The sequence below is a fragment of the Quercus lobata genome, chromosome 3 (genome assembly GCF_001633185.2).
Source record: "Quercus lobata isolate SW786 chromosome 3, ValleyOak3.0 Primary Assembly, whole genome shotgun sequence".
Lineage (NCBI taxonomy): Eukaryota > Viridiplantae > Streptophyta > Magnoliopsida > Fagales > Fagaceae > Quercus > Quercus lobata.
In genome coordinates this window covers 2,338,621-2,410,709 of record NC_044906.1, presented here as the reverse complement: position 1 = coordinate 2,410,709, position 72,089 = coordinate 2,338,621, and the positions used below count along the sequence as shown (strand labels likewise).

The window sequence follows — 72,089 nt, the reverse complement described above, 5'->3', positions numbered from 1 at the left end:
GGGGTTTGTTTAAATGGATGTATGACAATGGTGCAACTCCATTGCTCGACGTATATGGCGATGCAAGTTCTGATATGGTCGACTTTCATGTGTCCACCTTCTTCCAAGCCCTTGGTTCCAAGAAGAACTACCTTCGTATTCAGGTATAAAACGATCACAATTATTCATTTTTGATAATTCAGGTATAAAATGATCACAATTATTCATTTTTGATAGTAAAAAAAGGATTTGAAACCTTGGTAACTGTTGTTTATTATAAGGCCAAAACTGTTTATTTTTAGTATAGGCAAGATTTGAACATGAGTTTTTAATTCCACAATGACAGACTATACAATTGACTTAATTGGAACCTACTATTGATCACATTTATTAAATCCATTTGTGAACATAATCTATATGTAAATTATTAACAATTTCTTGGTTAAATATGAACCATAGGATGACACATTAACAGGAGATGCCGCATCAGTTGATATTGCCACCCCGGAGAATCTGCAAAAGCTTGTGGAGATTGGAGAGGCGCTATTGAAGAAATCAGTGTCAAGAGTGAATTTGGATACTGGCAGGTTTGAGAAAATTGAGGGCGAGGGTACTAATGAAGAAGGTCTTACCTATTTCGCCAAATTGCTTGTTGAAGAACACAAGACCCGACAAAAAAAATGAAAGCACTCGAAGTCTCTCCTTTTGATCTAAAATATTTGGATTGGATGCTTTAATAAGAGTATTAATTAGAACTTTATTTGTGTGAGTTTGAACAAGCTAGAGAGGGGATGTTCAAGAGTCTCACATTGATTAGGCGTTGGCATTGGTTTGATTATATGGTACTAGTCTACCTCCTAAGTATTTCAGTTATGGCTTGGATTCTTTGGTGAGATTATTATTACAAATATTATAGATATGGGGCTTTCATAATGTCTTGTCCTATTCATTTTCTGAAAGAATAGAGGGAAATTTTGAAATATTGGTTTTTATTTATCCTTAAAAAAAAAATCAGTTATCATTTTATAATTTTTGAGACATTTTTTGGTACAATTTTGGAGGCCTTTTATTCATGTAAATTTAGATTTTTGGGGTAGGGGGCCTTAGTCCTAGACTTAAGTGGCCTAGACCTAGAGTAAACTCTATTTAAACTTTACTCTTTTAATAGCCAGTTTAAAAAGCTCACAAGTCATGAAATCCTAAAAACAAAAAGCTCGTAAGGAAGAATAATCTTATAATTTGTCTAGTTGACACTTCTTGGTGTTTCCAATAGATTCAAAGTTCATATCCTCTCCCTCTAATTATAACTACCGAAAATATAAAAAGTTTGATGAATAACTTGTGCAAATACAATTCAACTTTGATACTATTTTTTTGGTAAAGGACAGAATAAAGTTCCAAGCTATACCAATGGCCAAACTTATCACTTTTAACAGTTGCCATCCCTTTTTCAGGAGCCAAAAGTAGTAAAAATAACGGACAAAGAAAAAAGAATAAAACTTTTTAAGGATATAAAAAGAGAACAGGTTGCGATATGAATCTTATGATTTCCAAGCCATTTAAGTCCGTGGGAGTTGCTTTAGTCGAATGACTCGAATCTAAAGGTAAAATCTATATCTAGCGTTCTGGTTGCTTTTGTACCACTTCCGATTAAGCAATCAGAGCATGTTTCACGTTCTACTACTCTGCGTGGGCTCGACCATGACAGGGAAGATTCGAAGCTCTATGTTGTCAACTTCACACGTGAAGTAGCAAACATGGAAGTCTATTAAGTTGTTAACATCTATCTTCCCATTGGTACCGATCAACCGTCATAAAAGCCACGGAACTCTGCTGTCATCAACTGATCAACATCAAGTCTTTGTGAAGTATTTCTCTTGTGATAAATATTCGAAGTTAAATTAAAGTTGTTCCATGCATGAATGATTGGTGATATTCTTAACTAGTAGGCAACATTATTAAAAGTGATATTCTTGATCAATTTGTTGAAAGACACTTCAATAGCAAACTCCTTTTGAATGGAAATAGTTACCCACAATGATGGACCCATGATTTGATTTGAGAGACACGTAACTGACGTAAGTATGCATGTTCATTTGAATATATATATATATATATATATATATATATAGCATTTGAGACCAATTTGAAAAATTAAAAACTATTTATTTGAAAACTAAGTCATGTGTGTGTTTGTTTCTAAAAAAAAATAAAAAATAAAAAAAGAAGTCATATTTTAATGTAAGAAAATCCATAAAAAGATAATATATTCATTATATTGTGATTATCTACTAAGGTTTCTATCACATAAATTTTTTTTTTTTTTTAAGTCAAAACTCAAGTTATGAATTGAATTTTTTTACTAATTAAGAAATATACTACAATCTATGTAAATATATATATATATATATATATAAATGTGGGGCCCAAATCTGCGGTCCCAGCCCACCTTGTATTAAGGGCCCAAAGCCCAGGCCGAGGAGTCCTACTACCCAGGACGTATGGTGAAAATCCCTTAAAAGCCCAAGAATGTGGCCGAGGAGGATCTCACGGGCAACGTCCCACGAAACGCTTGAGGAAAAGGACAAACTCAGTACAGCAGTACAAGCGAGAAAGCTACCAACACCATAACGTGGAGCCCAGCGCCTGGCAAGCCCATACTCCATACCATGCTATCCAGTTTTTCCCCAACCACTCTGACGTACGGATTGATAGGACGAGTAACTGCCCCAAAAAAGGAGAAACTGACACGTAGATGAAAAACGGGAAGGAAATACCAGTATAAAAGGGAGGGAGAGCTAAAACGAAAGGGGGAAGATCCTATAAAGGAAAAAGGAGGAGAATGGTGAGAATGAAACGCTTTTCGGACTAATTCCGAGGAGTCAAACCTTCCAAACCACATCCGTGTAAGGCTTAACTATATAAGCCAAACCCGCTTTCGCATGGGCTTCCATGAAAGTCATGACTAAACCGCCATCCAACGACCAAGGTCCGGCCTTTCCAAATCCACTCTCTACAAATCGTATTGTTCGGGCCCTTTACATACGAGCCCAACGTCATCCTTGGGTCGTTGAAAATCGTGTCTTTACAATAAACATTTGTTATATAACTATTTCCGTACTCAATTGTTTATACACATTTTTATGGAGGATAAATGATTGCAAAAATAAAAAATTTAAAATTGAGACTCTATTATCTTTTTTTAAAGGTAACAATAGTATTATAATTAAGTTCTAAACCATAATTTACATTGATAAAATATGTTTCTTTTTATTTCTTTTTGATAAAATTTAACGCAGCAGAAGGAATAGCTTATTAACTATATCAACAAGAAAATTTCACAAAAGAAAAAACCAAAGTCCAATTATACTATAAGTCAAGTAAGGAGGGGGTTGTAAACTTGAAACAACTAATAAGTATAAGTTACGGCTCATCCCAAAAAATAAAAATAAAAGAGGCTCATTAATGTAAGAACATCTCCATGAACTTGTACATTACCATATTTTTCTTAGTATGATTAGGGAATTCACAAATACAACAAATTTATTGTATTATCCATTCTCCCTTGGCTATCAAATGATGTAACACGTCAACTTTCCAACAATATATATGCTAGATATGTTCTATTGTACAAAAATTCAAGAAAAATTCTTGTGTCACACCAAAAGGCACAACATTGGCCACAACTCACCCATATGACGAACTGTGGTTGGTAAAGGAGTGATGGTAGGTCCATGTGAGGACACCCTTCTACCAACCACAACTCGCCACATGAGCAAGTTGTGGCCAATGTTCTGCCTTTTGGTGTGGCACAAAAATTACTCAAAATTCAATGATGTAGTTGTCAGAATTATTTAAAGAATCATTTTGATTTCTTTTTGCTCTTAAGTGCCAAACTACATTTCCCTTACTATGTACTTTAATAACATGGGTGAAATTTGTGTCCAGTGCCATTTTGCACTAGGCATGATACAATTCGGATACGTACCTAATTTTGGATACTGCATTACAATGTGTTTAGTGCAAAAAAACATTGGACATAAGCCAAATCCAATAACACATGCATAGATCACAAGAAAGATGTATAGACTTAAAAAAGAAATAAAATATAAATTGTCCTAAAATTATCATTTTTTTAATCTAATATAAAAATCTTATTCTAAGATAATTTAAGTGTATGTGTAAAGCTCTCTCTCACATACTTGAATTTTAGCCTTTACCCCCCACTCCATAAGTATTTGTATTTATGGAATGATTATAACGCCAGGTGTGTTAATAATAAGATTATCAATATTATATCTTGAAAATATGTGACGCGTTAATGGGAGGTGCTATGTCAGTTGATATTAATTCCACCAAAAATTTGCAAAGGCTTGTAAAATGAAGCCAATGTCAAATGTGCATTTAGGTACTGGTAGATTTGAGGAAATTGAGGGCGAAGGTATTAATGAAGAAGCTCTTGCCTGCTTCACCAAACAAATTGTGGAATTAATGGAAGCTCCGGAAAGAACAATGAAACTAACTCCAGCTCCGGAAAGAACAATGAAACTAACTCCAAGAATATAAATTAATCTGATTAACTATACACTTTTAGAGCTTTCTGATCATATTTCGTCCTATTCTAAAGACCAAGGAGTCACAGTATGGTCAGCTCTTAGCATCAAATTAAGTTTCCTGAATCCAACCATTTGCCAACCAAACAAAGCAAGGAAATTTCTAGTTGAACTTAAAAACCAAATTACGTAGGTGTTCCGTCACAGCCCCCAAGGAAGCGACCATATGATAGGGATGCAAGACATAACAGCCGGCAAACTTTACTAGCTGCCAAGTGCCAACACAAGCTGCACAGCTTGCAATTGCATGCAAAACCAACAGACATGTATGTGGACATCTCATGTAGAGACTCGGTAAAAACAAAGCCATTCTAGGAACCTCAAATGAACTCATCCAAGCACGCAAAAAAAATTTTAAAACGAAAGCTGGATTGGAAATCTCATCCAAACAAAATGTTACACATTAAAATACAAGAAAGTTAAACATATAAATATATGGTAAAGAAAAGCCTCCCAAAAGTTTCCCATTTATGCAAAAGAGCAAATGGAGTCATATGGTGAAGAAAGAATAGAGAATCAAATTAATCAATCACACAAACCAAGAGACCCACGAGAAAGATCTGGCAGCACATTAGAGGCTAAGATGGCTGCACTGACTAAGACGAAGGAAGAACTGAAAAGAGCCAAGGACAACGCCATGCAGTCATGGCTAGACTCCAAGCCTCTCATTGATGAGCTTGAAAGACTGAAATCCAACCTTGAAAGTGCCAAAAATGAATCTACAACGTCAAATATTGTTATCTCAGAGCTTGACTCACACCTAGGGAGCACCAACACATCCATTAGAACCAAAAAGGAAGAAAAGCACAAGGCAACAAAGATGATCAATGAAATAAGCCAGGCTTTGGATCGAACACGTGAAAAGATTAAGAGGCTCAAGTTGGATATGGAAGAAGAGCAACAAGCAAGGTTAAAGCTGAAACAAGTCCTGAGTGTAAAGAAGCAAACTCTTCAGACATTGCAACTCATGCTTCAAGCTACACAATTAGAGTCAGAAGCATTGGGATCATCTGCAGCTGAAGCACTTCACTATATTGAATGTTCAGAAAAGGATGATACCATTGTCCATCTCAGTCATGAAGAATACTATGCCTTAAAAAGAAGAGCTGAAGAAGAAACAACACTTGCAGATTGGCATATTTCCGTGTCCATGGAACAGAAGCTTGCTGCTGAGGCAAGACAGAACTTAGCTTTAACAAGAATGAAAGATTTCAACTCACAGAGCAAATTGCAAAGAAGGGGACTCAACGAGGAAAAGAAAATAAGGGATGGATTCACAAAGAGGAAGGCAGAAGAACAAGTTCCAAGTATCAAAGTGGGAGCTTCAGTCAACAACAGACGGAATACTTCCCCTAAAGCTCGAGCCAAACTAACTAAATCTGATCAGGGGAAACCACCACAACAGTTCGGAAGATCAAGAAGTAAAAATAGATTTAACAATAGAAAGTCAATTAAGAAGAAATTATCAATTTTGCATAAAATAAAAGGCTTTGTACGAAAAATAACAAGATTTTTTGGATGATTCAGATGAATATTGTATGTAGCATTATGGTTCAAGCAAGCAATAATGTGCTATAAGTCTAGTTTGACAAAATCACAAAAATTGGTTCAAGCTAGAGTTTTCTAATTTGTAATTTGTCTCCTCAGAAGATCGGGCAACCCATTCTTGTCCTCCAACAAAGCCTGAAATAGACCAAAGCATCAAGGGTAAGCAAAAAGATTGAATGCAAACAATTTCTAGAAGGCAGATTTCCTATTCTGACAAATTGGCTGAATCTGATTATTCAAACCATCAAAAGATTCAAAACCAGTGCACTGTCACAGAAGTTTTCTAATCCAACGGAAACAGAAAAGAAAGGAAATTCTTGACAGATACAAAGACCTGTCATTTCATGAATAATCAATAATTTGTTTTTGTATTTCATAATATGGCCATATAATCATATGATAATAATCACTAAGGAGCAGAAAATTTGTACCTGACATTTCCTAAAGCCAATCAATATCTGCAAACAAAAAAGCCTGAACCAGCTGACTATATAACCTAACAAATGCCCATCAATTCAAAGCCAAACCTTCCAGACAAAAGGGAGACTGTACATCAGAAAAAACAAATGGGAAGTTACTCTCAAAATTAAAAAATGAAGAGCGATTTTCACCAAAATGTGTTTAGCATACCAGATTGTGGCCAGAACTCTATTGGAACATTCTAGAGTAAGCTTTCTTTTCCTGATCACGTCTATCAGCAATCTGTAACCATTATGAGCTTTCAAAACTATGTCCAATTGGAAATTTGTAAAGAAAGAAAACACAATGAACCATTACTAAAGTCACATCTAAACAATACAAAATGTGAAGTTCATTTACCTTCTTCCGTGCAGCAGCAAGCTCTTTCTTTATTCCTCCTGAAAAATGGAAAATAAGATGTACGGTCAAGAATTTACCCACCTCCCCCCCCTCTTTTACCACTGCACATCCTTGGTGCGGTGGTCACCCTTGTGAGGTGTTAGGGGCAAGGGCCGGATTTCAAGTCTCTAGGAAGGAGCTTCACACACATATACACTTAGATTAGGCTAAAGTAGAAATTCTATCTTGTATATATATATATATATATATAAATAAATAAATAAAAAGAATTTACCCCTTTTAATAATATCCAATACTGAAAAACTTTTCTTGCTCCAAGTCAAACTTAAAACCTTAAAGCATAACAATTTGTTCATTTGCAAGAGACAATTTGTTCAACAGGAAGAGAAGAAATTAGTCTTCATGTCACTTCTAGCATCAAAATTCTACATTAGAAGACTGCTCATATTAAAGAAAGGAATGTCAACCGTTAAAGTCACTAACCATCATTTGGCTCCAATTCTGACGCCTTCTTGAAGCTTTCAACTGCAGAGTCTATGTCATTTAATGCCATATGTGCCTGAAATTGGCAAGACCATAATACAAATATTAGAAATTACCAGTAAACACACAAAAAGGACCACAATGGTGCAGGCAATATGTTATGACAAGTATGAGCAAGCTTTTGCAAGTAATTGGTAACACAACCTATTTATGACTTGTCAACTACTTATCAACTACTTATTCTAAGTCATTTTAAGTGGAAGGAGTTGTCTTTGAAATTAAAAAAATCCAAAAGTTCAAATACTTCCATCAAGAAAAGGAAGAAAAAACAATAATGAAACCAGTATCATCCCATCATGTACAAAACCACCAAGCAATATAAGGTCTATAGTCTATAGTTCAATTATACTTTTTTTTGTGACAATTTGATAATTACAATGGGAGGGGAGGGATTTGAACCTTGAAACTCCATTGGAAACACTAGAAAGTGCCAATTGAGATATAAGGCTCTTGGATATAATTCAATTATGCATATCAGACTCTTGTATTTAAAACTCAAGCTTATATTCTTGGTGAAAATAAAATAGTTGAAAATGAAACTGACATTAGAAAAAAATCCAATTCCTTAATATCTTGAAACCAACATAATGATACAAGGCCTTCATGGTATAAGCAATAAGATTCCAAGAGGCTTGTAACTCAATTGGCACTTCCTGTTATTTCTAATGAAGAGGTCTAGGGTTCAAATCCCCACCCTCAACTATTGTCGTCTAGTGATTCTGTCCGGTTGGGATACCTGGCTTATATCCCAGCAACCAAAGTTAAATCCCAGCAATGGATTTAATACTTTCCTTTTATCTATCTATCAAAAAAACAGAAAAAAGAACCTGCGGTTAACATGAAACCGAGGTTGCTATATTCATAACCAAAGCATTTATGTATACCTTAAATGTTCTTAATATATATAAAAAAATTCAAAGGTCATTAGAATAAATGCCCTCTTAACTCCACATTTTAGTTGCCATCATCATGCCTTGACCCCAATTGTATAAAGATGTACTATTACTATTAAATGTCAGCTAAATTTCTAAATTTAAGAACGTTCACTGTACTTAAACTTCTTCCAATTCGGATTGCGCATGCAATATGAGTCATTAAATTAATAAATATTATTCTCACTAAAAGTTACTATACTCTATTACATCAAAAGGGGGGCAGGGGATAATTATCAATATCAGATGAAATATAAGAAGAGAGAGAGAGAGAGAGACAGAGGATAAACTAGAAGCAGACACTGACCTGGCCTTGGCGAAACAAAGCTTTCACATTATCTTCCCCATCACGCATTGCAAAGTCTGTGTCCAATAATGCTCCTTTTAGATCTCCTAATTTCAGTTTACAGGCCTAAAAGAAAAATGGAAAACATTAATCAATAATGTAAGGGCAAAAGGGACCTTAGTAATGTAACGAAATTGTAATCCCATAACAAAAATATGAAATCTATGAGGAAAACCAATATAATTAGATATCACCCCATATGTGTGTGTATGCATGGTGTATGTGAATATGCAAGGCAATTGATCTGAAGACTACAGCATCTAGTAGACTGTAGATGGTTAAGATATTAGCCCCTTCACAAAATAGAAAGAGCAAGCGACTAACCATCACTCCAACGGTGAGAAGATAGCAAAATTTGGTTGGAACAATTGTGACAACATGTTACATGCATTCGGACAATAATCAATTGTCTGGTTGTCAACAAAAACAAAAAAGCTTTGACCAAAGCACCATGTAAAAGTAAAATAACAATCTTGATCTTTAACAACAACTGTGTCTATTACTAACACAAAAAATAAGATCAAGCTTGAGATTCATAACCAAGTTAAATGATAGGATCAAACTAAACTAGGGGGGTTGATCAAAGAAATTGCAAAAGATGATAATCAATGGATATTTGAGCTTTCATTAGAGCCTCAAACTCAATTAAAGGATGCAAAATCAAAAACTTTCATTGACAGATGTTCTTCTAAACAAAAAATTCAATCATCAAGCAGGTTATTTATGAATGTCACTATTATATCTTCAATACTAGTGCTCAAGTTCACCAGAAAAAATTATCAAGTAAATAAGTCCATCTTGTCTTAATACAATTTCTGAATTTTTTTAATCAAATAATAAACGATGCTTGATCTTGCCAAGAGCCTTGTAGCTCAATGGCATTGCTTGGTCTCCTTCATGAGAAGAACCAGGACTTGAATCCCCCCTCCCCTACTTGTTGTAACGATTGAACTTTCAAAAAAATAAATGCCTAATATTTCTAGATTATGACTAAAGGATGCACTATAATCAAGTGGAAAATAAGTAAACTTACAGAACTGTTTGTAAATATCTGAGACTTTGTCTTCCGCAAGGAGGAACTCTTCTCTGTGAAGTCACAAAGGTAAACTCATCAGCTGGACAAAGCAAGCAATGCAGCAACTTCAGTAACACATTGTTAAAAGGTGTGATCACAAGGAAAAATAGAAGTTCACCTTCATCAATGTCATCCTTTTCCCAACATACATCCAAGTAGCGCAAAGCTTTACGGTACTTTCTAAGAGCCGTTTTATGGTCTTGCTTCTGCATGTGAAGAAGTCAGGGAAAATCATGTTAACAGAAGAAAAATAACCACTTTTCGAGCAAAAGGAAGCCAAAGATGTATTTTCTGTGATATTTAAATGTATGCACAGATCATTTAGATGGCAAGCATATGTACCACATATTTTACAATTTTCCTTTTTGACCAAACAAAGTGAATATAAATGTCAAGCAGAAACACAATTCGACATCATCTACCTTGTAATACTCATTTCCAAAAATCTTGATGTCCTCTACAGCCTTCATCCACCAAGAAATTTCATCTGGTTTGGTGTCAAGGTCAGCTGGCCAATCCGCATAAGAATCACCGTCTTTAAAGAAGTTAGATATTCCATCATCTGCCCCCTCAGGAATCTCTCCACAATCCACAATTACAACATCTTGAGAAGGAATATCACCCTCTTCAGTAGTAACGTGCTCAGCCGAACGAACCACTCCCATTCCTTTGATTACCCTCCCAAATACAACATGCTTTCCATCTAGATGAGACGTGCGAGTTGTAGTAATAAAGAACTGGGATCCATTGGTGTTAGGTCCCGAGTTAGCCATAGATAGCATTCCTTTTCTCTCATGTTTCAACTCAAAGTTTTCATCTTCAAATTTCAAGCCATAAATCGATTCTCCTCCAGTACCATCCCCAGCGGATATATCTCCACCTTGGATCATAAACCCTTTGATGATGCGATGAAAATGACCCCCCTGCATTGAAGATTTTGCTATATAATTAACAAAAATGACTAAGACTTGCAAAAGACTCAATAGATAACCATATGAACTGCAAAAGTAGAGTACTTTACAACATATCAAAATGAGTTGATTGGCTTCTTAAGTGTTACAAGTAGAGTTTATGCCAGTTTTAATACACTTTTAAGTGTTACAACTGACATCTGCATAAAGATTTACATAAATAAACCCACACTCATACTCAAATCACCACCCCCTGTACTCCAAAAAATAAAATCATGCACAAATAGTTAATCCTTCAACTCCATCTATGTCTATGCTTAGTGTCATACACTTTGTTCACAGAGGTTGGAAGCATAAAATTTAGTCACTCTATTATGAATGGTCAATCCATGGCGGATTCATATCCAACCCCCAAAAATATTGTCAATAGTTAAGGGGCTGTTTGATAGTGTATTTTGAGCAACAGTTTTTAGTATTTAAACAATATTACACATATTTCCACACTTTTTCACACACGCGCATTTTCAACGTTACTAGAACAACATTACCAACAGCCCTAATCCTTCAAAGAAATTTTTTCAAAAAAATAACAATAAATACTGATTACAAATGGAACCACATAAAAATGCATTTGTTCCTTAAAAGTGGTAGATTTCTCGCATTATTATCAGTTATTATTCATATATAAAATACCAAAGATAATGACGTTTAAAAAAAAATAATAAATAGTAAAAAAATTGGTACTGAAATTGAAAATTTTGGTAACACAAAAACGCATGGTACGCACCGACACGGACATGGGTATTCGGTAACACGAGCAATTTTTGAAAAATTATAACATGACAAGGCAGATAGAACACCGTTACGACCCCATATGAAGTTTCCATGCATCCATTCATATCACAAACAGAAACAATGCGTTGTGGTTTAAAACTGCGGAGTAACAGAGTAAAGAAATAAAAGCCAAAGGTTTAAAAAGAAGAAAAAGAGGGGGAGGTGAGGTTTGACCTTGTAGTGAAGAGGAACACCGGTGTGAGGACCAATGCCTTTTTCGCCGGTACAGAGAGCCCTGAAATTCTCGGCGGTTTTGGGAACCACATCCTTGTACAGCTCTATCACTATCCTTCCTTCTACCTCTCCTCCTATGCTTATGTCTAGGTAGCACCGAGGGTTCGCCATTTCTCTGTCTCTCTCTAAAACCCTAAAAGTCCCGCTCTCTTTTTTAATTTTTGAACTCTAGTCTTCGTCGATGATCGCGCGTGCCGCCACACAAGTCACAATAACTATAGTCTCTACCACCGCCGCTCAGTCTATAATACTAATAAATAAGCACCGTACCGTAGTAGAATCTCAAGTCTCAACTACTCTCAGGGGCTATTATTGCTAAGATACGCGGTGGTGCGCATCGTGGCCCCTTTCTGCTTTCTTTATAATTCTTAGCTACCCTGATCTGACGTGCCTAAGTTGTTCGTGTTGTTTGTGTGATCAACCACTAGTGGCCGTATGATTGTCATGTGTCATCCTAATTAGAAACCGACCCCAGCGGATAGTGTAATCTTTTACTAGTCAAAATAAAATAAAACAAAAAATAGATTATAGGGCCTCCTCTAACTCGAAAAAGTAGTGTCACTAATTAAAAATGGGTATTTTTTTTCTAAAAAAACAAAAAATAAAAATGGGTAATTCAAAATTTAGTTATTGGTTAAAATTCATTAATCATATTCATTACAATATCAGTTTATAAGTTTCATGTAATAAAATTTTTAGTACTTTTCAACTCAAGATAAGAGTGTTGTAAAAGTATTGTGATATTTTGTTAGGTCTCTATACTTTCTATATTCTCTAATTGAACCCTAATTTGGATTTAAAATATCTTCCAATTTTAAATTTACATCAATTTTGTACCAAGCACATTTCTAATTGAACCATAATTTTGTGTTTAACAAATTGTCTTTACATATAAATTCATAAATCTAAACTCATAAAAATATAAAGGGGTTCAATTAGAATTTATTATATTTTTATGCAATATTGACAAAACTTATGCACAATTCCAAATGTGTTGTACCTTATGTTATCAAATTGAATTCAATCACTTGATTATATTATCCAATAAAGCAAAAATAGTATTATATTTTTTGAGGATAATTAAATTTAACCATGTTGTTCATTGATCAATATAAGTATATAACCATGTGGTTGAATTTAATTGGGAAACTTAAGTTGCAAGATCTAAGGATTTTTATTTAAGTTTTATAGTATTATAATAGTATACAACTTGTTAGTTATAAATTTAAAATTAAAACAACAATTACCTCACATTATTTAGCGAGCGAATGTACATAATGAGCACTCTAGATTACAGATTCTCTCAAATACTTAAGTTTTAGAAAATTATGAATTTAACCATTTAACCATAATTTTAACACTCTCTCTCTCACATGTGGGTCTAAAGAGGATGGCGGAGTACAATAAATTTGGATGCGTAGGCTAGTATTCCATCACAAGGTTTCCCAGAGGTGTAGATTATAGACTTGAAGAACTCTTTCTAAATTTAGTTTTCTCTTCAAGGGACTAGTTCAATTATGGCCGGATATGAGTCTTTAAGTTTCTTCCTCTGTTTTTTAATTTCTAACAATAATAATAAAAATAAAATAAATATATTGACAATAACTAATTGTTGAAAAATTAACATTAAACCCAATTGATTAAACCAAATTGTAATGTTTCTAATATTTTATCACAAAATAAAATATTGCAATGACTACTGTGGGGCCCAAACGATTTACGGGCCGGGCCCATCTACCTGGGGAAAATCCGAAGGCCCAAGCCGAGGAGGGCTATGGCCCAAACTCGACCAAATAGCCTATGGACATCGCCGAGGACGGCTCAGTCCTCGGCAGACCCAAAGTTCCCCCCCTGAAAGGAGGGCAGAAACGGTATAGGACCGAAACCAGGACAAAAGATCTAAAATATCCAGGGAAAGCTGCTGTTATTGCCATTTAATGCTCTGAACCTGACAGAGCCGCATTCTTTGGCTTTTACAACCATCCCCAACGACTTTGGGGGATAGGCTGATGGGACAAGTATCAATTTTGGAAAGATTGACCCTATACGTGGACGAAGGACAATGAACGCAGGCGAATATAAAAGGAAAAAGAAGTAACCTAAAAGGGGGGTTGGGAAAAATGGCCAGAAACCAGAGCCTCCCAGCCCACCTCCAGGAGAAAGACTCCAGGGGTGTAGGGAAACTTAAGCTCGCACGAACACCACGAAAACCCACCGCCTGTCAACCAGGGCCTAGCCTTTCAAACCCACGCTCTACAAATGATATTGTTAGGGGCCTTTTCACGTGCGAACCCGACACTGTTACGGTCCGTCACGAATCGCGTCCTTACAATTGGCGCTGTCTGTGGGGAAGGCTTGTGTGTTGGTGTAGGAAGTGGGTCGACAGAGTTTCTTCGTTATATCTAACCGTTGGATATAGAGTTCTAGTATAAAGATCTGTTAGGGACTCCGTTTCTTGACTAGGGGCTGGGTTGAGGAGCTAACTCCCTTAAAGCCAAGGTCCCCTGTAAAGAGCAAACTAGGCACTTGGCAGCGTTAACCGTATGGATAAACTCTAGGGGCTTGGCTGAGGAGCTAACTCCCCTAAAGCCAAGATCCCACACAAAGAGAAAACTAGGTTTTGGACAGAACCAAGGCATTGCATGGTCCTCGGACCCAAGCCTCAGGGGAAACCAACTACCTGGATGTGGAAAACTAGGTTTTGGACAGAACCAAGGCATTGCATGGTCCTCGGACCCAAGCCTCAGGGAAACCAACTACCTGGATGTGGAAAACTAGGTTTTGGACAAAACCAAGGCATTGCATGGTCCTCGGACTCAAGCCTACGGGGAAACCAACTACCTGGATGTGGAAAACTAGGTTTTGGTAGAAACCAAGGCATTGCATGGTCCTCGACCAAGCCTCAGGGAAACCAACTACCTGGATGTGGAAACTTAGGTTTTGGACCAGGAACCAGGCATTGCATGTGGTCCTCGGGACCCAAGCCTAGGGGAAACAACTACCTGGATGGTGGGGAAAATAGGTTTGGACAACCCAGGCATTGCATGGGGACCAAGCCTCAGGGAACCAACTACCTGGATGTGGAAAACTAGGTTTTGGACAGAACCAAGGCATTGCATGGTCCTCGGACCCAAGCCTCAGGGGAAACCAACTACCTGGATGTGGAAAACTAGGTTTTGGACAGAACCAAGGCATTGCATGGTCCTCGGACCCAAGCCTCAGGGGAAACCAACTACCTGGATGTGGAAAACTAGGTTTTGGACAGAACCAAGGCATTGCATGGTCCTCGGACCAAGCCTCAGGGGAAACCAACTACCTGGATGTGGAAAAATAGGTTTTGGACAGAACCAAGGCATTGCATGGTCCTCGGACCCAAGCCTCAGGGGAAACCAACTACCTGGATGTGGAAAACTAGGTTTTGGACAGAACCAAGGCATTGCATGGTCCTCGGACCCAAGCCTCAGGGGAAACCAACTACCTGGATGTGGAAAACTAGGTTTTGGACAGAACCAAGGCATTGCATGGTCCTCGGACCCAAGCCTCAGGGGAAACCAACTACCTGGATGTGGAAAACTAGGTTTTGGACAGAACCAAGGCATTGCATGGTCCACGGACCCAAGCCTCAGGGGAAACCAACTACCTGGATGCGGAAAACTAGGTTTTGGACAGAACTAAGGCATTGCATGGTCCTCGGACCCAAGCCTCAGGGGAAACCAACTACCTGGATGTAATGAAAACTAGGTTTTGGACAGAACCAAGGCATTGCATAGTCCTCGGACTCAAGCCTATGGGAAAACCAACTACCTGGATGTGGAACCAACTATGGCACGTAAACCTCAAAATCCATCCGAAGAGGACTCCTAGTTCACAAATGGGTTAGTACCTTGAATGCATAGATTCCACAATCTGCCCTCAAGTCCCTAGTGTCAAAGGGGTTGATCCGGTACGACGCAATTCATTACCCAAAAACACAATCAAAGTCCCTCGCTACTTAGCTACCCTTTTAGACGAATTATTTAGAGATTATCGTTCTCGGACATTGGTCTAGCATGCGTCGCGTAGTACTCAGCGCTTATCCCGGTTAGTCCCAAGAATTTAATTTATTGAGAGTTATCATTGTTATACTTGATAATATTTGTGAGTTTGAATTAGTAAGAACCTGTATTAAAGCATTTTTTCTGCTTGGAATATCCTTAAGAGCAAGCTTGCATTTAATATTCATGCATACAGTAGTTGTTACGGAGAAGAAAGATATGTATAGAGAAATGGACTCATGTTCTATTAAGACAAAGGAACGGTACAGTGTACAATGAAAGGCTGAAACAAGCTTACACTAAAGCTGACTACATAAGTAAAGGGAAATACAGGCGAGTGGAGAGAAAGCCGTGGGGACAGCTCAGACGAGAGGTTGGCTACTGCGCCAAGTCGTTGTCTAAGGAAACTATTCCTCGACACTTCTGCATGCCCATAACTCAGGCAGCCAAAGAACCTGACCTCAGGCTAACACCATCTACAGAAAAGGTGCAGGGAGCCGGAAGTTGGGAAGCCCCCGCAGGAATTTGCCTGCTACAAGGCAGACAGTGCTGATGGTGGAAATTCCTTCTCTGGACATACCGAAAAACTGGCATGATCAGAACCTGCTTCGGATTTTGACTAAAAGAGGGAAAAAGACCCTCTCCCCTATGACGAAATGGAATGCTCCCTTGAACTTGCACCTCCTTGGCCCGTACCTCCCTACTCTGAGTCTCGGAGGGACATGACGCCTTTGTGGCGGAGGGAGCTCCTTTTTCCCAAGCCCTGCCTCAAGCATGATGAACTAAGGGAGGAATCTGAAGGATTTGTGTGTGGATAGAGCAACTTTCTCTCCTATTTATGTTAAAAGATAAGGTGGTGGCATTTAATTCGCGCAGCGTCCCAAGGAACGCTACAGACAAAACGTCTCTGGCCCGACTTCCAACGTCGTCTGCAACCCTGAGGTTAAAGGAGTCTCGAGAAGGTGCACCTCGAACACTGGGACGCCAAAAGGTACCGCGTGATCAAAAGTTATGGAAACACCTCTTAATTTGTGGGCCCAGTAAATTCGCGGCCCAGGCCCGTTCGGCATATGGGCCCAGGGACAGAACCAAGGCCTTGTATGGTCCTCGGACTCAAGCCTATGGGGAAGCCAAGCACGAAAAATTATAAAAATTACAAGTTTTTGGGCAGAACCAAGGCCTTGTATGGTCCTCGGACTCAAGCCTATGGGGAAGCCAAGCACGAAAAATTATAAAAATTACAAGTTATTGGACAGAACCAAGGCCTTGTATGGTCCTCGGACTCAAGCCTATGGGAAAACCAAATACCTGGATAAGAAAAGGTTTGAATCCCATAAGAAAGGTTACTTGGTAAAAATGCCAGGTCGCTTCATCCACGGCTTAAACGCCATAAAATGTTAAGGCCAATAAAGGTGTAAGGAAGGGAGTGGAACGCCCCAGCACTTAGTCATATAAGAAGGCCGCTCATTTGGTGGGTGCTATATCTTCAAATAGTTATTCCTTACATGACATCAAGCCTTCGTTTTTCACCTCGGCTGACATTGGGTAAGTATTACTCTTCATTGATCGGCCTGTTAGGCCAAGCATTTCTATTAAAGTTATGGCGACGTCTTTTTTTTTTTATCAAGTCTTTTGGTTTCAGTCGTCATTGATTTAGATGCTATATCATTGTGTCGAGCAGTGCTTGCAAATTTATGAAAACGTAAAGACATAATATGCGAAATAAGGTAGATAACAATCTTTATTAATATGAAAAATTGCTACAACATACAAAAAGGGGCTCAAACGAGCCTATACAAAATGTGAACTGCCTAAGCAACCATTACATCTGTAGTACAGAAAAGTAAACTGTCAAGCGTCTTTTAAACTCGTCTTCAAAGTTTCTCCAATCTCCGCCTTATTGCTGCTCATACTGAGAGAGGGACTCACTTTAAAAAAGAAAATGAATGAAGAAGAAGGAAATAGTAAGGAAGAAATCAATGACGAAGATGAAGGGGATGAATAAAGAAAATGGAGGACATAAGTAAAGAAGGAGGAGAAGAAGAGAGAGAGATGAAGAGACAAAGAGAGGAACAAAAGATAGAAAAGAAACAGCACCAGGGCGGAACTGGTGCTGGGAAGACAATAAGAAGAGGGAGGGGGAGGGCACCAAGGAGCAAAAGAGGGAGAAGCAGAAGCACTTAGCCCCTGCCTCCGCCCTGACTCCTAACACGCCGGTGCCATATTAGGTACGCTCGTGAGGAGCCGGATGGTAACGATCTCGGGTGTTCTCGACTCAGTCACGTCGAAAGTTTGACATGACGAGTCCCTGCTTCGGATTTTGACTGAAAGAAGGATGAGGTTGATTTTGAGTCTTCGCCATCCTTGTCCCGATCGAGTCATGATAAGCTTTATCGGAACGTGGCGTTTTTGGGAGGGGTGGGGCTTTTGCATCCCTTGTTGTTATGGTAAAGTATTTTACGATTAAGTGTATAAACCAGCGAGTAAACCGAATCTTAAGGGAGGCTAAGTATTCCAGAGTCGCAGGAGGATGAAAAGGGATTTTTGGTAAAAACAATCACCTCCTCCTGTCCTACTTATACAGAGGGCGGAGCGGGGGGCATTTAATAGGTTCAGATCTCCAAAGGAATCAGCAAACCCAAACACGCCGGTTCCGCTTCTCCATCCCATCAAAATAAACCGTCGAATTAAAGTAGTCTCGTAAATAGTGATTATTCAAAGCGCGTTTTGGATACCCCAAGCGATAAGAACGCCTCAAGCGCGAAATTAAAAACTATCTCGTAGACCGGTGAATCTCTTGGGCATATGAGGAACCGCCAGCATGTTTAATAGGCCGAATAGATTAGGCCACAGGAGAGGTTTGGCATCACCAAAACCCCCCTTTCCAACCAAGAGGTTGGACAGCCGGGTTTTGAGGGGCTATTGTGGGGCCCAAACGATTTACGGGCCGGGCCCATCTACCTGGGGAAAATTCGAAGGCCCAAGCCGAGGAGGGCTATGGCCCAAACTCGACCAAATAGCCTATGGACATCGCCGAGGACGGCTCAGTCCTCGGCAGACCCAAAGTTCCCCCCCTGAAAGGAGGGCAGAAACGGTATAGGACCGAAACCAGGACAAAAGATCTAAAATATCCAGGGAAAGCTGCTGTTATTGCCATTTAATGCTCTGAACCTGACAGAGCCGCATTCTTTGGCTTTTACCACCATCCCCAACGACTTTGGGGGATAGGCTGATGGGACAAGTATCAATTTTGGAAAGATTGACCCTATACGTGGACGAAGGACAATGAACGCAGGCGAATATAAAAGGAAAAAGAAGTAACCTAAAAGGGGGGTTGGGAAAAATGGCCAGAAACCAGAGCCTCCCAGCCCACCTCCAGGAGAAAGACTCCAGGGGTGTAGGGAAACTTAAGCTCGCACGAACACCGCGAAAACCCACCGCCTGTCAACCAGGGCCTAGCCTTTCAAACCCACGCTCTACAAATGATATTGTTAGGGGCCTTTTCACGTGTGAACCCGACACTGTTACGGTCCGTCACGAATCGCGTCCTTACAGTACTTTTATCAAAGTAATAATAATAACAAAAGAATAGTGCTTGATTTCAGTATGTGGAGTTCCATGTGAGAATTTAAAAAAAAAAAAAAAATCAATTAGTTTACATGCATATTTGTAAAAAAATTAATGATAATTTTCATGGTAAATAAGTCTAGCTACATTGCAAATTAAACTATATTTTACCAATTAAGTTAACTGGAAGCCACGTATAAAATATACAACCTAAAATATATATTAAATTAATGATGCGTAAAATTATGAAAATTCAAAAACCTTATATAACATAATATTATAAAATCAACTAATTGTCAAACGTCTTCAAATATATGTGTGTGTGTGTGTGTGTGTGTGTGTGTCAAGCATTGCCATTTTATTGGTTAAGGTGGTAAATTATATTTGAATGGTATTACTTTAATGTACATCACTTTTATTTTATTATATACTCATCATAACAAGTTATGTCAAAAAAATCTTATGGCATTAGATTTATGGTATAATTTAATATCCATTATGCTTTTGCCGATTACTCATCAAGGAAGAAAAAGGAATCGACATCGCCATTTAGTTATAAATCTAAGAACTAATTTGACCCCTACATAGGGTTCCAACATAACCAAACCTTATTAGGTCCAAAGTTAAAATACGTGAATGAGAAGGTGTTGCTTGCTTAGTTGAATATATTATCCTCCACTCATGTCATTTTCAATCATGGGCTATGAGAGATGTCACTTTTCTCCTAATCTTCGATTTTTGAAACGTTAAAATTTCTTATTATTTACAACAAATCAAAAAGAAATTAGTTAGCAAGAAAATTGGTTAGAATTTATGATCTAGTCGTGCAGGTTTATAATTTTGTTTTTCCTTTTTAGAATCGGTTATTAATTAAAATTCATTCTTTAATTTTGTTAAAGAAATAAGCTAAAGAATAAAGATCATATTGGTCTCTTAGAGTGCTATATGTTGATTTTAATCTTGAATTTTGATTTGCTTATATGGTCTTATTATATTAAATATCAAGGGTGACCTCTTGAATGAAATGAATACTGATAAATAAATATAAAAAGGCTGAATATCAAAGTAAATGAACACCTCATGATGTTTACATAAATTCCGAGGGTGGAGGATTATGAGGACCTTGATGTAGTAATAGCTAGGGTTCCATGTGAGTATAAGGGGATTAGGGATGTGTTTAGGTTACAAGGTGTAAAGTGGTGGGCCTTGCTTGTAGTGTTGGGCTGCTTCCTACTGCACTAGGCCCAAGTTTTCTGGATAAGGGAGTTAGGACCGGTCCAACTGCAACTCAATTTGGTCCAGTTTGTGTGCAAACTATGCCTTGTTTGCCAGGAACATGCTTGCAGCAAGCAGAGCTGTTTCAGATAAGTTGTGGCAGACAAACATGGTAATAATAACAAATAAAATATCCTGACTACTAAATAGAAAATGACCAAATGATCTCTATTCAAGAAACATAATCACAGTAGTAATAATCACTTTTAGAAAAAAAACAAAGGGAACAAATGGTAATATATATGGGTTAATCAGAAGAGAAAGAAGTCAGATTAAATCTGGTTCATAGGAGCAAAACCAAGGAGGAAAGAATGTTTCTTCTCAACGTAATTAATCTCCTAAGAAAGTCCTGCCGTGGAAATTAACTACCTTGAGGGAAACAGACCTGAATGGTTGATGCACAAAGGGCTCCTTTTGGTTTTGACAGAGAGCATGATTTTGTGAGGAAGAAAGGGAATCAATCTATTGGTGCATGCTTGCCGTTTTAATTCTCTATCTATTTTCTTTTTGGTTTTTCTCTTTTCTTTCTTTCTCTCACACTCATTTCTTTCTGTTTTCTGGTATATCTTTTCGACTTCCTATTCCTTCGTTATGGTTCTCGTCCCCTGTCCTTCCTTTGTTCATAGCAAAGATCTCTTTTTATAGTGCTTGTCATGACCGAATTTTACTGTTTTAGCCATTTGTCTAATCTGGGTGTACTTGCCGACCACCAATGGTCCGTCTGTGTGCCATCCCTCCATCACCAGACAAAGAAGGGTATTTTGTTTGTTTGTCTGCCGTGGCACCCTTTCCTGCTACATTCTGGGTTCTTTCTCTCTCCCTATCCCTCATGGCATGCACCTAATGGTTCCAACTCAGCTTGCTTCTTTTGGGTAGTATGTCATCCCAGCAGGACACTTCCCCCAAAAGAACCTGAGCAGGAACCTCAAAAATAGATTTTTCTCCTCTCTCCACCACCAAACCATGCCCTCTTACCTCTGACCCACAACCTCACCATATCCTGTATTGGCTGAGTACAGGTTGGTGGTGCCCGGGTCTTGTGCGTGCCTCCCTTCCATGTGTGTCCAAAAATCTGCCTACTGCTCATTCATCCGTCGTGATTTGGAGGCTTGCCTGCACAGTCTGCCGTCCGTTTTCTTTAACCTTTTATGTAAGTTGCTTTTTGATTTCTCGCTCCTTAGGAGCTAGGCTTTATTTGACACTGGGCCTTACATTTCTTTCAGCCCATTTCTTGATTGCCCTCATTTCCTGTCATATTACTCTGTCATTCCTGCTGTAATGACTCAATCCTGCTGGACTTCTTTAGGCCAACCGTTTACTCTTTCCCCCAGTGGCTTGGCATGATCATTGGTTCTCCTACTTATGGGCTCCTGTGTCCTTTTTGTTTTTTCTCTTAGGCATCCTTAGCCCATTGACTTTCTTTGGGCTTCCTTGGCTCTTTTACTAATTTTGCATTCCCATGGGCTTTTACTGATTTCATTGGGCTTCCCTGGCTCAATTACCTTATTCTCATCCTTAGGGTTCATAGGCCTGCCATTAACCCCTTACTTTCTTTGTTTGCGTTACTTTGAGCCTGCAGTGGCCCATTCTCATTTTTCTATATCATATACTGCCCATGGGTATGCTATTTCTCTCTTTCCGGGCTCCTTTAAGTCCACTTGCCTCTTGAAGGCCCATTTGTTTATTTCATGGGCCTATGATTCATTATTCCTGCCACTTGGGCCTAATGGTTTTGCCTAGGGCTGTCCAAGGATCCGCCGGAACCGACCCACCCGCTGCCGCCGACCGAACCCGACCCACCGCCGACCGAACCGACTGCTCCGGCGGTCGGCGACGGTTTTCGTTCTCTAAAATTCGAGATCAACGGGTCGGAGATCGGATCTCTTTTTCTCAAATCCGTGAAAACCGATCCGACCGACTCATCATTTTTCCCAGCGAAAAGGTGTAGATCCGGCGAGTTTTTAGATTTTTTTGGGAAGATTTAAGCTAGATCCGGCGAGATTTCGTTAGATCTAGCCAAGATCTTGCCGAAAATGGTCAAGATCTCGCTGGATCTGGCCGGATTTCCACAGTTTTTCAAAAAAAATTCGTCGGATTTCTGCCTTTTTCATCTTTTCTTCGCCGGTTTCTCGCCGTTTTCCATACAAATCAACCCCGACCGATCCGCCCGAACTCTGTGGAAGCTCCGACCCGCCCGATCCGATCAACACTCCGGTCGGCGACGGGTTGAAATTTTGAGGACCCGATCTGGTCGGATCAGTTCCGGGTTGGGAACAAACCCGACCCGGACCGACCCGTGGACACCCCTAGTTTTGCCATCTGTTTGCCAACCCCTTTACTACCCTTGTTGCTAGGCTTTCTTCTTTCTACTTGGATTCTCAAAAATGACCCTTAACACAAGTCAATTTAGTGGTGGCTAATCTGGTGATGAGGAATGGATGGATTAGTAGTCCTGATGTTAATTGGACGATATACACTGTATTCATCGGGTCTTGTGAGCCAATGGTGGAGATTTTCAGATGTGATGATCTTGTGATACATCAAGGAGATCATTGGGTGTATAAGCCTGAGTTGAGGAGGTTGAAGCAGAAGGTGCTCATGCCTTTTGGGTCATGCCAACGTGCTCCTAGTTATGCACAAACAGGTGAGTTTTAGTTTAATCATAATTTCTTTGTGCAGTTCTATTGATATGCCAATAGGAAAGACATGACTCATAATTTCTATTACTTTTATTTTATTTTTATAAGATCCATTGAGGAGATTAGTTTGTTTACAAAATATTTCTAGGCAATTAAGGAAAGTGTTTTGTCCAAAATTAATAATAAACCTGCCAAACTTTCCCAAATTTTACATGCTATGTTTTGGCTTATATTTTTCTTTTCTATCAGGATAGTGATGGCTGATGAGGAATAAGAAATGACAACAAATTGAGGGAAATCATGTGGTCAAAAGCAAATTGGGTTGGTGCGTTTTAGTCACCAGGATTGACATTACCATGCTAGGTTTTTCCTTTTTTGTTAAGTTCTTTAATAGGATAAGACTTTTTTTAATGTTTTTTTTTTTTTTTTTTGAAAGATGAATAAATACATTAGATAAACAACTAAAAAAATTTTCCTGGAAAAAAAGAGAAGGTAATTAAGTAACTAAACAAGAATAAGGGGGTTCCCAAAAAAGGATAATAAAAAAAAAGTACAAGGGATGTGCAACTTATGTATGGTCCAATGGAGCTGCTCAAATCCATTTCGTTATTATATTTTTATAGTTTATAAATCATGACAAATTTTTTAGTACATTATGTGTTATACATTAATTCTTCTCTTATATACGTGGGTTTTATGTGCAAGATTCATATGTGAGTTCCATAATTACATGAGAGAGATATAATACACCATATACAATAGACATAAATACCTCAATGAAAAACACTTTCAAAGTATTGCTTTTGAGAAGTACATGAGAGAGATATAATACACCATATACAATAGACATAAATACCTCAATGAAAAACACTTTCAAAGTATTGCTTTTGAGAAGTACTTTAATTTGCTTGAGTTGCTTACTTAGATTTCATGTTTTTGTTCTATTTTCGGAAACGGATGATAATATGGCAAGTTATGCTAGTGCCACAACTCGCCCACGTGACGAGTTGTAAGTGATAGAGAGTAATGATGGGTCCATAACTCGTCACATGGGCAATATGTGGCACAAGTTATGCCACTTTATGTGCCACAAGCATAACTCTAATATGGCATTTGGGCATTGGCACCTTAGATTTAAGTCGATTTGTTTCACTTAAGAGTAACGGCCCCATTGGCCATTTCTAGGATTAGGATCACATTTGCCTAATTAAATGTATGTGTATGTGTATTTTTTTTTTTTTTTTAATTCTAGTAAAATTACATGTAGATTTTCCTCTTTTAATTTCAAAAGACCCTAGTGTCTTCTGTTTATATTATCTCAAAAAAAAAAAAAAAAAAAAATCAGAAGTTAAATTCCTTTTTTTTTCAGCCTTTTTATTATTTGATGTCTTCAAATATAAATGAACATTCTCTTTCGTATGAACCTAACACTATGAAAAATAAAAATGTACTGCAGAGCTGTCTCCAGCTATTCCTGTAAAACTCTAAGCGGTAAGTGCCGCTACCTAGTCATGATAAAGATGATGAGAAGGTGCTGCACGTCCATTCATCATGTGTACATCATTCAAACAAATACTATTTGGAGAACCCACATATGAGGCCTGTTTTACTGTAGTCTGTATTACAGCTTGGGAACTGCAATACTCCAATTATGGTAGTCCAAAGTGCCTAGAACTTTGCAACTACACCATCACAACATGTTAGCACAAAGATTGCCATCAGCCTAACATCTTGGATCATGTTAAGTAACAAATATTAAGTTGAAACAACTTTATAATATAGGTACTCCTCAGACTTATTAGCTTCCAAGCAGTCACCTTACTTATATGCTCAAATGCTGAGTGAGTTTCCTCTACATGTTTTCATATGCTATCCATCAAAGTTATCGCATTTTAGGATTCACAAAGACATAGGGACAAGGAGAGCAAAAGGAAAATAAATCCTCACTATTTTAATAGGGAACGAGGAGGGAACATATTAAGAAAAGGTTGGCAAGATGTGAAAGTATATAGGCAGATGAGACACCTCTCTGCACTAAGATTACTTTTTTATGACAACAATAATAACTAGTAACAACCTACCACTTAGGATTTGTTGTAAAAATGTTGTGAAAATGTCGTGAAAATGTCATGGACATATCATTTCTCAAAATTAAATGTTGGTGGATTATTTGTTACATTTCGGCCAGTACCAGTTTTTAGAAGAAAAAAAGAAAAATCCCTAAACGGACAAACTCGCCAGCACATCATGTCATTACCTGCATCGAATGCCTAAAAAAAAAATCCAGCCATTGCAAAGGTCGCCCCTACTTCTTCTTCTTATTGTACTATTTTTGGTTGTTGTTTTTTATTATTTAATTACATATTTATGTTTTAATATTATAAAATAATAATTGTTATGTAATAACTAAATGATCTGAGTGTCAAAAAAGAAAAACTAAATGATTTGTTTTATTTGAGATTTATTTATTTGGATCAATAATTTTATGTTGTATAAGAAAACATAAATATAAATATATATTTTTTTTAATTTTTTTTAGAAACCCCGAAATACCCTGAAATGGTACATCGAAATAGATCAGTACCGAAATATTCCGTTCCACTAAACAAATAGAAATAATGTCCAAAACAGTATTCATAACATTGCTTTCAAGCAAAAAGAAAAAGCTAAAAAAAAAAAAATTGAACTAAAATCTAAAAAAGAAAAAATTGTAATAGAGAATCTAAAGAAAAAAAAATTGTAATAGAGCAAGCACACCCAAGAACACCTTGAAAAATATTTCTGGAGTCGCCACTGCACCTCTGATACCATTTCAAGGGGTTTTTCTGTTTTTGATGATAGACGCATGAATAAATGTCAAACACTTAACTCCAACCAATTCCCCCATTAATTTTTGGAATATATTTCATATTGTTGAGTCAAGCACCTTATACTTTTATGTCAAAATCAACACCAGCGTCCGGACTAGTGACATGCCAAAAAATATATATATTGACTGATGAAGTGAGTATAAAACTATTGTTTATAGAGAATCTTACCCTCAATCATATCCAAATCCCCATTCTGAATAAACTTTGTCACCTTTTCCTCAAGGGATGAGTTCGCTGAAAATTCTATAGGTATGCGAGAATCTTCACTAGAGTAGAGAGGTACATCATTATTCTTAATCTTCTCATCCTGATCTTTCAAATTATATGAGGGCCTTTCCTCCAAGGACAAACTGATTGGAGATTCTATAGGCATACTTTTAAAGTCAGTGGGATTGAAATCTGGATTTGAACTCCAGGAATAATGTTTCTTTCCTTCATTTGAAAAGGCCACATCTTCAACCATCTTATTCACCTTCTCATCCTCAACTTGCAAATTAGATGAAGTCTTCTCCTCCAGGACTGAAAGTTCTACAGGCATGCAGCTGTTTTCATCAGTGTTGAGATCAAAATTGATGCTTGAACCTTCCGTGGTGGAAACTTCAGTTGAAAAGAAAGCATTTTCAGCAACGTCTTTTACTTTCTCATCATGACCCTTTAATCTATGCGATACCTTTTCTTCCAAAAACAAATTGGATGAAGATTCTACAGGTAGGCTCCTAAAGTCACCAGAGTTGAAATCCAAATCACTACTTGGACTACTGTAATCGTTCCCTAGAGTGGAGATATCAGTTGATGAGATGTGTTCGACAACCAAGGTATTCGCCTTCTTGTCCTGACCTTTTAACATATAACAGAGTATCAATAACAGCCAGAGGTACTTTACAATGAGGATTGAACAACACTTAAAAGAAACTGAGATAAACCTGTTCATATATGTTCATGATCACTGATTGCACCCTGGTTTTCATCAAAGCTTTTCTTCGGACCAAGCCCATCGATGTTTGATGTTGTTGAGTTAGCAAGAAGCTCTCTAATCAGTTTATATCCTCTCCGTCTAACAATGTTTGCAAGGTCATTCCTATAAAATATAAATATTAGCACAAATATTACTTTTTAGCTCCAGATGGATACCTACAAAACCTTCATCTTGTATAAAGATTATTTAGTGATTCGCATTGTATTTGTAATATGTATAGATTAAGGAGTCCATCGCATAATCATTTCCATCAATTTGTTACAATGACAACAACAACCAAGACTTAGTCCAAAAACTTTGAGGCCAACTACATTTATTCTTCTCTGCAATTCTATGCCATCAAAAATCATAATCTCTGTCAGTTTTAGGTTTTCCTCAATGCTCCACTCTGTAAAAACTCATCTTGGCCTTTGAACTAGTTAAATGACCTATTAAGAAAACATCATAAATTTCAGTTATGGTTGACTAATTAAGATGTCTCTATGTCATAAATAAGGCCCCCTATCCCTCTTCTATAAGCATTTAGTAATTAACCAAAAATACTTCTCTCACTACCATGTTAGAACATACTAATTTTTTGGGCAAATTTTAGATGTGTCTCTATGTCATAGTTGCATTTACCAATATAGTACCAACAGTATTATCTTTTCCCAAAAGGGTAATTAAATTCAAACATGTGGTTCATTGGTTAACGCAAACATGTAGTTGAATTTAATTGGGAACCTAAGTTACAACACCTAAACAACTCCACCTAAGTTTGCCAATTTTAGTAGCTTATACAAATTTAATTTCTGGGAGATAAAGAACTCTACAGTAACACTTCAATCTACTACTATTCAACCCATGATGCTCTTCTTTTCTTAATGAATTGCAAAGAAATACTTAGAAGCAAAAACACAGAGAAAGAATTGAAGAACCTTACCTTCCATGCTGCGAAAGCTCCTTGGTGGAAGGCACGTGATCCTCTGGAAACCCGAACTCAAGAGAGAAATTGCTGTATGTCATTGCACACTTCTTCATTGCTCTTCACCTTTCTACTACTACCATTCCTAAAACACCCACACACAAAAAATTAGAAATCCCATAATCAGATACAAAAGAAAAACCATAGAAGAGACAGACACACACAAAAACTAAGCAAATTAGGAACTGAAACCTGGGTTTTTTATTTGACAAAGCACAGGTTGTAAATTGTTTCGGAGGTGGGTGTTCCTGGGTTTCGCAGTGTAGGTTGTTCTAGTGAAGATGTTGTTGTGGAAGCAAGAAGAGTTTACGAGAAGGGAGTGAGAGGAAGGTTAGGAAGTGAGAGTGAGAAAGGGTAGCCATGGCCCATGAGAGAGAGCAGAGCAACGGGAGTTTGCAGCATTTACAGGTTTGGTTTGTTTTTCATGGAAACTGTGACAAAGGAATTTGGGATGTCACACAAGACTCAAGAGGATGAGATTTTGTTAATTTTGTTTGTCCGCTTGAGGACTTAGTTCAGCTTTTAGATTTTGATCTCCATGGCTTGTATCTGAACAGGATGTGTCCTGTGTCCGTGTTTTCCTCTTAGGTTGTGTTTGATTCGTGTAAAAGCATTTCCAGAAAATATTCCATTTTCCGGAAATGGTATTTTCCGGAAAGGAAAATATTTTCATGTGTTTAGTTGCATTTCAAAAAAAATTTCGAAAAATATTTTTGGTGTTTGGTTATGTTCTTGAAAATACCATAGAAAACACATTTTCTACTTGTTGCTCACATTTTCTCACATTTTCTCGGTTGCCAAATGAATATATAAATATCATTCATTACTCAATATAGAAACACAAACAAAACCTGGAAAAAAAATCATCAAATCTGGTCATATTTTCTCACAGTTTCTCAGTTGCCAAACAAATATGTAATATCTTTCCTCAATCCAGAAACACAAATAAAACCCAGAAAAAAAAATCATAATTCGGTCGCGACTGGGTTCGATGAGAGGCGACTGGGTTCGACAAGAGGCGAGATCGCGCAGCGGAGGCGAAGGCTAGATCGCGCGGCGCGGTGCTGCAATCACGATCGGCGCGAAGGCGAGATCGCGATCGGGGACGACGAATCTAGGTCGAGGACGATCGGTTTTGGGTGGATCGGTGCTGGGGTGTGACGATCTCACCGATGGTGCGATCGGCGCGACGAACGAGCTCGGTCTTGGGTTTTATGGGTTCGTCGGAGTCAGGCTCTTCTGGGTTTTCTGGGTTCTTCCTCTCTCTCTCTCTCTCTCTCTCTCTCTCTCTCTCTCTCTCTCTCTCTCTCTACGCGCAGGCTCTTCTTCCTCTCTCCCTCTCACTCAACTCTCTCTGTTTTCCGGAAAATAGTATTTGAAGGTTAAATAAAAACGGAAATCAATTTACACCCCATCACAGGACAACTGAAATGCATTTCCGAAAAATGCATTTTCCATGCGCAACCAAACACCCGTAAATACGAAAAAGCATTTCCAGAAGTGATTTTCACCTAAAACAAACACAGCCTCAGTTTTGTTTATTGAATTCCTTTTACACACACACACACACACACACACACACACACACACACAAAAAAAAAGGATGAGATTTTGAGTTCTTTAAAATTTTAAAAATTAAAAATTAAAAATGCCGTTTTGATATTTAAACTTTACCAATTTTTTTTTTATCCATAAACTTTAAAATAATAATAATTAAATTCATCCTCAAATTTTGTAGATAAAAAAATTAGTAGTTTAGAAAAAAAATAGGAATAAAAAAAGTTTTAAATGGTTTAAAGACGAAAAAAAAAAACTTTTTAAAGTTTAAGAATGAAAAATCATTTTTTTATAAAATTTATAAACCAAAATAGTATTTTTATCAAAATAATAATAATAACAAAATAATAGTACTCGGTTTCAGTATGTGGAGTTCCATGCGAGATTTTTTTTTTTTTTTTTTAAAATTCTATTAGTTGACATGCATACTTGTAAAAAGATTAATGATAATTTTCATGGTAAATAAGTCTAGCTATATTGTATATTTTACCATATTTTACCTGTTAAGTTAATTAGAAGCCATATATAAAAAATACAAAATTCAATTTAAATATATATATTAAATTAATGATGCTTAAAATTATGAAAATTCAAAAACCTTATATGACATAATATTATAAAATCAACTAATTGTCAAACATCTTCAAATATGTGTGTGTGTGTGTGTGTGTGTGTGTGTCAAGCATTGTCATTTTATTGTCAAGCATTTGAACGGGTTTTACTTGAATGTACATCACTTTTATTTTGTTATATACTCATCATAACAAGCTATGTCAAAAAAATCTTATGGCATTAGATTTATGGTATAATTTAATATCCATTATGCTTTTGCCAATTACTCATCAGGGAAGAAAAAGGAATCGACATCGCCATTTAGTTATAAGTCTAAGAACTAATTTGACCCTTACATAGAGTTCCAACATAACAAAACCTTAGGTCTGAAGTTAAAATACATGGACAGGAAGGTGTTGCTTGCTTAGTCAAATATATTATCCTCCACTCATATCATTTTCAATCATTGGCTATGAGAGATGCCGCTTTTCCCAATCCTCAATTTTTGAAACGTTAAAATTTCTTATTATTTACAACAAATCAAAAGGAAATTAGTTAGCAAGAAAATTGGTTAGAATTTATGATCTAGTCGATCGTGCAGGTTCATAATTTTGTTTTTCCTTTTTAGAATCGGTTATTAATTAAAATTATTCATTCTTTAATTTTGTTAAATAAACAAGCTAAAGAATAAAGATCATATGGGTCTGTTAGAGTGTTATATGTTGATTTTAATCTTGAATTTTGATTCACTTAAATGGTTTTATTATACTGGATATCAAGAGTTACCTCTTAAAGGACTGAAATGGATTACAGAGGAACTTAGAGGGTGTGTTTTGCATTTTAACCTTTTTCATATCAACTTTTCCTCTATTGCTTCAACCTCCTATTCTTCTTTTTATTATTATTATTTTAACGTGTGTGATTTTTACGTTTTGTTGATGTAAACCCTTTTTCCAATATTAAGTGTAAAATTTTTATTCCTTATACACTATTATAAATAATTCTCAATTTACAAATTCTATATCAAATAAATATCTTCAAAGTTTATAAATTTTTTATTTTCCTATGCGTAGTCACACTCACCATCCCCAAATTTCTAAAGTCCGATCTTCTACCCACCCTACTTATCAACTTTGCAAATATGTATTAATTTATCTTCTTTGTTTTTTTTTTTCTTTTGTTTTTATGTTTTTTGGCATCAAACTTATTAGGTTTTGTGCATAGGGTAGATTTAATATAGTTTAAATGTGAATCTCTCTTTGTGTTAATGGATTTTTATAGTTTTGATCACGTTTCATTCATAGGGAAAAATTGTTGTGAATATATACCAAATTTTCTCATATTAATTCATAAAACCAAGTATTTATATATATATATATATATATTAAAAAAAAAATTGGGGGTTAATTTCTCACAAAATTTAACTAAAGTTGATGAGTTAGTGATTTAACAAAATTGTGGTTTAATTTTTCAAAAAATTTAAATTAAAGAATTGATAAAATGAACATACCTAGTTTAATTGAATTTGTTTAAACAATATCATAGGACCTAATCTTCTTATATGAATTTATTTAATATTTGATTGATTTATTAAAATAAGAAACCTGTGCCTTCTAATCACATCAAGCCTCCTGGTTTTCACTTCTGCAGCTGTGATACAACATAGTATAGAAAACAGCATTGCTACTATCATTCCAAAAGTGGGTACATACCTTTCTGGAATTACTTTTTTAGTTACTTCAACATACAGTCTTTTGAAATGGTCTTTTACAAGTTCATAGAAAAATTTAAATATGGGAAGAGGGACCTTCAATTTTCCAAGTTTGCGATTCATATTATTTGCTTGCTCTAAAAAATAAGTACTTCCTATGGAAATCACAACCCCACACATAATGAAGGTCATCCACATGGGTATCATGCGTATAAAGTTTTTTGTATCCTCCATCTCTTCGTAGCTGCAATGTCTCCATCTATTTTGTTCTTTCTGCTCCTGATTTTGGGTTTGGACTACAATTGCGGCCTTGCCAGGGCACCTGTATTTAAAAAAATTCCTCTTTCAAGAACATTGTAGAGCTTGCTAAAAATTTGTGTCATAACTAACAATTGATTACATATTGTTCTGCCGACTGTTAGAAGTTAGTAAACTGGGAAATTGTTACTAACAGAACTCATGAACATTGGTGAAGTCATTATACTTTCTAAAAACTCTGTTAAATGCAAAAATGTGGATACTAATGACTATCATCAAATTTCTAGGTTGACAGTGAGAGAGAGAGAACCTGAGACTATGCGTTTGAGGCAGCGGATTATCATCTGGTAGGCTACAAAAACTCTAAATATAGTTGTAAGAGGGCTCCCCTGCGGATGCGGTCCAGGACGTTTGTATGAACATGAGCCAGTTGTGAATAAAAAAGTTGCCACTACAGTACATATTGCTGGCATTCCAAATCAGACAGACCATGGCTTTATAAATTGAATTGCAATAAATCCAACAATTGCAAGAAGAATCACAATAAAGCCACCTGCTGCTTGCCATGGCATTGGTTGTTTTGAATCTCGTTGTTTCAGGAAAGCGTCCAAGGATGTGATATGACCAGATATCCCAATAGCTAAGAATGCTAACGCTGTATAGAAGAGAACCATTTGGGCATCTCCAATGCAATCTGGCTTGTACTATTAGAAATTTATCTGAACTAACCATTATAGAAGTGTATTATTGGTACTTGAAATGACAGAAGCAAGTTTTATATATAAACCCATATACAAATAAGAAGGTTGAAAGATAAGAAGGTTGAAAAGAAATTCTCTTTGGTAGCTGCACGGTGCAAGCATTGCCATCTTTCTTGGGACAATGTGTCCCTGGCGCAATTGGTGCAACACCAGGCCAGATGTTTAGAGGCAGGGTAAGTTTTTTACATTACTAGTATATTTTCTGATGAAAAATAAAATGCTTACATTCTTCCTTTTTTTAGGGGTATACCTGGAGCGATGAAGATGGAAGGAGCGACAGATGCAGGGATTCCATTTAGACCAGCAGCCCAGGCCAGAAGGGCAAGAGGAATTTAGATAGGAAAAGGTAATGGTAAGTATCTTGGCTATTCTTTTAAGATGGTTTTTTTTTTTCAATGAAATTTTGATCTGTGTGGATGGTAACCAAGATACTTACCATTAAAGGTAATGGTATCTGGAGCCTCAGCCTATTCTAAACGTTTGTCTCATCTTGTTGATGATTGCAGGGCCTTACCCAGTAAAATCCCCCACACCCAGGTGCAGCACTGCTATAGAGAGGCCAACGCAGGGGCTGATCCCCTTGCCAGACATGGGGCTACAAAGGAGGATGATTTTGTCACTCTCAATTATGAAACACATAACATTTCAAGAAAATATTAAACAATACTGATGCATTATGATATTAACCAATCCATCTATTATGAAACACATAACATTTCAAGCATAAGAACAAACAAGCAAACCACATGTGGTTGGCTAAGCCATGAAATTGGGTGGATAAACAAGCATATATGAGAAAACCCAAATCACAGACAAGATGAACTGAGAGACAAAACATATATTGGTTGTTAAGCTAACAAATGTAGCCCACAAACCCCTACAACAGCACATAGTATGTTCAGATATTAATCTGGAGCTAAGCATGGCAAAATCCAAGACCCACAAAGATAATAATTTATTCATTTCTAGAGCGACCAAATACCCATAAAAATTTTGAAGAGAGCGAGAGAGAGAGAGAGAGAGTACCGCCATGGTGATGAGAATCAGAGCAAGCGAACGAACCAGGTGTGTGCGTGTGGGTGTGTGTGTGTGTGTGTGTTGGTGTAGGAAAAACCTTAGCTCGCGGTGTTAGTCTAGGTTTTATAGGGTTACGGCTCTGGGCTAGTTAGGGTTTGGGGTTTGCTTCTTTTTCTGTTTGTTAGGCTGCACCTGATTTTATATTCAGACCTTGGAATTGGATGTCCCGGTTTTTTAAGTGAATTGGGCCGAAAAAGGGTAACAGAGTGTAACACTTTGTCGAGAAAAAGATAATAAAATAGTTGCATTGGATTTAATTATCATCACAAAAAATATATATATATATATATATATATATTTGTGTTTAATTGGACTATGTGTTCAATTCAAATGAAAATTTTAATGTACAACACAAATATTCTACCTAATATTTACCCTATAATGACTAGTAGAGAAGGAGATGAAGATCTTATATATGTATAAATTGGAATCCCACTCCAAAATGAGTACCCTATTTCTTCTTAAGTTTGAGAATTTATAAGGAAATTGAATGGAATGTATTTAAGCAAAAGAAATGAATGAAATGGAATGAAATTAAGTAACTTTGATTAGATGTTTTTTAAAATAAAAGAATGAAAATGAATAAAATGTAAGTAATCTTATTTAGGAGTAACATAGAGAGAACGAATTGAAATCATTTTATGACAATATTACTATTAGACATTTATTTTAAAATAAATGGTTGAATATATAGGAGTATTTTGAGAGTTTTAATAAAAAATTCATTAAATCTAATTTCATTACATCCTATTTCCTCCCAAATTTTGGGGGAATGAAAATTTGAGGTTTTAAATCTCTCACTTAAACTCCCAAATAAGAGAAGAATATTCTAAAATTCTTCCCTTCATTAAAACTCTCAAACAAGAAAGGAGAAGAATATTCTAAAATTATTATTTTCATTCAATTTCATTTCTTCCTCTCAAATGAGGGCTTAATGACTTATCAAAAATAGAAAAGTGAGAATCATAACGAAATTGTAATATATATATATATATATATATATTTAATATAGTTCAATATTTTTTGATTTATTTATATTGACTTGGTATAATATTAGTATATTATATACTATACAGTAAAAGTTTGACTAATAATGTTTATCTGACAAGCCTGTAAACAAACTAACTTTGTCAAGTAATGAGTGTTTAAACTTGGGTTAAGAGCAAAAGTAAAACATCCAAGCTCAAACCAAGTCTATATATGAAGTTTGAGTTCAAGCTGTTAAGCTTCAAATTCGACACAAGTACATTATCAAGCTTGTTAAAACCCTATTTGATTTGGTCCAAACTTCCAATTACTTTTTTATTTTTGGAAAAAAAAAAACGGTTACCTAAAATTATGGTAAAATGCAAGTTATTATTTTCAAGCTTATTATTAAACTCTTAAACAAGCTTAAACTTAGTTTTTTTTTTTTTTTTTTTTTTTTAATTTTATTTTAAGTATCAAGGTAATGTTCACGAATCTATTTATAAATTTTTTTTTTTCTGGAATTTAGTTTGTTTATTAAATAAGCTTAAGGCCTAGGCTTGATTTGTTTATACACAAACAAAAATTAATGATTTTTTTATTGAGTCAAGCATAAATTGTGAATGAATGACATGGTTCATTTACACCTATATTTACCACTTTACATTAAGAAATTCATTTTTCAAAATGAATTGTCCATTGATTATTTATGAACAAAATCGATAAAACCAAAGGTTATATATCTTTATTGAAAATGATATATAACATTAAATTGGCAATAAATATAAATTTATAAGGATGACAATAATAAAATCTAAAACTAAAGAAACAAAAATGATTTCAAGGACAAATAATTTGCAAGTAAAAAAAAAAAGGTAGTTTGTTAGTTTTTGGATTTAAAAATTCAAATGATTTTGGATGAAAAAAATGCCAAAATTGGCAATTAACCCCAATTTTAGGGGTGTTTGAATTTTACTCCATAAAGTTTTAGAATGTTTAGATTTTACATTCTTAAATTTTAGAACTTGGTGTGTAAAATTTGTACACCCTAAACTTTAGGGGCTAAATTTTAAAATTTGAAACTTTAAAATGTAAAATCCAAATACCCCAAACTTTTGGAAAGTAATTTGCAATATACTTTTATCCTTTTTACGTCTTAGGAGCAAAGTTAGAATTTTGTCAACAAACACTGCCTTTAACTTAGCTTTCTTCTCTACTTTTTTTGGCTATTAATTCCTAGACTTTGGGCCATAACCATAAGACCCGAGCTTTCAATATGGTATCAATTATCAATTACTAACAATTATTAGAGAATAATGATTATGATTATATATATATATATATATGTTAATAGTCTTCACTTATTATAATCATACCTCTAATGTTAAAGCCAGAAAATGGTAAGTTTCAACCCATGAACCTGCTAATGGATAATGCTCATTTTATCATTAGCGGGCTGGGTTATTGGGTTGAGTTTATTGGGCTACCCATGAGTTTGTGTTAGCATTTTATTTTATAATTCTTTATAAATAAAGTTTATTTTTTTTAAGGAAAGAATTAAAAATTTTCAAAACTTATTTTAACTTTTTGCAGTCAAACCTATTTGATTTTTTTTGGAAAATACTAGAGATAAAAACTTTTTTTTACAAATTGTTGATGTGGTGAATGATTATTGGTAAAAAAACAATGTTATTAGTGGGCCCAAATAAGAGCCAGTAAGAAGTTGGCCAACAATAGTTTGTAAAATTGTTGGACTGTAGTATTTTTTTTTTTTTTTTTTGATGAAAACTTTTATATATATATATATATATATATAAAGGCTTTAAATGGTTTTTTATATTTATTTTTATATCTTTTAATGTAAAAAAAATGCAACTGTTAATTTAAAGTTGCTAGGCTACTAAAAAAATATGTATTTAGTAAACTAAATTTAACATGATCGCTTTAAGTATCTTAGTAGTTAGGGGTTGCTCTTAAAGAATTCCTCCACCATGTCTTAGACTGCCAATAATTTGTTCTAAACAACATTTTATTTATGTAGTTTTATATTTATTAAAATTTAACTAGTAACAAAAGTAAAAAAGTAAAAGTTTTAGTATTTTTTTTGGCATTTCATTTACAAGTTTATTTGATCTAAAAAGTAAATTATTCACATTACCATTTTTTTTTTTAAATAATTACATGATATATCCTGTTTACCTAGGGTCAAGTGGATCACTATAAATTGAAAATGGCCCAATAAAATAAGTGGATGCTGATTTATTCAATCAAGCAACTTTGGGTGCCTAACACATTTTTAATCATAATTCAAAGTCCACACTTCCAATATACGCGTTAGTTTAAATTAATTCAAACTCATCATTTTTTAATAAATAAATATAATATTAAATGAATACTTATTTTTGCATATAAAATGAATCATTGTGTGTGTGTTTTTTTTTAATTTTAATTTTTATTTATAAGTTGTAACTCCAGAAACTCTCAAACGACACAATGGCATGTTTGGCATCTAATCCTAAGAAACACACACATATAGAAACTACTCACTACTCACTCAGTACTTCCAAGTACTTAATGGTTGTAAATTGTGATTTTAACTAGAGAATTACATAAGTTGCTTTTAACGTCCCTTTTTTTGGTTGTAGGGGTGGGGGGAATCAATACATAAGTTGCTTCTTAAGCCCAGAAATATATGTTAAGCCTCATGGAATCACAATAATCTCATTGATCATGTCCTCCAAAAATTGCTGTCAAATCAATGTTCAAACAGAATGTGCATACAAACAAATTTGAATGACATAGAGTCCAAGAGGACAAGGCATGGACAAGTTGTGATTAGAAACTGAGCCCAAGTTGAAATCCAAGAGCAGCGTGCACAAGAAACAATGTCATAATCCCACTTCCCAAGATTAATGTGAAAAAAAAAAAAAAAAAAAAAAAAAAAAAAAGAAAAAGGAAAAAGAGATTGAAAGAACTGGGAATAGATATAAAAAGAAGAAAACAATAAAATTCAGGTCCTCAAAAATCATGATTACCTCAAATAATGCAGGTAATGTGGCTTGTAAGGTCAAGAGAGCAAGGCCAGTTAAACCTGTAACAGCATGAGGACTGCAAAACAACCATGTAAAGTTCAATTTCTCTAAATCAAATAAAGAGGACCTGTTCTAAGTTAGAATGATGTGTGTGTGTACATATATAAGATAATTGTTAGAAGTACCTCTCAAAGATGGGTTTATCTGAAGTGAGTAGAGCTGTTATTCCACCAGTTGCTCCAAGAGCGAAGAAGAAAAACATCCCGGCTAGAAGCTTTGGGTGCAAGTCTTTGGCCATAGCCTTCTCCTGAATTGATGAAGTATGGCGTGTCAACAAAATAAATCATGGCACCAGAACCAGCATCAATTATTTAGTTACAATAAGCAAACATTGTAATTAGTTTCTTACCACATCATCAGAAAAAGTATACGGAAACCTAGATATGTTCCATAGCCACCCATAGCAAAGAGCACAACCGCCTACAGGTTCAAGGATCAAACAGTAGACAATTAGATGATGTAACTCTAAATCAGAAAGTTGATGGTAATATTTGCAGTAATTTGTGGTTTATTTTATGTAAGATAAGAGTGAGGGAGACAGAAGGAAATTCTTATACCATATTTCCAAGGTGACCCCAATGTACAAGCCAGCCAAGAAGATTCCATGACTTAATAAGCTCAACAAAAGGCCCAAACAGAGATCTCACAGCACCAGCTGTAATTCACATATTAAAAGTTGTTATGTTGTTCAGATATTAATGTCTCATGACTTTTATCAAGTAATATCAGGCTAGTGTTAAAGCTCATAAATATCTGGCTTATGCAAAAGAGTTTTTAGATAGGCTTTACAAAAAGATGAATTCTGCAGTAGGCTAGCTAATACTTTTTGACAAAGTAAAAACTTCAGTCTTGCAAAATCTCCAAGGGATAGCACACTTGGCTAGGACCACATCTTATGAAACTAAGGCCATTGGTTTTCCCTCCCATTGGCCATTGGGACAAAATACTTGTTCATCATAAAAATAAAAATAGAAAACCCCACTACTTGCTGAAACCTATATACAATTAGAAGATAAAATAGAAAAGGGACCAGCAGAACCTAAAAGTTAAAAACGTCCATGAGGTTGTTGCTGACTTAATCTTATGCCCAGTGTAATGAGGACTCAGAAAGCGGATTCAGAACATGCAATGTTCTCAGCCATCTGTTACAATGTACGATGATTTGGTTCCTATTTATTTTTTTTTAATTATTTCAGCATGATTGCTGGTTATTCAAGGATTTAAATGCAAAAGAAAAAAGACTTAAGATAATTAACACTAGTGTGTTGTATATTAACATGACAAAGAAGTTTTCCTCAAAATTATTGCACTAAAATGTACCATTGCCAACTTGCCCAACTTCAAAACAAATATAAACCTGAATTTCAACAATTCACCAAATAAAGTTCCCCAGTCTTATCTCTAATATACCCGTGCCCTGTTCCCCATATCAACCTTTGCACATGTTGAAGTTTTTCTAAGAAACTAGGATTCTTCATCCTATCATCCAACACCCTTTAGTCTCAAAATTACAATGAAAAGAAAAAAAAAAAAAAAAATCATTCCTCCGAAAATTTATGGAGCAAGATCCTCTATGAGCATCGCCATTACTAATAGGTACACAAGAAACCAAACCATAAACCTCTTTGTACGGTTCTGATAAATCCTACTTAGGCTACTTCTACATTAATCCCCTAGCCAACATCTAAAAAATATAAAGCACCTCAAAATTTAGTTTTTTGAAAAGTAATAAAATTCATTGAAAAAGAGAAGCGTAGCTCAGTACACAAGGAATATACAATATCCCTAGAAATGTTTTTTTGCAAATTAATCATACATTCACCCATGCTTTGAAAAGAAGATGGTAACAACATTTACCTCCAGGAAGAGCAGCCATAAAGAACAAAGGCAAAGGAGTAAAAGAGTACAAGAGGGTCTCACGGGATTCCTCCATTTCTTCTTCTATTTCTTCACCTTCCTCAACCTTATCAATACGTTCGTTCTTCATTGCAAAAGAGGGACTGATAACTAGTGCTCTTCTTGTTGTTGTTATTCTTATAGTAGCCCATGTTTCAGTATGGATTTTGGAAAAAGTTGGTGAGGGAAGAAGTAGAGGAGACATAAAATTCATACGAAGAGCAGCAGAGGCATTGAGTATTTACATTACTTTCTGGACACAGATAGCAAGAAAGTGAATAGAGTGTACACTACTTTTGTTGGCTTAGCTTACCAAAATAGGAGTATAGTAGCTAGTTTTACTGGACTAGAAAGAAGAAGAAGAGAGTGAAGAGTGAAGATAGATAGAAGAGGAAGTATAGGAAATGCGAGGAAAGAGACATGCCAACTGAACTGGAGCAAAGAGTCTATAATACATAATTGATTGACTAATTTGAACATATCCGAGAATATTTTTTTCTAAAATGTACACTCCTATTCCATGGAACGTATGTGACGTGTGATATTAAGTTTAAATTACTATATAAGCTTACAATTGTAACATTTTTATTTCATACTTTTTGACCTAAAAATTAAAGGGAAAAATTTTTTGAGCCAAAAACTAGAAAGGATACCTACCAAAAAAAAAAAAATCAATTTATAAATTTAAGGCTCAATTAGTCTAAAATAGACCGAAGTCAACTAAGGTAGACCGAATAGACCAAAGTGGACCGAATGAGCCAGAAATGTCTCAAATGGGATGAAATGGACCGAAGAATTGGACAGAAATGAACCGAAATAGACAGAATTGGACCAAATTAACCGACATAGACCAGAATGGACCAGATAGACTGAAATAAACTGATTGGGACCGAATTGGACAAAAATGGACTAAATGGATCAAAGTAGATTGAAATGCTACATTGATGTGGTTTAAAAAGATCATAACAACAATAAATGCTATTTTGAATTATATAGGTACTTGGAAACTCACATCGCCAACTTAATAAACAAAATTCGTAATGAATTTATCCACACAAAAAAAAAAAAAAAAAAAATCATTATGAATTTTTTATTTTGTATGTATAAACTAACACATCTTAATAAGATTTATATAGTATGATTTATAATATCTTTGTCATCACCTAACAAAAAATGTAAGTATTAGAGATTGAATTTAGCACACTAACCATGAAACCCAGTAGTATTTTACTCTAGTTATTGACTACAAATTTGGCACTTCCCTCTATATGGTAAAGGCAGAAGCATTAAGTCATGCTGGATAGGAGATCATATATAATTTTATAGATTTGTTGCCCTTTTTCATTTTTTTATTGGTTGATTTGTTGCCACAACATTAGGCCAACTAATCTCGGCCCCATTTGCTGGCTACCAAGTACCAAGGGTTATCAAAAAGGCCCCTCAAAATTCTAATAAGCTCAAAATAGCTTTGATAAGTGGGATTAATAAGTTTGGAGAGACCATTTTAAAAATCTTTTTCACGTTCTAAACTTTTTGTCCTAAAAATCAAATTTCCTAGTAGTAAAATGCTAACCTAAGAATTCTCAACCTTTCCAGAAATGCCATCAAATTGCAACTCCCAATATTTTCAGGCATCAATATTTCACGATGATTATGGATTTCTGATGGAAACCACCTGATTTCTTGCTAAGTTATATGCTGGCTTACCAAGTGAATATGGAAAATATAAGTATAAAAGGAAAGAAAAACAGAAAGAAATGTAAACATTTTTTTAATTGGTAGATAGTGGGAAGGGGAGGGGTGGAATTTGAACCACAGACATAGTGCACTACAAAGAATGCCATTACTGTTGGGCTATCACTTGAACTTGGTAAAAGAATACTAAACGTTGCACATAACAGGCTAAAGGACCTTAATTTTCATGGTACAAGATAGCAACGTCAATCCAAAATCTGCATGGTCTTGAAGGCCTGATTCCATTTCTTTTACCTACGTGGCTTTAAGCTTTGATCTTTTCTTGGATAGTACAGAATTCCAAGCAATCTATCATTGTTTTCTGTACACTAACCAATAACCCCAACATTAAGCATAAAATGAAATACACCCCCCCCCCCCCCCCCCAAAACACACACCAGAATTCAACTAACTATTTGAAGCAAATAAACATTCTTGGATTGGAATATGACAACTCCGCAAAGACATACGAAATCCATACAAAAATCACCATCAATCAAGAAACTATGTATGAAAACCTTTTTGATGCCAACCTTGCCATAATTGGAGGATATTAAACCACGTGATTTCATTGTTCATTTAGGTAGGAAAATTAGTTTAAAAAGAGAAGTAAATTAATTGTTGTTGTTGCTGTTCATAATAAAGAACAATTCATCTAATAAGCATCTCTAGATTCTTCACAACATATGCCAAAATTTCAAGAATAAATTAATGGATTGAAATCAATAAGTAGAAGTGTCGCTTGCATAATGAAGAAACTAAATAGAAATTATAAATAGCATGATTTAGAGTTCATGAAATTAGACATGTGAAACCTGTTCAAATGGTTATAACAGTTTGAGAAAAGAAAATAAATAAGAGCTGCAGGCCTGGGCACTTTTATCATATGTTATAGAATACTAAGTTACTAACCTAAGTGGTTGAGTGACTAGTGCAGCAGGAGTGACATCCTTGGATGTCAGTGTACTGCCATTCAATGTCACAGCAACACTCCCACCATTAAGCGAATTTCCAGAGTGCTCTTCAGCAGGCTGCACTACCGAATTTTGCAGCTTGATAAATTCCTTGCTTTCTTCAGCAACACGTTCATTTAATATACCATAGGCATTATCTGAGCATCAAGCAGCTCCACAAACTCAACTTCAATATTCAAAGGCACCAAATAAATAAAAGTCAACAAATTCAATCTCAAGATAGAAATCATTCTACAAAGACAAATACAAAATGGTATCATGACAAATACATGACTAAAAGATATACAAAACCAATGTACATATAGTGGTTGAAAAATTATCTACAGGGTAACAGGGACATTAAACAAAAAAATAAGCAACATTAGCAGTATACTTGAACCTTCTTTTTTTTTTTTTTTTTTGATAAATAGTATACTAGAACTATTAAGATGGCAAAGAAGATATTCAACCCTTTGGAATTTTCAACTTCAGAGTTGAGGTGTTCTTGATCATCTTTCTTATGTTCACTCCTCTTTTACTAACAAGAAATCAAGTAAAGTATTATGGTACAAAGAGAATTATTTTAAAGGTATTAAGAAATTTATTTTTAAGGTTAATTGCAAATATCCACTCTAAAAGATAGAGGCATTTGTAATGTGCATCGTAAACTAGAAAAATTTTGCATTCGCCACCATAATTTGAGATTAATTTTTAAGGCTACCCGCTATCCAAATCAGTGTCCAGAATGTCCAACTAGTGAGTAGATTAATTTCAAATTAGGGTGTGAATTGAAGACTTTTTATTTTAGGGTAAACATTGTGAATGTATTCATTATATATGATGGACAGTTGTCCATTACTCTATCAGTGTGCACTATAATTTGGATGAGTAATAGAAATTACAAATAAATCTCGAATCAGGGTGCTAATTGCAGAAGTTTGAAATTTAAGAGCACATTGCAAATGATCCCATATTTTATGGTCATTAGCCGTAATTAACTCCTTTTTTTACCCTTTTCAACTTGATAAAACTTATTATAATTTCTCTTCCAAAAACGATAAATGGACCCTTTCTTTTTAACTTCATCAACTATGAACCTAACACTATGAAAAATAAAAATGTACTGCAGAACTGTCCCCAGCTATTCCTGTAAAACTCTAGGCGGCAAGTGCCGCTACCTAGTCATGATAAAGATGATGAGAAGGTGCTGCACGTCCATTCATCAGGTGTACATCATTCAAACAAATACTATTTAAAGAAACCATATATGAGGCCTGTTTTACTGTAGTGAAAACCATGGTCTGTAATACAGCTTGGGAAATGCAATACTCCAATTATGGTCGTCCAAAGTGCCTAGAACTTTGCAACTACACCATCACAACATGTTAGCACAAAGATTGCCATCAGCCTAACATCTTGGATCATGTTAAGTAACAGATATTAAGTTGAAACAACTTTATAATATAGGTACTCCTCAGACTTATTAGCTTCCAAGCAGTCACGTTACTCGTATGCTCAAATGCTGAGTGAGTTTCCTCTACATGTTTTCATATGCTATCCATCAAAATTATCACATTTTAGGATTCACAAAAACATAGGGACAAGGAGAGCAAAAGGAAAATAAATCCTCACTATTTTAATAGGGAACAAGGAGGGAACATATTAAGAAAAGGTTGGCAAGATGTGAAAGTATATAGGCAGACGAGACACCTCTGATTCCATTTCAAGGGGTTTTTCTGTTTTTGATGATAGACGTATGAATAAATGTCAAACACTTAACTCCAACCAATCCCCCCATCAATTTTTGGAATATATTTCATATTGTTGAGTCAAGCACCTTATACTTTTATGTCAAAATCAACACCAGCGTCTGGACTAGTGAAATGCCAAAAAAAAAATATATATATATATATATATTGACTGATGAAGTGAGTATAAAACTGTTGTTTATAGAGAATCTTACCCTCAATCATATCCAAATCCCCATTCTGAATAAACTTTGTCACCTTTTCCTCAAGGGATGAGTTTGCTGAAAATTCTGTAGGCATGCGAGAATCTTCACTAGAGTAGAGAGGTACATCATTATTCTTAATCTTCTCATCCTGATCTTTCAAATTATATGAGGGCCTTTCCTCCAAGGACAAACTGATTGGAGATTCTATAGGCATACTTTTAAAGTCAGTGGGATTGAAATCTGGATTTGAACTCCAGGAATAATGTTTCTTTCCTTCATTTGAAAAGGCCACATCTTCAACCATCTTATTCACCTTCTCGTCCTCGACTTGCAAATTAGATGAAGTCTTCTCCTCCAGGACTGAAAGTTCTACAGGCATGTAGCTGTTTTCATCAGTGTTGAGATCAAAATTGATGCTTGAACCTTCCATCGTGGAAACTTCAGTTGACAAGAAAGCATTTTCAGCAACGTCTTTTACTTTCTCATCATGACCCTTTAATCTATGCGATACCTTTTCTTCCAAAAACAAATTGGATGAAGATTCTACAGGTAGGCTCCTAAAGACACCAGAGTTGAAATCCAAATCACTACTTGGACTACTGTAATCGATCCCTACAGTGGAGATATCAGTTGATGAGATGTGTTCGACAACCAAAGTATTCGCCTTCTTGTCCTGACCTTTTAACATATAACAGGGTATCAATAACAGCCAGAGGTACTTCACAATGAGGATTGAATAACACTTAAAAGGAACTGAGATAAACCTGTTAATATATGTTCATGATCACTGATTGCACCCTGGTTTTCATCAAAGCTTTTCTTCAGATCAAGCCCATCGATGTTTGATGTTGTTCAGTTAGCAAGAAGCTCTCTAATCAGTTTATATCCTCTCCGTCTAACAATGTTTGCAAGTTCATTCCTATAAAATATAAATATTAGCACAAATATTACTTTTTAGCTCAAGATGGATACATACAAAACCTTCATCTTGTAGAAAGATTATTAAATGATTCGCATTGTATTTGTAATATGTATAGATTAAGGAGTCCATCGCATAATCATTTCCACCAATTTGTTACAATGACAACAGCAACCAAGACTTAGTCCAAAAACTTTGAGGTCAACTACGTTTATTCTTCTCTGCAATTCTATGCTATCAAAAATCATAATCTCTGTCAGTTTTAGGTCTTCCTCAATGCTCCACTCTGTAAAAACTCATCTTGGCCTTTTGAACTAGTTAAATGACCTATTAAGAAAACATCATAAATTTCAGTTATGGTTGACTAATTAAGACGTGTCTCTATGACATAAATAAGGCCCCCTGCCCCTATCCCTCTTCTATAAGCATTTAGTAATTAACCAAAAATACTTCTCTCACTACCATGTTAGAACATATTAATTAACCAAAAAGACTTCTCAACATAACCTAGTTACTGGGCTCAATAAATGGGCCACACCAATATTTAATCAAGTGGGCTAGCTTATATAGCTTTGAATAAAACAAATAACACTTTCTTTGCCTGGTTCGGCTTTTCTTGGGTCAGCATAACTAGTTACCGGACTCACCAAACAGGCCACAATCAATATTGTATCAAGTAAAGTGGCCCCTACGTTTCTACTTGAAACTAATAAACCTTTTTTTTTCTCTCATCTTTTCTTTTCTTCTGTCTTTTGTTGTTCGGAGAAACTGACCAAGAAAGATTGGAGTATTACTTGGCTATTGGCTCTATGTACCATGGTTTGCGGGGGGAAAGAGAAAGGGAAGGTAAATACTAAATAAGGACAATCTTAACTATTGAAATAGTTAAACAAATGGATTAATTTAGAATAAGATTCTCTTCTGGGTAGGTAACTCCATTATGGCGTTCCTAGAATCCTATCCATCTAATTTAAAATCGGTGGATTAGGCTGTCCTTATTTCAATGGTTAATCCAAACTCCACCACTATAGCATTGGGGGGTTTAGTGGCTTTAGCTCTTGAATTTTTTTCTTTTGGTTATCTAGTTGATGGGAGAGGTTGGCTTGAAGTGGAATATTAGAAACTCAATACTTAATAGTTCCATTTTATGTTGGATTATTCATTGTTTGGTTGTGATTCTGATCTAAAATGGTTTTAGATTGCTGTTCATCTTGAAAATTAGAGGAATTTGTTGCCCTCTGTTATGAAGACCCAAACAACTGAGTATTTGGATTTATCTGTTTCAGTAAGGCTGCTCCACTGGCTATGACTGAGATGCAGCCAGCTAGGTTTGTGATTGGTGGCTTACAGTGGGTTTCTGGGTGAAGTCAACCTACAAAGAAGAGTAGTGACTGCAGCAGCGGTGGGTAGTAAAAAGTAAATAGAGCAGCGAAAACACCATATACCACCTCGATGATTGTGAGAAAGGGTTAATTGGGGAAGAAAATGGGGAGAGAAAGTAAAGGGTAAAAAAGGTGCTGGCTTATTATTTGTTTTTTGTTTTTTGTTTTTTAGACCAAGTCAAGACTTTTAAGCATTTTATTTGGTTAACAAAATAATAAATAAATAATTAAATGAAGACATAAGTAAGGATAAAATTGACTTGATTTTATTGAGGATCAAATTGAAGCAATTAATAATTAAGAGATCATTGAACGTTAACCAATAGTTAGAAGACTAAATTAGTAAATTTAACCTACAAATATTATATAACAAGTAACTATACAATGCAGCTCATTACTTAAGAAGCTACCTACAAAATTTCGTCTGAATCTTACTATTAATAAATATATGCAAGAATACAGTTTTGAGTAAGTGAACCTTACAAAATCCTATTGCAAATTTGGATTGCGATCGACCTAAATTACTCCATTAGTATAAGCCAAAAATGTCAGTTGATCACCTCTTGACAAGTTCAGAGCCTGCAATGCAAGTCAAGTGAGTAGAACAAGAGTTAGCACTCATTATGCAGACATAAATACAACCATTTCTCCACCATGTCATTTAGGGGGGAGGCTTAAAAACTCAACCCGCCATGGCTACTGACTTATGGGGGTTCAGGATTCTTACATTGATTGTTAAAAATAAAAAAGACCATAATCACTAGATAAAAAGTATTTTTGACATATGGTGAAGCTGATACTGGCAGTGCAGCAAAAAAGTAGCAAAGTCAACAATATTAGCCCACAGGTATTGTTTAGACAGGTCATTAAAAAAGCAAAGCCATGATCACTAATTGTTTTTTTTTTTTTTTTAAGAAGTAATAATGACCACTAATTGTAGTAAGAACAAAAAAAGTATTCACAAATTTTGTTCTTTACAAGCAACAAGATTCGTTTCTAAAACAAATTAAAAATGGAACAGGCTTGAAAATAATATGCAAAAAACAGAACAGGAATTATGTATTCTACAATTAACAACAGGTCACCAGGGCTTATTGAAAAATATAAGATGCTAAACTGGATGTTTCATGTAGAACACTTTTGGTAGGATCAGTTTAACAATACTTTTAGATAATTACTAACCAGATCCATAACAAGAAGCCAAGAATGAACTAAAATTCATCAAATATATAGGGCTCAAAGAAGAGTAAGAATTGGGAGGCGAGTACTAACCAGATATAATGGTTACCGTCGGTGGTCCAAGCTTCCATACAAATAGGGCAAAAGAGACCCTCGATTTCACTCCGATTCCACTCATTATCTTGCGAGCCATCGACGCTTCCCAGTCCGTTCAACGAACAAGCTTCTCCTCCTCCTCCTCTTCTTCTTCTTCTTCTTCGGTTTCGGAACCGGAATCGACTTGTAACGGGGCAAGTTGATCAACGTTTTGGAGATAGCGAGCGTAGTCTTCGACGTGGTCTGCCATTAGAGTTTCTTCGCGCGTGTGTGTGTGTGTGTGAGAGAGAAAGAGAGAGAGGGACTGTGCAAAAATTTTGGTCGTTTTGATTGGGAGTATTGGCGAAGCCGTTTTAAGAAATATATGAACCCTAAATTGGGAGCGCGCTTTTACGTTGCTGAAGGAATAGTTTTAGCCGTCTCCTAGAGCGCCTCGGATTGGAATTCCTAGTCCGATTTAGACTTGACTTCAGGGACTGCATCCTTATATATTGGACTGATAGGAGAGCTGTATTAGGCGTAAACAGAAGAAACGAAAAACACGATGGCTAAGGGTACCAGCAGGTTGAGACTCGGTCGAAGCCAAAAAAACATAAAAAACAAAGACAGCGAAGAAAAGCCTATGGGAATCATGGAAATCATCCCAGAAAGCATCTTAATGGAGATACTATCGAGGTTGCCGGCAAAAGAGATTTGCAACATTCGGATTGTGTCGAAATGCATAAACAAGATAACAAGAAAGCCAGAATTCGCAGCGAAACACGCTGCTAATGGCAACCTAGCGGGGTTCTTCTACCAGTGGCGAGAACCGCTTAGTCCTGATGATAGATATTACATTAATCACAAGTATGAGAATTATTATGATAATGAGTACAGACTCGTTAACGGTGAATTTCTAGGTGAACTTGAGTTTATTCCCCCAGGACTCGGTCTAGGAGACCCTGATGATGATGTTGTTCCTCTTTCAGATCCTTGTTTGAAGTTCTTAAAGCAGAAGGGAAAAAATAGCAACGAAGTGGTGGAGATTATTGATTCGTGTAATGGTCTCTTGCTTTGTTGCACCTACCAAGGGAAAAAGCATGTCACAACTTACTTTGTTTGTAATCCTCTCACAAAGGAACGTGTCTGTCTTCCTTATCCGCCTGCTAAAACTAAACCACAATCGCCATTCAAACGCCTCACCTTTGCTTTGCTCGCAGACACAACCACCGACTGTTACCTTGGATTTAAGGTGGTCTGTGTTATTAATAATAATAATCACAGACATGTTGGCGACACCCAATCTGAATTGGTCATTTTTTCGTGGGACACGGGTGAGTGGAAGGAATTTGATGACAGGCTTCCACCTTTTGCTTTGTGTGAACAAAGCATAATAGGTTCGAAGGTGGTAATTGACAATAAGCTTTTCTGGAATTGCTTTGAAGATCACATTCTTGTATGCCACCTAAACAAGAAGTCATCAAAGTCACAGTGTTGCTACCAGTTGATTGAGGCTCCGTGTCCTTTACGACAAGGAAGGACTCTGTGGAAAGCCAAGGACAACAAACTTCTCTGCTATAGCCTAGACGAGTTTAAATGTACGCTGTCTTCTCTGCTGTCTTTTTGGTCTCTTTGCTTCAATGATGAGTGGAAGCCAAATCAAAGTTGCTACAAGGAGCTTGAGATCTTAGCCGAAGATGAGTTATATGCAGCCACTAAGTGGATTAATAAAAAACGAGATTCAGATTCACGGGTTGCCCATAAGATTATAGGTTCCAAGCTTGAATCCAATTTCATTTATTTGTGGCAAGATGTGCATGATGAGCTTGTAAGATATGATGTTAAAGAGAGGGATTTCAAGACCTTGTCGGGTTTTGGTGCACCTACAACAAGTTGTATCTTGCCTTACATGCACAACTTTGCTCCTATTGCCCAGATAAATTTAGAGTTGGAAAAAGAGGTAGAGAGAAGCATGAATGATTTGAGTTTGGAGGATGAACCTGAGGAGTTGATGGCTCTGCGGAGGAGTCAGGCAAAAAAGAGGAACAATAGGAAAGCCAGAAGGAAAAATGCAGCTGCTTCACTTTCTCATTCAACCTGAAGAAGTAATGAAAATTTGTTGCTGGCTCTAATAATTAATATGTAGCAATTGCAATAATTTTTTTAATGAATTAGTTTTGATCTTGATATAGTAGCTCGAAGTAATTCTTTTGTTTTCCCTTTTCATGTTTAGCTTATCAGAATTTCATAGATGGTGATGTTATCTCAAATATACAATGAGAGATTATATATTATTATTTATGTTTAGAACAATTATATGTCATAAAATCTTCTCTCTCTCAATTATTTTTTAGAATTATGGTAAAATGATTAAATTTAATATTTTTTAATGGCTTGAACTTTTGAGAGAATCGATAGTTTGATATACTATCAAAGTATGAGATATTGAGTTCATCCCTGACTTTACTATATTTCTCAATGTTAAAAGTCCCACGTGTTGGACCCCACTTATTAAGAGGGGTTTAAGCATACACACGAAGAGAGTGTTACAACTATAGTTAAATGATTTTTTTTTTTTGAGAAAAACTATAGTTAAATGATTAAATTCACAATTTTCTAATACCTAACTTAAGCCTTCGAGCGAATAATTAATTTAACATTAGTAAGCGTACAACATTCCTACCCCTACCTTGTACTATAACAATATGTGTTTTATGTTTCATTTGTTTCAAAGTAAAATATTTGACGTATAAAAATTTTCAAGTACAAATCACTAAAATTGGCAGCTCAACCATTGAAGTTGTTGGTGTCGAAGGTCTGGTGGACCGGACCTCCGTTTCGACTGCCGAACTAGTAGCTTTGATGACCTAATTGCAGACATTGGCCGCCGAAATGGCAAATTTGGTGACTAGAATTGTGATTGGACAAGCGGAACAGCCACCTTCGACGACCTGACAAGTGGCACCAACAACCAAACCATTAGCACCGGTCACTAGAATGGCATCTCTAATGATCAAATTGTCGGCACCGGCTACCCAATGCAATGGACTGATGATCTAGCCACCAAATGGGAGGGAAGGCCACTGTGTGTTTTTGTAAAATGTTTTACCAAGTTTTTAAATTTAAGACATCTTAAAACTTTTTCCTTAGAATTTTACGGTAGAACGAAAAAAAATTGACAAGTTTAACCACATTTTACATACAAACAAACATATGAAAATAGGAAAACATTTTACTTCAAAATAAACTCTGCTAGGCAACTTGGCTTGTAACATATTTGGCTTTAAGACAAGATTTATTTTGTAAGTCTTTGGTAAATTGGGAGAAATTGAAAACTTTTGACAGAAACATAACAGCAGAGAATATTCCTAGATATATGATACCTAAAATTCTAATTGGATTGTTATTATCACTTGCTATTTTTGTGACATTGTTGGCAACCTTCCTCTTGACATAAAAAATATTTCCTCGGTGTCTATTATGCCAGTGTGCTGTGTTTCACATGTTTGCTGATTATAGCTATTCCAAATTCGGCACTGGACATACAGTTTTATATTTGAAATTTTGAATGCGCTTTTTTCTTGGTGACAGTGAATGCACTTTTTTACAATTATAAATTTTAAAATTACTTTCCTATTATGGATTTTCCTTTAATTTCCTTTTTTAATTTAAAAACTTGACTAAATCTCCTCATTTAAGAGCTAAACATTTTGAACGGAAATTTATTGGCATTAATGTCCCTTAGAAAAGATTCAATCACTTATTAAAAACTTTCCTAATACAAATGTCAACTTTCCTATACAGTGAATTTTACTATCTATAGTTTTAGAATGTTTAGATCTTATATTCTTAAGTTTTAGAATTTGGGGTGTAAAATTCGTACACCCTAAACTTTAGGGGCTAAATTTTAAAATTTGAACCTTTAAGGTGTAAAATCTGACACCCCTTTATCCTTTTTACGTTTTAGGAGCAAAGTTAGAATTTTGTCAACAAACATTGCCTTTTACCTAGCTTTGTTCTCTACTTTTTTTGGCTATTAATTCCTAGACTTTGGGCCATAACCATAAGATTCGAGCTTTCAATATGGTATCAATTATCAAGTACTAACAATTATTAGAGAATAATGATTATGATTATATATATATATATATATATATATGTTAATAGCCTTCACTTATTATAATCATGCCTAGAAGTCTAATGTTATATACTTATATTCAGTGGTAAAGCCAGAAAATGGTAAGTTTCGGTCCATGAACCTGCTCATGGATAATGCTCATTTTATCATTAGAGGGCTGGGTTATTGGGTTGGGTTTATTGGGCTACCCATGAGCTTGTGTTAGCATTTTATTTTATTATTCTTTTTTTATAATTTTTTTAAGGAAAGAATTAAAGAATTTCAAAACTTATTTTAACTTTTTACACCCAAACCTGTTTAATTTTTTTTGGAAAAATACTAGAGATAAAAACTTTTTTTACAAACTGCTGATGTGGTGAGTAATTATTGGTAAAAAAAAAAAAAAATTATTAGTGGGCTCAAATGAGAGCCAGTAAGAAGTTGGTCAACAACTGTTTGTAAAATTGTTGGACTGTAGCATTTTTTTTTTTTTTTGGTATCTTTTAATGTAAAAAAAAAAAAAAAAATGCAACTGTTAATTGAAAGTTGCTAGGCTACTAAAAAAATATGTATTTAGTAAACAAATTTAACATGATCGCTTTAAGTATCTTAGTAGTCAGGGGTTGCTCTTAAAGAATTCCTCCATCATGTCTTAGAATGCCAATAATTTGTTCTAAACAACATTTTATTTTTGTAGTTTTATATTTATTAAAATTTAACTAGGAACAAAAGTAAAAAGTAAAAGTTTTAGTATTTTTTTTGGCATTTCATTTTCAAGTTTATTTGATCTAAAAAGTAAATTATTCACATTACCAAATTTTAAACAAAATAATTATATGATATATCCCTTTTACCTAGGGTCAAGTGGGTCGCTATTTCTTGTAGTGGCGAATCTATTGGAAATATCAATGACTAAACTCCAATTAGGAATTAATAGCCATTCATGTCATAAGTTTTCACTTACATGCTTATAAATTTCCAAAATATGTCATCTCCTGAATGCTCATTTATCATGTGTGCGTTTTAAGTTCTTGCTTATGCATGCTTGCCCCAAAAACACGATGGCAGCAAACACGGATCCAATCTTCCTTAAGCTTGGGTAGTCGTTGGTGAATCTACCACCCTATTGCTTAGTATAAACTTCGTTCCTCATCACTTAGATCAATGCAATGCTCCTTCCATAACAGATTAGGAGGTGTAACATTCTAATTTCTGAAGAACCCAAAACCTACCGTATGCTTGTACGTAAAATCTCATTTAAAACCTTTTCCTAGGTTGGTCCAATCCATAATGCATGGAATGACTTTTCATTTAGCCGGTGGTCAAGGATCGATCATACCAAGACTCCTACCCAATCACAGTTGAAAAACCAATAAATCAATAATGAAAATTTCTGTTTCATGATTTATGCTTCTTACCATGCATTATATGATTGATAATCAAACTTGTCACCCATTGACTGTCCCTAACCTACAATCTCTTCTTTCTTTTTTCATTTTTTTTTTTTCATTAACATATTGAAAACTCAATAATTCGTTGCTCCCTAGCCTTCAACGATATATATATTTGTTTGGGGTAGACTTTATATCCCATTATCATTATATTATTGGGCCCTTCTTTTTGTTTTTTTTTTTTTTTTTTTTATAAGAATATTATTCGGCCCTTAAGTGAACTATATGGCCTTTAACTTATTTATTTAACAAAAATAATGTCACATTCTGAATTATAAACCTGCACTACAAGACAATATATTATAAAAATTTCTCTTGCAAACAAATTTCTTTTCTAATAAGTATGACAAAAAATTAATCTTGTAAACAAATCATGTAGTTCATATTTCACATAACTAATTTTAATTTTTCAAGATTATGGATTATGAAAAGCAGGTTCTCCCAAAGCCCATAATTGAAAATGGCCCAATAATATGAGTGGAGGTTGATTTATTCAATCAAGCGAGTTTGGGTGCCTAATACCTTTTTAATCACATTTCAAAGTCCACACTTTTGATGTATGTGTTAGTTTAAATTAATTAAAACTCGCCATTTTTTAATAAATCAATATAATATTAAATGAATACCGATTTTTGCATATAAAATGAATATTGATATATATATTTTTTTTTGTGAGAAACAAAAATGATTAGGTTTAATCTTGTTTAAAAAAATTCAATTAATTAGGTTTGTTCATTTTTACCATTCTCTAATTTATATAACACTAACACTCTCAACTTTGCTTACAATTCAATTTCATTCAATCTAGTCCTCTAACTTTTAACTTAATTCAATTCAGCAACTCCATTAGAAAATTTTCTTTAAGTGTCCCAAGCTGATGTGGTTTTGCTTTTCTTTCAATTTTCTAAACTAAGAAAAAAGCCCAATAAAAAAAAATGTTTATATATATATTCAATCTGAAAAACGACCTGATAAATCTCATAATAAACCAATTAATTTGATGGTATATATTTTCAACCTGATCGAACAGATTCTAAAACAAAGGTAAAAGCATCACAATGCTGACGCAAAAATTCCAACAAATCATCCAGTAAATCAAAATGGACCTTGTCAAACACCAATAAAAAAATCAGATTCCATTTCATAGAGTTCCTTTAAAATATTTCAGGCACGCACCACTAAATACGATAGACTTGAAGGCAATGTGGAAATTAAAGTAAAAAAATAACCCCAAGCAATATAATTGAGGAAATAAAAATTTACGCAAGCACCTAAAAAATCAACCACACAAAAACACACTAAATTAAATTTTTAAGTTTCCAAGTCACAATAGAGAAGTCTGGATGGTACATGATGACATGATTGATTGGTTGATTGGGCCAAGAAGCATAAATCCTAATTCTTGCGTTCAAACAATCAAATGAATAGCCGAGATCGGCCTAACCCAATACGTGGGCCCAATAACCCATATATCATAGACTAAATCGGTATCCATTTAGCCTAAGGCCAGCTGGGCTTTATGCTTTAAGAGGAAGGGTGGGCTTGACTGAAATGGGAGTAAGATGACAACATAAAGTCGTTTAGTTTTTCTTTTTAACCTACTAAAGATAAAACAAGTTGAATATCTGAAACCTAGATTGGAAAAAACAAGCTATGAAAATTAAAATAACTTGACAGTGATGCTGAATTTTAAATAGAGAATTTGGCAAACAATTAACGACCTTGAGGCATTGGGGTCTGTGACAGTGGCGGCGCCACATGGTGTGCAGGGGGTTCATTGCCTTGTGACTTTTTTTTTTAATAAATTTTTTTACATATAACGTTTTAAAATATTTTTGTTTTGAATACCTTAAAATAAAATTTTGAACCCCTTAATTAAGTCCAAAGAACAAATCAATTCAATACTAAAATTTATCTTGGCCTTTTTAAACAAAAAGAAAAAACCCAACATCAAACCAATTTGATATAAAGGGTCCGTTTGGATTGAGCTTATTGTTACTGAAACTGAAAACTGAAAACTGAAAACACTGTAGTAAAATAAATTTTAAATGTGTAAATAGTACCGTGGGACCCAATTTTAATATTTTTTAATACTTGAACAGCATCAACACAGTACGTGAACAGTACATTTACTGTTCATAACAGTAAAATTTGTCTCCCAAAGTCAACAAATGCGGGCAAAAAAAAAAAAAAAAAAAAGAAAACGTGAACTGGAGAAAACGCAGACGCACAGATGCGGAGCCCAAACGCCCTCAAAATCTGAAGAAAAAAAAATAGCTAGTCCAACAACAAAAATTAGTAATTTGTTGATCTTAAATCTCAGAAAAAGACAATTAAATGAGCTGTAAAGTATAAACACTAAAATAAATTCAAGTGTGAGATAGTGGAAGTGGGACGTGAGACAATGAAGACTGAAGACTTTTTTTTAATGATTGTATTGTTGCGTTGAATTCTTAATAGAGTAATGTAAAAAACACGACAAAATTCTTCTTAATGAATTACAAAGACCTATAAGTTGTCACAATTGAGTTCAATTGTTAAATAAAAGAATTGAAAATAGTAACACCAAAAACTAATAAATAACGAATTAAAGTATTCTAAGTAATAATAATTAAAATTCACTTAAAAACAATAACTAATCACTTTATTATAGTAATAGAGAATACAGAATAGATAATTTACAAGATTTAATCTTAGCAATAATAATTAATATCTTCATTATACTAGGAAAACATATGCCCAATGAATTTATAATTTATCTTTAATTCTTTTGCTAATACTATGAATAAAATTTTGATAAGGAAATCACATATACCGCAAGATTTATCTCCTAGTTAAGACTTATCATCTAAAAGAACTCGTGTTGACTTAAAAAAATCTTCCTTTGGATCATAGGTTACAAAAGATCTTATCAATATTATCATAATGATCAAGATGAAAAAAAATTATTTACTAAGAGCTCCTTATCAACGTTTTCAACACAAATTTGAAAGATCCCCCTAAAAAATATTCTTAAAGTCGCCACTGGTCTGTGATACTTGATGGTGGCTGTGGATCCATTTTAATCCGCTGATGCCAACCGTTGAAGCTACCTGACACCTCCACAATCTCTCCCTCCCCAAAGTATTGAATCTGAACCTAAAAACAACAGGGGAATTAATCAATCACATTCAGCAGGCATATGGTTTCAACCAAAGTCCAAGCAGATTCCAATTTCATGTTGCTGACACATTGTGTCAGTTAAAAGGTATACAAACAATAATTGGAATGGATAGTTCTGATGTGAAAATGTAATATAATATCACTACTTTTATATCTTGCTTCTTATATGCTTCTATAATATCTATATTTTGAACCATCAATTTCATTTTCCATATTGTGTGTCAACATATCCACTGTGTGATTGATGCATGTCTACATTTACAACAAGAGTCCAAGTTTGCTGGAGAGCTACTTGAATGTGTCGTGCTACATTAAGATTTTCTTTCCACTAGACTTCCATTCAGACTTGTTTCACCATTTGTTGGAGGCATCAACTGGGGAATCCAAAAATACTCTCAATTTGTGGTTTCTAGTTCATGCATAATAAAGAGCTTGGAAGAGTATTGTAATTTGTAAGAGGAAGTATTCCAACAAAGTATCCTTCAATTCCAGCAATATAAGCATAAATCATGAAAGTTGATTGCTGCCTTGCATATTCAGAAACAAACCCAGACACTGCAGTGACTGCGCTGTGACTGTATACACACATTCACACACACAAAATCAGTCCAAGCAAAATGTTATGTGCAGTACCTCTTCTAGTCCTGAAAGACTTCCTTCAGCAGCTTGTAATTCTGCATCTTTTTCTGAGATAAGCTTTTGGGCTTTGCTGATTTTTGCTTCAGCCTTGGTTTGCAGATTAGACAAAGCAAGTTGGCTAGAAGTGAAATGCAAAAATAAAATACGTAGTTATTGCATCAAAAACTGCATTTCTAAAAGTTAAGATTTCATGTCTCTTTGAACTATGAATATTTATTTGAAGAAATGTATATCTTCAGTTGACTAAATATGTTCCTATAATTTATGAAATCCATGGAGACCACGCATTGGGATATAGGAAAAAATCAGATGTTAACTTAATCCTTCTTATACTTATATTTTGCAGTAGTAATATCTTTACTTTGTTTTTCCTGCAGTGCCCTTTTTAGTTAGATCTTGTAAGCAAGATGGCTCCTAGAACTTATGCCTCTGGTGAAGGTGCAACAATTTTTTGAGGATTATTATGATAATGAGTACAGACTCATTAAGGGTGAATTTCTAGGTGACCTTGAGTTTATTCCCCCAGGACTAGGTCTAGGAGACCCTGATGATGATGTCGTTACTCTTTCAGATCCTTGTTTGAAGTTCTTAAAGTAGAAGGGAAAAAATAACAACAAGGTGGTGGAGATTATTGATTCCTGTAATGGTCTCTTGCTTTATTGCACCTACCTAGGGAAAAAGCATGTCACAACTTACTTTGTCTGTAATCCTCTCACAAACAAACGTGTCTACCTTCCTTATTCGCCTACTAAAGCTAAACAACAATCACCATCCAAACGCCTTACCTTTGCTTTGCTCGCAGACACAACCATTAACTGTTACCTTGGATTTAAGGTGGTCTGTGTTTTTAATAATAATCACAGACGTGTTGGCGACACCCAATCTGGATTGTTCATTTTTTCGTGGGACACGAGCAAGTGGAAGGAATTTGATGACAGGCTTCCAACTTTTGCTTTGTGTGAACAAAGCATAATAGGTTCGATGCCACCTAAACAATAAGTCATCAAAGTCATAGTGTTGCTACCAGTTGATTGAGGCTCTGTGTTATCTACGACAAGGAAGGTCTCTGTGGAAAGCCAAGGACAACAAGCTTCTCTGCTATAGCCTAGAGGGGTTTAAATGTATGTTGTCTTCTCTGCAGTCTTTTTGGTCTCTTTGCTACAATGATGAGTGGAAGCCAAATCAAAGTTGCTGCAAGGAGCTTGAGATCTTGGCTGAAGATGTGTTATATGCAGCCACTAAGTGGATTAATAAAAAATGAGGTTCAGATTCACGGGTTGCCCATAAGATTATAGGTTCCAAGCTTGAATCCAATTTCATTTATTTATGGCAAGATGTGCATGATGAGCTTGTAAGATATGATGTTAAACAGAGGGATTTCAAGACCTTGTGGGGTTTTGGTGCACCTACAACAAGTTGTGTCTTGCCTTACATGTCCTATTGCCCAGATAAATTTAGAGTTGGAAAAAGAGGTAAAGAGAAGCATGAATGATTTGAGTTTGGAGGATGATCTCAAGGAGTTGAGACGTGTCCTGTAATGGTCTCTTGCTTTGTTGCACCTACCAAGGGAAAATGTATGTCACAACTTACTTCGTTTGTAATCCTCTCACAAATGAACGTTTTTGCCTTCCTTATCTGCCTGCTAAAGCTAAACCACAATCACCATCCAAACGCCTCACCTTTGTTTTGCTCGCAGACACAACCATCAACTGTTAAAATTAATTTAATATTTGATTGATTTATTAAAATTAAAGGGTGAATTTAGATTAATTTAAACTATCAAAAATAAATAAATAAATAAATAAAAACACAGCTCCTATATCAGAAGGCACCCAAGCTTAACCCAATTAGGAAGAATAGTTTTAGACGTGTCCTAGAGCGCCTTAAATTGAAAATTCCCAGTACGATTGAGAATCGACTTCAGGGATTGTATCCTTATATATTGGACTGATAGGAGCGCAATACTAGGTGTAAAAAGAAGAAATGAAAAACACGATGGCTAAGGGTACCAGGTTGAAACTCGATCGAAGCCAAAAAAACATTAAATAAATAAATAAATAAAAACAAAGACAGCGAAGAAAAGCCTATGGGAATCATGGAAATCATCCCAAAAAGCATCTTAATGGAGATACTGTCAAGGTTAACGGCAAAAGAGATTGGCAACATTCGGATTGTGTCGAAAGGCATAAAAAAGATAACAAGAAAGCCAGAATTCGCAGCAAAACACGCTGTTAATGGCAACTTGGCGGGGTTCTTCTACCAGTGGCAAGAATTGCTTAGTCCTGATGGTAGATATTACATTAATCATAAGTATAAGGATTATTATGATAATGAGTACAGACTCATTAACGGTGAATTTCTAGGTGACCTTGAGTTTATTCCCCTAGGACTAGGTCTAGAAGGCCCTGATGATGATGTTGCTACTCTTTCAGATCCTTGTTTGAAGTTCTTAAAGTAGAAGGGAAAAAATAGCAACGAGGTGGTGAAGATTATTGATTCCTATAATGGTCTCTTGCTTTGTTGCACCTACCTAGGGAAAAAGCATGTCACAACTTACTTCGTTTGTAATCCTCTCACAAACGAACATGTCTACCTTCCTTATTCACCTGCTAAAGCTGAACCACAATCACCATCCAAACGCCTCACCTTTGCTTTCTTGTAGACACAACCGCTAACTGTTACCTTGGATTTAAGGTGGTTTGTGTTTTTAATAATAATCACAGACGTGTTGGCGACACCCAATCTAGATTGTTCATTTTTTCGTGGGACACGGGCGAGTGGAAGGAATTTGATGACAGGCTTCCACCTTTTGCTTTGTGTGAACAAAGCATAATAGGTTTGAAGGTGGTAATTGACAAGAAGCTTTTCTGGAATTGCTTTGAAGATCAAATTCTTGTATACCACCTAAACAAGAAGTCATCAAAGTCATTGTGTTGCTACCCGTTGATTGGGGCTCCGTGTTCTCTACGACAAGGAAGGTCTCTGTGGAAAGCCAAGGACAACAAGCTTCTCTGCTATAGCCTAGAGGGGTTTGAATGTACGCTGTCTTCTTTACAATCTTTTTGGTCTCTTTGCTACAATGATGAGTGGAAGCCAAATCAAAGTACTGCAAGGATGTTGAGATCTTGGTTGAAGATGTGTTATATACAGCCACTAAGTGGATTAATAAAAAATGAGGTTCAGATTCACGAGCTGCCCATAAGATTATAGGTTCCAAGCCTGAATCCAATTTCATTTATTTGTGGCATGATGTGCATGATGAGCTTGTAAGATATGATGTTAAAAAGAGGGATTTCATGACCTTGTGGGGTTTTGGTGCACCTACAACAAGTTGTGTCTTGCCTTACATGCACAACTTTGCTCTTATTGCCCACATAAATTTAGAGTTATGCTAAAATATAAAAATGCTGACTTCGAAGCAACATCTAAAAAATATAACATTAATCCCCTACCACTTGTGCTAAATGCTGACTTCGAAGTAACAGTTGACATTGGAATGGCTAGGATATCCCTTGCAATACGTTGCAAAGTAGGATACTTAGGTCCATTAAATTTCCACCATGCCAAAATATCAAACTCCAAAGTTCTTGGCATTAGATGATCTTCAAGGTAATGCTCCAACTCCAATTTAATATTCTCATCTTTTTTTTTTTTTTTTTTTTTTCCTGACTAAGATATCTTTCAAAGTCCATAAGGGAGTCATCAACTTGTGAATTCTCACTTACACAAGTGCCACGAGTACCTTCCCTACCCATTCTCCCAGAAGTTTAGTCACGAATCATTTCATAACAAGTATCTCTAACCTTTTGAATTTCATTTTCAACTTCATCACCATAAATAAGAGGAAAATAATATTCCAACAATTCAATCTTATATCTTGGGTCTAAAATAGTTGCCACAACCATAACACCATGAATCACATTTCAATAACAGTCAAATTTTTCTAACATTTTAAATGCCATACTCCTAATCATATCACTTGGGCTTGTGAACCAAGAATTCAAAGCTATTTTTATTTCACACACCTTAGGGAAAAAAAAGATTAGCTGTAGGAAATGAGGTACCTGAGAATAGCTCTGTAACCTTGTAAAATAATGCCAGTCTCTCACATATACTACTTGCCATTTCCCATTCTTCCTCTTTTGGAGTGCACTTATAAGATGACTCCCTTTGGCTCAATTGAAAAAAGACATCTCGATACTCTATAGCAGTAGAAAGCATAAGATAAGTAGAGTTCCAGCGAGTCTTACTATCAAGGGCTAGTTCTTTGGTACATTCAACATGTAATTATCGAGCCGTATCTGTAAACCGTTGCCTTCTTTTTGTTGATCCAGTCCAAAATCCCACTCTCACGAACCTTCTCAATGCATAATCCAATAACATTCAAACCATCCTGAACAATCATATTAAGAACATTTGCTGCACAACGCATATGCAACATTGATCCACGCATAACAAGTGTACTACGTTGAAGCTTGTCTAGTATAATATTTATAACTGCATCATTGGTACTGCAATTGTCCACTGTCATAGTAGATAACTTCCTATCAATGTTCCATTCCAACAAGGTTTGTAAAAGGACATCAGAAAGCACTTTTTTTGTATGTGGAGATGGTACATAAATAAACCTAAAATAAGATATTTAAATTATTATAACTAACAGTGAAATAAGTTCATACAATATTTGAAAAGAATTTAAATTAAAAAAATAAATATATACGTAAAAAAATGTACCTCATAACTCGGCTTTATAATCTCCACAAATCTTCAATGAAGTGTGCCGTTACAACCATAAACCCTCGCTTTTTGTTTTGTGAAGTCCACATATCAGTGGTAATAGCAATTCTATTGCGATTCTTTTCTATTTTATGCATTGATTTCTCCCTTTCATGATCATAGATGCCCATAATGTCCTTCTTGATTGTGTTCCTACAAACCATCTTGAATAATGGTTGAAGAGAAGTTGAATATCTTCTAAAGCCAATGTGATAAACTATAGAAAGGGGATACTCATGCAAGATGATCATACGAGCAAGTTCTTTTCTTGATTCATCTTGATCAAAATGATAAGCATTCACACCTGCCATTGAGTCCACATTATGTTGATCCGTCACCAAAATATTTTGTTTCATATCCCTTATATCCTTAAACTTTTTCCTAGGACATATTTTTAAGTGGTCATGCAAATGTCTAGTACCATTTTTAGACCCCCCCTACAAGCAATCTTGTACAATAGTTGCACTCAGCTTTGTCTTTCCCATCAACTTTCATTTTCTTAAAATGATTCCACACAACTGATTTCAACCTCCCTCGTTCCTCAGTTATCTCATAGTTAGGTTGGGCTTTGGCATCTTCCGGCCTATCCAACGGAGTTGAACAAGTGGTTGTATTATCTTTATCTACCATCATTGGAGATTGATGGCTACCAATGGGTGTGATAGATGGATTGGAGCTACCATTGTTTTCACTTGAAGTCATTCTTAAAAAAATTGTTTATGATAATTTATTAACTTAGCAATCATAAAAAAGTAATATAAATACACCAAAACCTAAGCCAGAAGTCTCCAATACAAACAATGTAGAACAATATAAAAGATAAACTTATATCACTTATGAAAAAATTCAAGTAAATTAAATTGTGTGATGCTTTCACACATTTTAAGGAAAAATTATGTGGATAGAACGATATAGATATAAGTATTTAACCACATTAACAAAGATAAAGTCTTTAAGATTATCAATTAAATAATTTTCAAAAACTGTGCCTCTATCACATAGTAATTAGTAAAGAAAAAAATAAGTTGGATATGAAAATACAAATTTAACCCAATATACACAATCAAATCCAACTGTGGGGCCGAATATATCAACAACACTAAAAGACAAATATATTATAGTCATTTGTTTGAAAAACATGAAACAATGTGCCAAATTTTTTTTTTTTTTTGAAACATTTGGAACATGATAAGAAACATACCTATTGCCTACTGGAAGCACTAAGTGAGTAAGTGACCGGCCTTTTTTTTTCCTTTCAACTGTGCTCCTTTAATAGCTACAAACAAAAATACTAATTTTAGATAGAAAAAAAGAACCAAAATTCAAACTGAAAAAAGCAGATTTAAGAAAGACTAATGTCTTGGACTTGGAGACTTGGAGTGGAGTTTGGCTTAAAATTGAAAAACATGTATAGGCTATAGAGAAGGGAGAAGGGTTAGCGGCAATAGCAGTAGGTTTAGAATAAAAAATATTTTATCTAATGTCTTGTGTTTCACTTTAAATATTAGTGATTTAGGGTTTACTAAATTTACAATTATAGTCCTTATTAGCGCAGGGCGGGGATGAGGCGGGGCGGGGATAAAAATACTAAACCCATCCCCGCCCCGGGATGCGGGGACAAAATATTGCCCCATCCCTGCCCCACCACCTTTGCGGGGCGGGGAAAACTCGTGCGGTGCGAGGCTGGGCGAATCAAAACAGAGCGGGGCAAAATTGCTATCCCTAAGTATAATGTTATATTTATATGCAGTGGCGAAGTCAGAAAATGAAAATAGCAAGCTTCAGCCCATGAACCTACCCATAGATAATGCTTATTTTATCTTTAGCGAGCTAGGTTATTGGGTTGGACCTATTGGGCTACCCATAAGCTTGTATTAGCATTTTATTTTATTATTCTTTATAAGGAAAGTATAATTTTTTTAAGGGAATAATCAAATTATTTTTTTAAGGAAAGAATTAAAGAATTTCAAAACTTATTTTAACTTTTTACCGTCAATCCTATTTAATTTTTTTTTTGGGAAATACTAGAGATAAAAACTTTTTTTACAAAAACTTTCACAAACTGTTTATATAGTGAGTGATTATTGGTAAAAAAAAAAAAAATGATGTTATTGGTGGGTTCAAATGAGAACTAGTAAGAAGTTGGCCAATAATAGTTTGTAAAAATGTTGTAAAATAGTTTGTGACTTGTAGCATTTTTTATGGAAACTTTTAAATATATATATATATATATATATATTTATATTAAGGCTTTAAATGGTTTTTTATATTCATTTTTCTATCTTTTAATGTAAAAAAAATGCAAATGTTAATTTAAAGTTGTTAGGCTGCTAGAAAAATATAAATTTAGTAAACTAAATTTAAAATGATCATTTTAAGTATCTTAAGTAGTTAGGGGTTGCTCTTAAGAATTCCTCCATCATGTCTTAGAATGCCAATAATTTGTTCTAAACAACATTTTATTTATGTAGTTTTATATTTATTAAAATTTAACTAGGAACAAAAGTAAAAAATAAAATTTTTATTTATTTATTTATTTTTTTTGCATTTCATTTACAAGTTTATTTGATCTAAAAACACGATGGTAGCAAATGGTAACAAACACAGGTCCAATCGCTACCATCACAGATCCAATCTTCCCTAAACTTGGGTAGTCATTGGTGAATGTACCACCCTACTGCGTGGTATAAACTTCGTTCTTCATCACTTATAGATCAATGCAATGTTCCTTTCATTACAAGTTGGGAGGTGTAACGTTCCAATTTGTGAAGAACCCAAAACCTACCTTATGCTTGTATGTAAAAACTTGTTTAGAACCTTTTCCTACCTCATGTTTGTATGTAAAAACTCGTTTAGAACCTTTTCCTAGGTTGTTCCAATCCGTAATGCATGGAATGACTTTTTGTTTAGCCGGTGGTCAAGGATCGATCATACCAAGACTCATACCCAATCACAGTCGGAAAAACCAATAAATCAATAATGAAAATTTCTGTTTCATGATTTATGCTTCTTACCGTGTATTACACGATTGATAACCAAACTTGTCACCCATCGACTGTCCCTAACCTACAATCTCTTCTTTTCTTTTCTTTTTTTCTTTTTTCTTTAACATATTGAAAACTCAATCATTCGTTGCTCCCTGGCCTTCAACGATATATATATATGTATATATATATATATATATATATATTTGTTTGGACTAGACTTTATATCCCTATCATTATATTATTGGGCCCTTCTTTTGTTTTTTTGTAAGATTATTATTGGGCCCTGACCTATATGGCCTTTAACTTATTTATTTAACAAAATTAAATAATGACACATTCTTAATTATAAACCTGCACTACAAGACAATATATTCTAAACAATTCTCTTGCAAACTAATTTCTTTTCTAATAAGTATGACAATAAATTAATCTTGTAAAGAAATCATGTAGTTCATATTGCACATAACTAATTTTAATGTTTCGAGATTATGGATTATGAAAAGCAAGTTCTCCCAAAGTCCATAATTGAATGTCGCCCAATAATATGAGTGGAGGTTGATCTATTCAATCGATCAAGTTTGGGTGCTTAACACATTTTTAATCATATTTCGAAGTCCACACTTCTGATGTGTGTTAGTTTAAATTAATTAAAACTCACCATTTTTTTTAATTAATCAATATAATATTGAATGAATACCGATTTTTGCATATAAAATGAATCTTTTTTTTTTTTTTTTTTTGAGAAACAAAAATGATTAGGTTTAATCTTGTTAAAAAAATTCAATTAAATAGGTTTGTTCATTTTACCAATTCTCTAATTTATATTACGCTAACACTCAAATTTGCTTACAATTCAATTTCATTCAATCTAGTCCTAACTTTTAACTTAATTCAATTCAGTATCTCCATTAGAAAATTTTCTTGAAGTGGCCCAAGTTGATGTGGTTTTGCTTTTCTTTCAATTTTCTAAATTAAGAAAAAAGCCCAATAAAAAAAAAAAAAAATTTATATATATATATATATATATATATTCAATCTGAAGAACAACCTGATAATCTCATAATAAACCAATTTGATAGTGTATATTTTCAACCTGATCGAACAGATCCTAAAACAAAGGTAAAAGCATCACCAAGCTGACGCAAAAATTCCATAAAATCATCCAGGAAATCAAAATCGACCTTGTCAAACACCGTTAACAAAATCAGATTCCATTTCAAAGAGTTCCTTTAAAATATTTCAGGTACGCACCACTAAATACGATAGACTCAAAGTCAGTGTGAGAATTAAAGTAAAAAATAACCCCAAGCAATATAATTGAGGAAATAAAAATTTATGCAAGCACTTAAAATATCAACCACACAATAGAGAAGTCTGGATGGTACATGATGACATGATTGATTTGTTGATTGGGCCAAGAAGCACAAATCCTATTTCTTACGTTCAAACAATCAAATGAATAGCCGAGATCGGCCTAACCCAATACGTGGGCCCAAAACCCAAATATCATAGACTAAATCGGTGGTTTAGTAGTCCACATCTACTTAGCCAATTTCCACCACACAAGTCTGACTCATGACACATTTTTCAATAATTTTTGGAAAATGACACACTACAATCCATCGATTTTACAACAAGTGTCGAATTGTGATTTATGCTTTTTATAGTCTCTATTTCTTTTTCTTCTTTTTTGAATAAAAAAATGAGATTTTTGACATGAGTTCATCAATCTTATGTCATACGACGGTAATAGGTATATCATATGAACCATACGGGTTTTGCTATAATTATCGTTCGAATTGCTCCTCTCTAGGTGCTAGGACAAAGATTTCTACCATCAAGCCACACCCCGTTTAGTTACTTATTATAGTCTCATGTACAAACGATGTAATCAAATTATAAATTTACACGTAAACATGTTATAAAATTGAGTATAAATTTAGATGTGTTTTATTTTTATATAGAGGGAAAAACCCTAACATGACTCGTGATATTATCATGACACTATAAAATTGAGTATAGCTCTCACATGTGCCTCTTATCCATCTTTGATTTTTGTATGAGGAAATAATTTGTCAACTCAACTGCATCAATTATTTGCCTTAGCCAGTGTCCCCATCCTACTCCTAAGCTCTTATTATTAGTCATTACTCTCACATTTATGTTTTTATAAACTCACACGCATGAATCTACAACCTATTGCCCCTTTTCCAAATTCGATAATTGAAGGGTCATCATAGTAAAAATGGGTCTCGTCTAATCTAACTAGTAAACTATACTGCAGCTTGTGAATCATTACATTTGCAATAATTGACTGCTAGTTTGATTTATCTCTTGAGGCCATGATGAACATTTGCCATCATTTTGATTGATGGTGCATTGAAGCTTTTGTTTAATGCACAAAGTCTCTTAGTTCAACCGGCACTTGTTAATGTTTTTAATAGAAATTAATGTCAGAATTGAAAGCTTGAAATCTCCTTTCCATTATAATGATATAATCATCAAAAGAAATGATGATTAAGATATTACGATAGCAGGATCAAAGATAGTATGAAAGATGAGAACATATAGGAAGAACAAACTCTAACGGCGAATCGTTTAGGTGAGAATATTCATCAAACATTAGAGATATGAAGCGTGAATTGTTGTACTTAGTCTTGAAAACTCAATTAGGTAGCCCAACAAACCTATCAATAAATTATTTTTCTCTTTCAAGACTCATTCCAGAGAGATCAATGGTTAATATACTTATTATAAATAGCGTTTTGGAATCTTCTTATCTTTTTCAAAATTCTCATGCAAAGTCAATGCAAGTGAAGACGCTTGTCTTTTTGCAAGCTTTTAGGTAGTGAATGTCCAATTATATATATTGCCCGCCATGCACGCAACAAGCAAGCATCTAGCTATCACATATTTGCTTTATTTATATATTTATTTTTATTTTAAAAAAATAGTTGGAGAGAGTAACGAGCATGATTTTTCTATTTGAGTGTGATCATAGTAGCACTATAATCGTTCTTGGCTAAAACCCTACACCATAGTCGTTGTGAACAACTTATGAGTAAGGTATAAGAAGTTGCAACAGGTTACCACTGGGAGAACTCGAATCCATGCCATGGGTCATTTTTGCTTTTTAGTTTTGGTCATACCAAAGTGAATACTCATTTATGCCGAACCAAGGCCCAATGGAGTGCCATTAACATTATCCGTTTTTATGAGTTTGGTTTAGACTTTAGAGTCAGGGCATGCTTAGTTTGTTAAATTTTTTCCCCTGGTTTCTTAGTTTCTAATTTTTAACATGTAACTCGATAATTGGAAAAATGGAGGATTTGAAATACCAAAATATACCAATTAAATTATAAAACTCTTGATAGATTACTCGGCCCTTTTGAAGTATTTCTTATCTTTTATACGGGCCCCTTTAGTTTTCAGCGAAGCAGATTATCTGATAATCAAAACAAATAAGAAACAGGATCAACCATCCCATATATATTATCATGAACAGGGAAACAGTCTACAATTATATATATATATATAAATAATAGTTTTTGAGAAATATTTTGGCGATTAGTGAATCAAATTTGAAGTTGTTAATTATATGGGCCCATCTTACTCTCAACATTTAATCTAGCTTACCTAAATAAGAGTAGGAATCACGGACCATGGGACAAATTCTTTTCGCTAAGTCAGTTGAACTAAAAGTTAAATTAATCTAATAATTTAAGCATCTATTTTCAATTGGTTGAAAAAACAGCACAATTTTTTTTTTTTTTTTTTTTTTTTTTTAAGGGCCCCCTATTTAAAAAAAAAAAAAAAAAAAACAATTGTGCTGAGAGGTAGGGTTCGAATTTCAAACATGTAGAATCATTAAAAAAAAATTCATTAACACTGGTGTAAGGACTCGATTCGTGGCGGACCGTAACAGTGTTGGGTTCGCACGTAAAAAGGCCCAAACAATATCATTTTTAGAGCGTGGGTTTGAAAGGCTAGGCCTTGGTCACCAGACGGTGGGTCTTTCGTGGTGTTCATACATGGTAAAGTTTCCTTCACCCCTGGAGTCTTTCTCCTGGAGGTGGGCTGGGAGGCTCTGGTTTTTGGCCATTTTTCCCAGCCCTCATCTAGATTACTCATTTTTCCTTTTATACTCGCCTGCGTTCACTGTCCTTCGTCCACGTATAGGGTCAAACTTTCCAAGATTGATACTTGTCCCATCAGCCCATACCCAAAGTCGTTGGGGGTGGTTGTAAAAGCTGAAGAATACGGCTCTGTCAGGTGCAGAGTATTGAATGGCAGTAAGGGCAACTTTCCTTGGATATTTTAGATTTTCTTTCAAGTTTGGTTCCATACCGTCTTTGCCCCTCTCTCTGGTGGGACTTTGGGTCGGCCGAGGACTGAACTGTCCTCGGCCGTAACCCGAGGCCACTTTGTGCTCTATATTATCAAACTTGGGCCATAGCCCTCCTCGGCTTGGGTCTTTGGACTCCTTACGGGTAAATGGGTCTGGCCCATAAATTATTTGGGCCCCACAATAGCCCCTCAAAACCCTGCTGTCCAACCTCTTGGTTGGAAATGGGGGTTTTGGTAATACCGAGCCTTTATTATGGCCCATCTAATTCGACCTTTCACTAATGCTGGTGGTTCTCCATCTACCTAGGAGATGTACCGGTCTACGAGACATTCTTTTGATCTTACTCCTGACGCGTTTTCGCCGTTTAGTTATCCAAGACGCCCTTTTAATGACTTCTATTTACGAGACTATTTAAATTTGACGGTTTGTTTGATGAGGTGGGGAAGTGGAACGGATACATCTTTGTTTACAGGTTCTTCTGGAAACCTGGATGAATTTAATACCTTCCGTTTTGCCCTTCCTATAAGAAGGCAAGTAGGGGGCTATCTCTCTCATACAGAGACCCTTTTTACCTTTCTGGGATCTGAAATCCTTAGCCTCCCTTAGCGTTTACTTTTCCCATTAGTTATACACTAAATCATAATACGTTCACCGTAACAACGAGTAATGAAGGAACTGTACCCCCCCCGTAAACACCACATTCCAATAAAGCTCGTAATGGCTCGGTCAGGAAAGGGATGGCGAAGACTCAAAACCTATCTCACCATCCTTTCAGCCAAAATCCGAAGCAGGGACTCGTCACGTCCAACTTTCGGCGTGACTGAGTCGAAAACACTCATCATCAGTACCAACCGCTCTCTCACGAGCATACCTAACATGGCACCAGTGTGTTAGGAGTCAAGACTGAGGCAGGGGCCAAGTGCCCCTGCTTCTTCCTCTCTTCGTTCACTGGTGCCTCCTTTTGCCTCTCTTTCTTCTTCTTTCCACCACCAGGTCCATCCTGGTGCTTTTCCTTCTCCCTCTTTTGCTCCTTTTTCTTTCTTTTCATCTCTTCTCTCTTCTTCTCCTCCTTCTTTTCATTCATCTTCTCCATCTTCTTCATTCATCTCCTCCATCTTCTTCATTCATCTCCTCCATCTTCTTCCAAAGAAGGTCCTTCTCTCAATATGGGCGCTACCGAGAAGAAGGTCCTTCTCTCGATATGGGCGCTACCGAGGCAGAGTTTGGAAGGACTTCAGAGACGAGTTTAAAAAGAGATCTGACTGTTCACTTAATGTATTGCTTTTTTTTTTTTTAATTGTTTTGGCAATCTACTTTTTGTATAGGCTTGTTTAAGCCCCTCTTTGTACGTTGTAATACATCTTTATATTAATAAAAATTGTTATCACTTTACTTCACATGTTCTTTCTCTATATTTTCGAGATAATAGCGCAATGCATAGACATACAACCTTGTGAATTCTTTTTATTCTTAAACCGTGGCCGACGTCTAGGACCAAAATCCCAGTTAATAAAAAGATCTTGCTCTGTGTTTATAAAAACAATCCGGCTTAATAATAATACTGAATCGAACAAATGATACTTAGGGCTGAAACTCCCATTAGACAGGAAAAGAAAGGACATTATGATGAGCTTATTGGGTCGGCCTAGCACAATACCGCCGACCTTAGAGTACAATACTTGGGGGCCCTAATCCTTTATCAAAGAGAAGGGCACTATTATGAATTTGCAAGTGTTGTTCGGCACAATAATATAGCATTTGAATCAATGACACTTAGGGCAAAAATGCTTGCTAAAAAAGATATCACCATAACCTTAATAGAGTTGTTTGACACAACAATGCCGACCTGTGAAAAACGATACTTACCCCAAAACTAGCCGAGATGATAGCTCAATGCCCGGTGCAGTGTAGGAAGTAACCATCCGAGGACATATCACCCGCAAAATGAACTGCCCCTATGCTACTGAATAGTGGGGTGTTTCTCCATCTTCTTAACACTCCTATTGGCATTAACCTTTACAGTATTTGAGCCGAGGATTGAGTAACTTTAGAATTGTTATTAAGTAACCAACCTTACAAAACTCAATCTTTTTCTCATCCAAGTAGTTGGTTTCCCCATAGGCTTGAGTCCGAGGACCATGCAATGCCTTGGTTCTCTCCAAAACCTCAGTTTTCTCATCCAAGTAGTTGGTTTCCCCATAGGCTTGAGTCCGAGGACCACGCAATGCCTTGGTTCTGTCCAAAACTCAGTTTTCTCATCCAAGTAGTTGGTTTCCCCATAGGCTTGAGTCCGAGGACCATGCAATGCCTTGGTTCTGTCCAAAACCTAGTTTTCTCATCCAAGTAGTTGGTTTCCCCATAGGCTTGAGTCCGAAGACCATGCA

At 35.3% G+C, this 72,089-nt stretch overlaps 4 protein-coding genes and 1 pseudogene across 6 annotated transcripts in view; 1 reads left to right on the top strand and 4 right to left on the bottom strand.

The window, feature by feature from the left end:
- LOC115982668 (patatin-like protein 3) overlaps positions 1-959 on the top strand; it is a 973-nt gene extending 14 nt beyond the window's left edge. Inside the window, exons 1-2 of the mRNA XM_031105336.1 lie at positions 1-143; positions 439-959. The exon at positions 1-143 is cut by the window's left edge and continues 14 nt beyond it. Coding sequence (XP_030961196.1) covers positions 18-143; positions 439-663 — 351 coding nt within the window. The 5' untranslated portion in view covers positions 1-17 and the 3' untranslated portion in view covers positions 664-959. The remainder of the gene's footprint in view (positions 144-438) is intronic.
- A 5,122-nt stretch (positions 960-6,081) lies between these two features.
- On the bottom strand, positions 6,082-12,162 carry LOC115982080 (peptidyl-prolyl cis-trans isomerase CYP40-like). Of its 2 annotated transcripts, none has more exons than XM_031104587.1 (10): positions 11,775-12,162; positions 10,278-10,778; positions 9,974-10,061; positions 9,814-9,866; positions 8,742-8,846; positions 7,443-7,518; positions 6,960-6,997; positions 6,771-6,842; positions 6,572-6,686; positions 6,082-6,275 (listed from the first exon to the last, which is right to left on the bottom strand). In XM_031104587.1, exons 1-8 carry the CDS (start codon positions 11,943-11,945, stop codon positions 6,789-6,791), a joined length of 1,086 nt encoding a protein of 361 aa, XP_030960447.1. In that variant the 5' UTR covers positions 11,946-12,162; the 3' UTR covers positions 6,082-6,275; positions 6,572-6,686; positions 6,771-6,788. The 2 variants fall into 2 exon arrangements, with proteins under 2 accessions (XP_030960447.1, XP_030960448.1); XM_031104588.1 differs by having other exon boundaries at positions 6,115-6,275; positions 6,572-6,667.
- Positions 12,163-26,065: 13,903 nt separating this feature from the next.
- LOC115979639 (protein PTST homolog 3, chloroplastic-like) lies at positions 26,066-28,732 on the bottom strand. Its single transcript, XM_031101692.1, has 4 exons — positions 28,352-28,732; positions 28,118-28,244; positions 27,143-27,297; positions 26,066-27,051 (listed from the first exon to the last, which is right to left on the bottom strand). The coding sequence occupies exons 3-4, from the start codon at positions 27,212-27,214 to the stop codon at positions 26,365-26,367; spliced, it is 759 nt and encodes a 252-aa protein (XP_030957552.1). The 5' UTR covers positions 27,215-27,297; positions 28,118-28,244; positions 28,352-28,732; the 3' UTR covers positions 26,066-26,364.
- A 3,102-nt stretch (positions 28,733-31,834) lies between these two features.
- LOC115979781 lies at positions 31,835-38,371 on the bottom strand (annotated as a pseudogene). Its single transcript, XR_004089197.1, has 6 exons — positions 38,259-38,371; positions 38,077-38,149; positions 33,513-33,593; positions 32,548-32,941; positions 32,445-32,475; positions 31,835-32,301 (listed from the first exon to the last, which is right to left on the bottom strand). The product of XR_004089197.1 is annotated as a protein NRT1/ PTR FAMILY 5.5-like (transcript).
- Positions 37,983-45,521, bottom strand: LOC115979640 (protein PTST homolog 3, chloroplastic-like). The gene is made up of 6 exons (XM_031101693.1): positions 45,435-45,521; positions 44,680-45,348; positions 42,676-42,874; positions 38,483-38,553; positions 38,259-38,380; positions 37,983-38,149 (listed from the first exon to the last, which is right to left on the bottom strand). The coding sequence occupies exons 2-4, from the start codon at positions 45,098-45,100 to the stop codon at positions 38,511-38,513; spliced, it is 663 nt and encodes a 220-aa protein (XP_030957553.1). The 5' UTR covers positions 45,101-45,348; positions 45,435-45,521; the 3' UTR covers positions 37,983-38,149; positions 38,259-38,380; positions 38,483-38,510.
- Positions 45,522-72,089: the final 26,568 nt, after the last annotated feature.

Coding starts and splice junctions, on each gene's coding strand:
- LOC115982080 (XM_031104587.1), bottom strand. CDS start 11,945: ATGGCGAACCCTCGGTGCTACCTAGACATAAGCATAGGAGGAGAGGTA. Junction 8,847..9,813: donor AGATATTTACAAACAGTTCT/GTAAGTTTACTT, acceptor TTTTTCTTTTAG/GCCTGTAAACTGAAATTAGG. Junction 7,519..8,741: donor CTTTGTTTCGCCAAGGCCAG/GTCAGTGTCTGC, acceptor TGCCAATTTCAG/GCACATATGGCATTAAATGA.
- LOC115979639 (XM_031101692.1), bottom strand. CDS start 27,214: ATGGGCTTGGTCCGAAGAAAAGCTTTGATGAAAACCAGGGTGCAATCA. Junction 27,052..27,142: donor TCATGAACATATATGAACAG/GTTTATCTCAGT, acceptor TTAAAAGGTCAG/GACAAGAAGGCGAATACCTT.
- LOC115979640 (XM_031101693.1), bottom strand. CDS start 45,100: ATGGAAGGTTCAAGCATCAATTTTGATCTCAACACTGATGAAAACAGC. Junction 42,875..44,679: donor GGATTTGGATATGATTGAGG/GTAAGATTCTCT, acceptor CTTGATGCTCAG/ATAATGCCTATGGTATATTA. Junction 38,554..42,675: donor CTAGTCACTCAACCACTTAG/GTTAGTAACTTA, acceptor TTGAACCTGTAG/GCGGTTGTGCTCTTTGCTAT.